The sequence below is a fragment of the Vigna radiata genome, chromosome 4, assembly GCF_000741045.1.
Source record: "Vigna radiata var. radiata cultivar VC1973A chromosome 4, Vradiata_ver6, whole genome shotgun sequence".
Lineage (NCBI taxonomy): Eukaryota > Viridiplantae > Streptophyta > Magnoliopsida > Fabales > Fabaceae > Vigna > Vigna radiata.
Window position 1 is genome coordinate 14,152,267 of NC_028354.1, and position 72,089 is coordinate 14,224,355.

At 32.7% G+C, this 72,089-nt stretch overlaps 2 protein-coding genes and 1 long non-coding RNA gene across 4 annotated transcripts in view; all 3 read right to left on the reverse strand.

Annotated features, from left to right (window-relative positions):
• Positions 1–9,263: 9,263 nt before the first annotated feature.
• LOC106758399 lies at positions 9,264–39,060 on the reverse strand. Its single transcript, XM_022779881.1, has 11 exons — positions 36,043–39,060; positions 35,641–35,874; positions 34,818–35,528; positions 33,826–34,638; positions 32,710–33,453; positions 31,758–32,585; positions 18,229–18,972; positions 17,279–17,893; positions 14,830–15,576; positions 13,898–14,725; positions 9,264–9,522 (listed from the first exon to the last, which is right to left on the reverse strand). Exons 1-11 carry the CDS (start codon positions 39,058–39,060, stop codon positions 9,442–9,444), a joined length of 9,363 nt encoding a protein of 3,120 aa, XP_022635602.1. The 3' UTR covers positions 9,264–9,441.
• Positions 39,061–48,476: 9,416 nt separating this feature from the next.
• On the reverse strand, positions 48,477–50,629 carry LOC111241487. Its single transcript, XR_002667562.1, has 3 exons — positions 50,185–50,629; positions 48,686–48,831; positions 48,477–48,589 (listed from the first exon to the last, which is right to left on the reverse strand). It is a non-coding gene; the product is annotated as an uncharacterized LOC111241487 (long non-coding RNA).
• Positions 50,630–58,416: 7,787 nt separating this feature from the next.
• The window catches only part of LOC106758543, a 15,355-nt gene continuing 1,682 nt past the window's right edge, over positions 58,417–72,089 (reverse strand). Inside the window, exons 2-10 of one of the 2 annotated variants that reach the window (XM_014641458.2) lie at positions 65,584–68,639; positions 65,236–65,469; positions 64,404–65,120; positions 63,487–64,299; positions 62,529–63,233; positions 61,611–62,441; positions 60,659–61,384; positions 59,700–60,513; positions 58,417–58,859 (exon numbers count right to left, since the gene is read on the reverse strand). In XM_014641458.2, coding sequence (XP_014496944.1) covers positions 58,804–58,859; positions 59,700–60,513; positions 60,659–61,384; positions 61,611–62,441; positions 62,529–63,233; positions 63,487–64,299; positions 64,404–65,120; positions 65,236–65,469; positions 65,584–68,574 — 7,887 coding nt within the window. In that variant the 5' untranslated portion in view covers positions 68,575–68,639 and the 3' untranslated portion in view covers positions 58,417–58,803. The remainder of the gene's footprint in view (positions 58,860–59,699; positions 60,514–60,658; positions 61,385–61,610; positions 62,442–62,528; positions 63,234–63,486; positions 64,300–64,403; positions 65,121–65,235; positions 65,470–65,583; positions 68,640–72,089) is intronic. The other variant, XM_022779887.1, reaches the window with a different exon arrangement.

Consider the following 72,089-nt stretch of genomic DNA (forward strand, 5'->3'; position numbering starts at 1 on the left):
CTTCTTTTGGAAAGTCTTTCAATAGAGTATGTTGACAAAACTGCGTTGGTCTATAAGGACCTTGTCGACACATACCAAGCGATCTCAGTTGTGATGACCATAGGGTCATCCTAGCTGGAATCTAGTGTTTTGAAGTCCTCCAACGTGAAAGTTATCGGCAACGTGGACTTAGGCTTGTAGTCTACCAAGTGGACGGTCTTGAGGCTTCTCAAGTGCCTCTTCTGCTCGGATGAGGAAGGTCCGGCCCTAGCGAATCCTCTTGAGATTGTATTGATATGACTGCGTAGGAGTGGTCACGGCTCTTGCTTTTACTCCTACTGTGGCGTCTAGTTTCTGTACAACATTATCATGGCAAGGACGCCGCTTGGGACTTTGCTTTCAAGGTGGACTCCTCTCAACTCCTCTCAAGGCAGTTAATTTTGACATATCTTTGGAGGTGACTCGCTTGGATCAACTCATCGATCTTGTCACAGTGGGTTAAACACTTGTATGCTCCAAGTTTCTCTTCACGGGCGGGAGGAGGTCTGCACTCAATGTCTCCTCTAGAATGTTTGCCTTTGGCATGTTCAAGCGCGTGTTTTGGTGGAACTTTGGCCCCTGAGAAAGATCCTTCGATCAAGAGTTGTTCCCCTTGTCACCTCCAACGACCTGCTTCTTACTCTCCTTCTCGTCACTTGCATTCACGGCTAGTCTTTGTTGGCTTCATGCAAAGACTATCAGCGAATGGTCTTGCTCTCAAGGTCGTGGCAATATGCGGCAAGGCAAATTCCTTGTTCAAATCCATGATTTGTCATGCGGTTAACGGTCCATGAAATCTCGTAGCGACTTGTCTTTCTCCTGCTTGGTACTGACCAAAGTTAGGGTAGTGAGGTTTTGGATTCGGCTGGCTGCATACTGTCTACTGAAGAGAGTGTAGATGGTGGAGAAACAATCCAGAAAATTCGATAGTAGAAAATTAAACCACGCCAACACTTCCCCCTTCAGAGATAAGGAGAAGACCATGCACCATAAGAGTCTCTTGCTAGATAAAAGATCATAATATTGATGAACGACATCAAATGCTCACCTATCATATTTCTCAAACTTTTTTAAAATAAAAAAATATAAAAAAAAATTACAAGCTGACACATTACATTCACCGTTTATTTCTTATTAATAATTTAGACAACATAATAAGAAAAACTTACTTAAACATAATTTACTAAAATAAGAACTATATTAAACATTAAAAAAGTAATCTTATATTAAATAAAGTTAACAAAAAATAGAAATCAAAAAATATTTTAAAAAAATCTGTAATTATAATATTTATTTGTATAATTTTTTTATTTTGTGAAAATGAAAATCCAACCCTCTCTTTGAAATATGTGCTTTTACTTTTTCTTTAAAAAAAATATACGTTAAATAAATCAATCGAAGAATTACTCTCGTCACCGTAAATCTGTTGAAGCAAGAGGCTTACAGATTGTGTTGCAGTCAAGTGATATAAGAAAATCAGTTTTCGAAGAGTATGAGAAATAGGCTTCTTTCTAACTTTCACACATTCAACCGTGTGAACCAGATTTTATCACACATACAAAAGTAGACATAAGAAAGAAAAGGCTTCTCAGAAGGAGAGAACTGTTCCAACTTTGTTTATGTAAATTCTTAATTATTAACTTTCGTCTTATGGTATTTTAAAATCAATTTATGTCCATAAACAATACTTAAATTCTAATATTTTATTCTTCCACAATTATGTGGAAAGAGCTGTCAGACGATATTATTGTATTCGTAATCTTTGAATCTATTGGTCATCTCTATTTATTATCAGTATGATTAGGTCTAGGTCTCATTCAGAAGAGTTTGGACAAATATATATTATAAAAAATATTACCAACAAAATAGTTCCATTGAAGGAGAGGAATTGAGGGAGACTAGCTGGACATAATTTGAGGGTGAATTAATTATTATTTGTTTGAGTATATTTGAAGATAAACGAGAGTAAATTTGGAAATAAAATTTATGAGAACTAGTGTATTTGATTGATATAATAGATAAAAAAATTTGTTTAATTGGTAGAAATTTAAGATTATCACAATACCCCTAATTATTAAAGTAGTATAAAATGATAATTTTGTTAATGTTATATATAATTATAAAAATGTTTATAAAACAAAATAAAATTAATTATTTAATTATTTATTAATATAGATTAAAATAAAATTATTTAATTATTTATTAAGATAGACTATTAAATTTTTAAAATTAATTTTATCATCTTAAATTAATATTATTGTTATAATAGATTTTAATAAACGTTTTCAATGTTTTTAAATCTTTTTTATTATTATTAACAGTAGTTATACAAAATATATTATTATGATTAATTGATTTTTTAATTAATTTTAATTATTTTAATTGCACCTTAAATAAAACTCTTTTAAATCAATTAAACTTGAAACTAAACTAATTATGAAATAAAGCAAAGATAAAATTGACATTTTATATCAATTACCTTCAAATCTTCTCCTATTAGCGGGTGATAAATTGATGGTGTACCCCGCAAATCCCCTTATTTTCTTCCTTTCAATTTGGTGTAAGTGAACATGAATTTATCCAACAATCCATCCTTCTCAATCTTCTAAAATAGTGAAATCATCCCAAGCCAACACTACCTTACATTTCCACCACTTTCTTTTGTTAATATCATGCCAAATATTGAAACTTTTATATCCGTAAAAAATAATTACATTCATTTTATAATTTTTTAATAATACAATAATATATATTATAATTATAATTAAAAATAAAATAAATAAAATTTAAAAATATTTTAGTGGGTTCTTTGGAGAAAGAAGATGATGTGAAGTTTGGTGAAATAATTTTGAAAGCCTTGTAATTAAGAAAAATTGAAGAAGTTAAATAATGAAAAAGGAAAAAAGAGTGCGAACTCAAAAGTGTGTTGAGTATATACTGTGAATAGAAGAAGACTTACAGATTGTGTTGCACTGAGCTGATCTAAGAAAATCAGTTTCTGCAGAGGATGAGATTGAGATGGAGTTGATAGCTTTAGGATTACCGTTCTCAAAAAGCCTTGTAATTAAGAAAAGTTGAAAAAGTTAAATAATGAAAAAGGAAAGAAAGAGATATGCGAAGTCAAAGGTGTGTTGAGTATATACTGAGAATATAAGAAGATTTACAGATTGTGTTGCACTGAGCTTATCTGAGAAAATCAGTTTCTGCAGAGAGGATGAGAGTTGGTATAGTTTGAAGAGTATGGTTCTCTCGAACACACAGTTGAATATGTGAATGAGATTTTAGGAGAAGAAAGACTGTTAAATGAACATATTGCAAGTTGTTTTATAAATTTAGAAACATATTACAAAAGTAAACATAAAATAATACAACTTCTGAGAAAGAGAGAACGGTTCCAACTTTCTTTAGGTAAATTCTTAATTATTAATTTCGTTTTCATGGTATTTTAATTAATACTTAAATTTTAATATTTTATTCTTCCTAACCACAATTACGTTGCAAACGCACTTTTTGTATTTGTATTCTTGAATCTATTGGCCATCTCTATCATTCAATCTCTATCATTCAGACGCGTTTGGACAAATATATATTATAAAAAGTGTTACCAACAAAATAGTAGGTCATTTATATTCCTTTACATTTCCACCACTTTCTTTTATTAATATCATGACAAGCATCATCAAAGGAAACTTGGACTCATTTGCATCATTATCTTGCTGAAAGAATAAAAAAATATATTTAATTTATGAAATAATAAAAAATATATTCAATTTATGAAACAATAAAAAAGTATAAAAACTATTTCCATTATATATAACCCAAAACCGTCTATACACTTCAACCTTAAATAATAAAACAAAAACCGTTGGTAAAATCCATTGTTTTACATATTATCATAACCAGAATATTTACTGCACTATCTCCAGCAATGTATCCACTGCCAAGCCTCATATTTTCGCATAAAACATCATACATCAAAACCAATATTTATACCACACAAAACCATCAACCACGTCCCTTACTAAACCCAAAACTTTTGCACCAAAACAACATGTATCCATTGATTTTCAACAAGAAACAATAAGCAATTTAATCTCTCAAATATATATACCAATCATCACAACCATTTTACTGTACATTAAATTTGGAATTTTCTAAACTAAATCACATGAATTTAGAGTTAGAGCATAATGCTACAACTTATTTAATAACTTACTTTTGATTGAGAATCAAAGAAGATGGTCAATTCATTAAGAATATTTCCTTTTTTCATTATCATGTATGTTTTTATTGCACCAATACTTAGCAATCCAAGATTATCCATTCAAAAATATTCCTAAACAAAATACCAATATAATATTTCATAAAATACATTTTAAAAAAAATACAATATTCATGAAACAAACAAACAAACATTAAATTAAAAAAATTAAATACTTGTTTTCTAATGAATCCAAATCTACTAATATTGAAAACTTATGGCGGTTGAAGTGATACTTCAACCTGTAATGACACAAATAATACATTAATATGTTTTGTTCGATGGAAAAATAGGTTGCCCAATATGATTCACCTAAAACAAACATGTGCAGAGAAATTTCTAGCCACCAGAATCAATATTTTAAGAATTATAAAAGACAAAGAATAATTCACTTCTTACAAACCATTATACCCGTTTTTCACAGAGCCATCTTTTACTACTAAACATGGCATTCAGCTTCATTCTCATTTTCTTATATTGATTCTATCTAAATGTTACTAAAAAAGAAGAAAAATTTATGTTTTGGTATTGTTTTATCTATTTTATATTTTATTTGCTCATATAAAAAAATTATATTTTATTTACTCATAAAAATAAAGATCATATCTAATTTTTAAATAAGTATTCATTTCCTTTATGCTTTTACTAAAGTGACATTCACATATTTTTTTATTTTAAAATAACATATGTCACACCCCATTAAATACCCCACTTAAGTGGAGTACACTTGTCAACCGTCCGGTTCTCCCTGGTGAGTGGGAGACAAGCTCTGCCAACCTTTTTAATTCCCTTCCCCTCGTGATCCGTGCAGTGGCAGCATAGCAGAAAAACCCTGGGAGTGGAAGTCAGGTGTCACGCTGGAGTTGGCCAAACCGTCCGGATGGGAGGCAGTATATAAGGTGAGAAAGAAGAACTGACGCCACTTTTGCATGCAAACTTCATCTTCTTCCTCAAACTTAACCCTCTGAGAATCTCAAATTCTCCTCCTTCTCTCTAAAACCTCCTTACCTTCTCTCTAGAATTCTAACCCTTTTTACTGTTCCGATCACCCTTCAGATCACACCTGAAGACTTCTGGTGGTCTCCTCTCTCACTTAATCCGTCCGGTTTTCAAGCTTCAGTGGACTTTGGGAAACTTAGAGCAATTGTTCTACCAACCTACCTTAGACATCTTAGCTGGAATTAGAGGTAAGGGAAGCTTATAAAGTTTAATTTATGATTTTCTGTATGGTTGAAAGTATGTCTGATTTAATGCATGTTGATATCTAAAGTATGTGGGTTGATTGTTTATGATTTGAATATGGTATGTGTTGTATGAGTTGTATGATAAGTATGAACTATGAATTCTGTACTGATAAGAGTATATATGAAACTTAGAGAAAAATGTGAATCTGAGATCGAAGGTCATTAGGACCGTTCGGTCTTCCCTGTTCCGTTCGGTCTATTATGATTGATCTGCCTAGTGTAGTTACTAAAACTAAATTGGTTTCCTTTAAGTGTTTCTTTGATAGCTATTTAAGAATGCTGGTCATAAACCAAGCGTTCGGCTTTACAAGTGTTCGGCCTTAGGCTGGCACATAACATTTGTAACTTACAATCGGATATTCTTCCTTTTGAAACCGTCCGGTCACTTAATGACCGAATGGTCTAGTGAGACCCTATCTATTGAAACGTCCGGTTTAAATTGACTAAACCCTTTTACTCCTTTAAAGAAATTCCTTATTTCTTAATCCGTCCGGCCTGATAAGCGTTTGGTCATAGACCAACCTTTGACCAGTCTAATTTCCTATTTTATGATATTATTGTCAAACCGTTCGGATGACTATCCATTATCATCAACCTCTGAGTTATGGTCTCATTATCATTGTTAAAACTATCTTACCAACCATTTGGCATTCTTCTGTATTCAGTTTTCCCTTTGATATGACCGTCCGGCCACTTACTTGAATTCTTGAGACTCAGCTTCCCCTTTTGATTTAAAACGTTCGGTCACTATTGGTTATGATTCGGTATTGGATATCTGGTATTCTCTCAACGTCCTAACAGTTTGGAAGTAATAAGGAACATTGGTTGAATTTGACTAAGTAAGAGAATTCCACTGGCGGAATAACTCATGAATGTGGTATTGATTGGTAAAGTATGAATGTGGGAACGACTCAGGTGTTGTCCTTGATCCTGATATTCCGTGAGGACGCTTTCTCAAGTAGAGAGAGGTCACTCATGCGTGGGAATGGCAGGAGGTCCGCGGTTATATGAGTAGATAATCGTTTGAGGGCCAACCTCGGGTGGCAGCTGATCAGAGAGACAATTACTACACCACACCGGGTGCTAGGGACGACCGAGCTACATGTTCATACGTCCGGACAGTGTCGTCGTGGTCGGTCATAAATTGATGAACTTAGCATGCATGTGTAGTACTTGTGTGTGTAATATGTTGACTTGGCTCTGTTCATCTGTTTACATGTATACTGAAATCATTAATTAAATTTACATAAGCTTACCCTTATTCTTTGTGTCTTTGCCTATGTTGTCGTTCGGTATCCGACCGTTCGGTCATTCTTTTCATTTGCAATGATCATCCTTTTTGGGTGTGAGCAGAGGATAACCTAGATGTTTCTTTGGAAGCTACTCTGGAGGACACGCAGGAAGACACAGTGGAAGCAGTGCCTGAGCGCTATGTGGGACCGTCCGGTCCTTAGTATAGTTGTTCCTCTTGGTTTTATATTTTGTAGATGCTATGTATAGGAAGCCTTTTATGATTGACCGTTTGGTCAATGAACTTAGCCTAAGACCGTTCGGTCTAACTTGTAAATATTGTACTTAATCAAACTGTTGTACAGTTTAAATTTTCAATGTTAAATTCTCCCTTCTATATTTACCTCTATGCTTATCCTTAACTGTTCTCACTTATTATTTATGTTAACTCCGAGTAATGAATTGTAACTTATGTTATATATTTATTGGGATGTTACATTAATGGTATCAGAGCAGTTTCTTCCTTAGAATACCTGTAGGTTATGAGTATACCATGTTTATGCTGTGTACTCATTTGTCCGATCGGAATATTCTGATTCTTCTGGACTAATGGATCCTTCTTTCTGTTGATATCAGAAAATGGCTCCAAGACCACCCCATCAACCTATGGCTAGGGATACGTCCGGCGAGAACAATCTGTTGGAGTCAGTCTTAGCTGCACTTCAACAGCAGAATGCCAATCTAGTGCAGCAGAATGCCAACCTTGCCCAACAAAACGCATTGGCCATGCAACACTCTGAAGCAGCCAGAGCCTCGGCAGAAGCAACCCAGAGGCAGATTGCTGATTTGTTGACGAACGGAATGCAGTCTGACAGACCGTTCGGTTCCTCATCAAACCAACAGACTGAATGGAGTCTGGAAAGCTTTCTCCAGCACCGTCCGGCAAAATTTGATGGAAAATGCAGTGCAGACGAGGCCGATCACTGGCTTCGTGACATGGAGAGGATCTATGATGCCAAGAGGTGTGGAGATGAGAACCGGCTGGCTTTTACAGAGTATCTATTGACTGAAGAGGCCGGTCATTGGTGGAGTAGTACCAAGATGTTACTGGAGGATGAACATCTCCCTATCACTTGGGAAATATTCAAGAATAGATTTTATGAAGAATACTTCCCAAATAGCGTCCGGTTTGCTAAGGAAGTGGAGTTCCTCCAACTGGTTCAAGGGGGAATGACGGTCTCTGAGTATGCTAACAGATTCAAGCAACTCATGAGGTTTTATACTATGAGGATGAGTGAAGAATGGCAATGCAGGAAATTAATTAAACGCCCATGTTTGGAATGGAATTTGGGAGTGAAATTTGTTTAGAGTGAATTATAGAAAATTTGTATTTTTTTTAAATTGTAATTAAGTGAGTTAGTGAGCCAATCCGTTTACCCACCAACCCGTGGTGGGTTGGGCTGGGTTCAAATTTTTCTGGCTCGCTAATAAATGAGCCGGGTTGGATTGACTCACTAAGTGACCAACCCGTGATGGGTCGGGCCGAGTCAAGCCGGGTTACCCGTTTTGACAGCTCTAATTTCATGATAAAAAAATAATTATATTACAAAAATATATTTACCACCTATAGTACTCATAAAATAGCAATTGTACACTTTATTTCATTCAGGTTTAATAGCCTATTTTATCTTTAGTTTTGCTGACTAATGTCAATTCAGTCTCTTGTTTCAAAAGTGTGTAAAAGTTGTTCTCATTTAATAAATTTTGTGTCAACATTATCCTTTCCGTTAAATACGGAGTTAACTTTTTCATTCTCTCTCTTCTACTCTTTTGGATTCTTCTTAACACAATAACTTTTTTTATTTGTTAAACACATTTTAAATTTAAAAATCAAATTGTATTATTCTCTCTCCTTTGCTACTCTTATCACAATAGCTTTTTGTGAGTCAAATCAATATGAGCAAACTTCACATTATAGATATCATGGCTTGAGTTCCAATATTTCATGACTAAAATCTCTAGCAGAACATGGAGGGAAAAATCAAAGCTTTGTCACTGTAGTAATGCGTCTGTGATGTATATAATATATAATTATCATTATCAATATAATAAACATGATTGGTATGTTTGCACTATAACCAGAATAAAAAATAATTAATTATTGATTATACTTGAAAACGATGAAGAAAAAGTAGTTTTGAAACAGTAACTAAGGAAAGAAGAGAGACTTACAAGAGCATCGAACACAATGCGAGCGATTGAAGCCCTTCCATTGGTCAATATCATAGGCTGTGAAGTGCTTGCAACACACAATGAAGATGGCTGCATCTTACCTTTCCACACTACAAACCAGTGATGGCCATTGGCCTGCTCACCTTGCAGGTTCCCTCTTCTTTACTCATTTTTATTTTAAATTATACTTTCTATATCAAAATTCATATACGTAATCATGAAAATTATAATCAATTGAAATTATTCAACTGACAATTTGGTATTTATAAAGTCTCAATTCAAACACATTTTTAAGGGGTGACAGACATGACATTGTTACGAAGTTCAATCTTCAAAGTATTTTAGGTTCAGAACTAACATGCATACAGAATATAACTAACTTAATCCCATACAATAGATGGCCATGTAGGTCCAAAGTTATTTGTATTTCAAGCATTTCAAACAACAAAAAAAGACTTAGAATAAACTTTTGTTCATGATACTTGTATCATCATTGTTCCTCCACCTCTGAGAATGCAATGCGGCAATCACAGCTAGCTTAACAAAAACAAAAAAAAATAAAAGAACAATTATATGTACAGAAGTTTAACTAATTTGTTTCAAATAAAGTAATCAAATTCATGCAATGACAATAAATGAGAATGATATTCAACCATTCTGATGGGGCATACAGTCCCTTGTAAATAGTTATGAAAAGGTATCTGGTAAACAGCATACTCTTATAGTTACACTGATCCATGTGTAGTTGGCCACCTAATTTATTCAAATGAAATCTTATAAGTATTTTATAAACATTCTTTTTGTTGTATTGAGATTTAAAGATCGATCTTATCTTTTAATGTGTCTCCACTTATTAAATAAGAGAGACAATTAAGAGAAATGAATAACACACGGGTTATGTTCTTCTTTATATAAGTCTTATGCTCTCTGTTTTTAATCAATTATAATAGAATAATTATTTCCTTTTGAACCCTTGTATCTCTTTCTCCTTATATGGTATTTAGAGCAAAAACTTTTCTCCATGAGTTCGTCATCTTCCGCCACTATCAACTCTGATTCATCTCCTTCCTCTTCCAATTTTCTTCCTCTTACTTTTCATATTACTATTTCTCTAAAACTTGATTATGACAATTTTCTTCTTTGGCAGCAACAAGTTCTTGCCACCATTCGGGGACTCAAATTGATGAATTTCTTGGATGGATATGTGCCTCCACCAAAATCCATCTCCTGTGATAATGCGACAACCACTTCTCTCAATCCCACACACACATCTTGAATACCACCAACAAGATCAATTGGTGGTTTCTAACCTCCACGACTACTCCAATCTAATAAAATTGATAGGTCTTGATTGTTTTTGTCAAACTAATTGGAACGCTTAGAAATGTGTAAACCTAATTTGGTGTGTTTGGGCTCAACCCATATTTTTATCAGAAATAAACTATCCTATGTGTTGATAAAACAAGATCGTCTAAGTAAATCTTTTTTGAAGTTTAACATAACGTCTAAACGAAATAACGTTTGATTGTCTAAGATGAAAGATAAGAAGTGCTAAACACTACACCTCAAATACCCTAAATGATATCAAAGCGTCTAAGGATTGTTTGACCATCTAGGATAAACAATAAATGTTATAAGGAATTATAACAGAGCATTTAAAATAAACCGCTTCTAATGCAAGTTTAGAACAACACATAACAATATAACTTGTTTTCCTAAATGACATCATGTTATTCAAAGAGACAACTCTAAACGATAGTACTTGAATTATGCCTAAACACTTTCTAGTACTTCTATTTTAGTTGTGTTGTGCTCTTTTTTTTGTGCAAATTTCCACCTTTATCAAAAAGTCTGCTTAGAACAATGTTAAGAGATAAAAAATTATTCAAAGAATGTTTCATACATGCTTTCTATCTACTCTTTCCGTATACACATCATAGTTGTTCTTCCAAGATGAAACCTAGCTTCTGACTTTACCTTAAAGGCTACAACCGTAGAAGAAAGTCAAAAGCTCTAAGCAACAAATCTATTTTGAAGTCAAAGGGTTGCATGAAGAGAAAAACACCAAGAAACATATTATTGCAATGCGCTCACACTACCTCTCTCTAAGCTCTTAAGGTTTGTCTTTGAAAAGAAAAGTTCTTTCGAAATCTTTTAGAATATTATTGTATTGATTTCAAATCCTCTCGAAGAGAGTTATTCATTCTATTCTTGTAATCTTTCATAACACTTTATTTTTTTTAGAAGTGAAGTAAAACACTTATAAAGGTTAACTCAATGAAGTTAGACCGTCTAATTAGGTAGACTAGTGATACCAAGATTGGTTAAACTCGTCTAACTAGTGGGTTAGTTTTAAACCAGAAGTGGTTAAACTCATTCGTAATCATTTGTGATTAGTGAATCCCCTTAAAAGGAAATTAACAAAAGACTAAATGTAACTCAATTTGGAGCAAATTTGTATAAAAACAAGTGTGCCTCTTTGATGTTCTTAACACTTCTCGTATTAATCCATACACTCTTGAAGAAATTGAGGCGTTATTATTGGCTCAAGAAAACGGTTTCCACAAACATAAGCACAATATTGCGTCATATTTAGCCAAGTCGCACTAGTTGCCTTTTTCTAACTCTGTTACTGAATATAAAAATGGTGCCAAATATTATATCGCCTTTTTAGATGCTAATCACACTCAATCAAACTCTTACCACTGCTAGTAACACTCATTCACCCACTGCTTGACACACTGACTCTCACATTTATTCACACATATTGGATACCCATAACTCCCATGTCCCCTTCTCCTAACCTTATTCTACTTCACACCCAACTGAATGCTACTAAGTCCCATATAATAATGTCCATCCCATGGTCACACGATCTAAAGCAAGCATTTTCAAACCAAATGTTTTCAATACCATGGTTAAATCATCTATTGTTGATATTGTCACTATTAAAGAAGCTCTTAAGGATCCAGCCTGGTTTCAAACTATGCAAGAAGAATGTAATGTTCTTCTGGCCAATAATACTTGAACTCTTACATCACTCCCTGCTGGTGCTAATGTGGTTGGCTGCTAGTGGGTCATTCACACTAAACACAATGCTAATGGTAGCTTTCAACGACACAAGAGATTAGTATAATCAAATATCAGGTTTGGATTTTAATAAAACTTTTAGTCCTATAACCGAGCCTTCTACTATTAGAGTTGTTCTCACCTATATATGTTGTTTAAGCTAAATGGCCTATTCATCAACTTGTCATAAATAATGCTTTTATCCATGGTATTTTACATGAAGATGCTTACATGCAACAACCACATGGTTTTTCTCTCTCATGATCCTAACTTGTTTGTAAACTTCATATAAAGCTATATATGGATTAAAATAAGCTCCAAAGATCATGGTTTAGTAAACTCAGTCAAACTTTAACTGCTTTTGGTTTTCACTCCACTACAAGTGACTCATCTCTTTCGGTGAGCCATATACATTCTATTATTTCTATACTTCCAAATTACTTTCCTTTAAAAGATGAAACTTTTACACAATTTTTTTAGAGGTGAAATGTCTCCAAATTTATAAGTAATTATCGAGAGAAAAATCTATAGGTAATGTTACTTACAAATATTTTATCTATGAATTTTTATCCATAATTAATTCGTAAATAATATTGTGTTATTTACGAATTTTTTTGTCTTTCCTACGTATTTTTATTGTAGATAATGAACTTTTTTTTTCTTGTAGTGTTTTGCACTCTTTTTTTCTCAATCTTCTTATAAACATTTCTAGAGATTTGAGATAAAAGTAATTTAACAATATAATGAATATGACTTTTAAAGATATATACAATGGAAGGTTTCAAAGAGCCCAAAGAAACATATAAGTTGTTAATTTTGGTAAAATATAGTCTTGTAATTAATTAATTTTAGCTAGAAAATAATTTTAAAAGATTAAACATTTGGTGATGTTGAAATAAAAAGAAAGAGAGAATTTAAGAGTTTCGAGATATAAAAAATTTATAGTGAACCAATTTTATTGTATTAGTTTTAATATATAACTGCAATTAAATTTGAAAAAAAATAAATAAGTCTCATACAATCATAATAATAGAATTAAGAGTATAGTTATACCTAAAAAAAATAACTGCTGTTTTCAAATTTATGTATACAACTAAATAAAATATATAATTTTGGGTGTGGCATTAATTAGTAACTGCTCTCCAACTTGGACATGGAAAATAGTCATTAATTTCAATTTCTAGTGTTGTATATAAATATGAAGAAAGGGAAAATATGCTAAATAAAATATCAAACACTACTAAGATTTTAAAGGAAGGAATTTGAAGTATGGTTGACATGTAGGAATAAGAACTCCAAATGCAGGAATACATATACACTTACCAAATGGTACAGGAAGAACTCCAAACGCTCATTACTGTCATCATGACTGATGGATTATCTGAATATATGTAAAAAAGTGTGTTGATAGAAAAAACATTATATAAAAGATTCAGGTTTTTTTTAAGCTAAAAGATTTTATAAAGAACCTGGGATTGTTCGTTGGATAAAGATTATAATGAGATCTTTTTCAGTTTACAATGAAAGTTTTGACATTGTATTGAAAAAGACACTTTCAATTTCAATAACCGAAAAGTGCTAGGAATACACTGTTTAACACTATCTTCCTTTAAGAAGCTCGCCAGCTTCCTTTCTATTTCATTTTTTCTCTCTTCTTATATTAAGCCACTTAACAACACACGCTTTATTATATCTGAAATTCATTGAGCATTGCAAAATAACAGATTGCATCACAATAACGGACATGCACCAATGAGTTTCATTCTAAAAGTATGATGAGTGAAGAAAACACTTAGGATATATAACATCATTCTATTACTAAATATTATTAATCAGTTCTTACCTGATTGTGAAACAACTTTTGGATCGTTGTGTTAAGATCGCCGTCAAATATTGAATCAGAATCTTTTGATGTCTGAATCTCCAAAAACATTGACACTTTAATGAGTCCTTGAGAGAAAGTTATCATATTGGGACATTCAGCTACCATGACGTTTTTCAAATATGAGCATTGCAAAGTGGCATTCCCTGAATAAAAGCTTACTAGCTTTGGTAAGGAATTCAGCTTAATTGATCTGAGCTTTCCAAATACTATCTCATCACAACCATCTTCATCGTCCTTTTTCACAACTTCTTTGATTGATTCACACTTCTTTATGCTTAGAGTCTCAAGTTTCACCAAACTTTTGAGTGTTGCAAATGTGAATAAATATTCCATCTTTTCACAGAGCTTCACATATAACTCTTTAAGATTGATGAATGACACTGCACAAGAAACTATGCTTTCTACTCCAGGGCAATTGTGAAGCCTTAACAATTCAAGCTTTTTGGAGTATGGTTGTACCCATGTGTGCTCTAAACCTATACACTTTAACTCCTTTAATTCCAGCAAACATAATCCTTTTAATCCAGCAAGTACTTTGTCGTGAACTTGAAACTTTTGAGAGGGAAATATCTCCTTCAGACCAAAGCATTTTCGTACTGTAAGCCATTCTAAATTGGGTAGCTTGTGAAAGAAATCAAAAGGCAAACTATCTTTCCCATTGTTATCATCCTCAAAGGATAGTATAAGATATTTTAATTTACAAAGAAGGTCTTCTGGCAAACGTGCATCACTCATTAGCTTAATGTTTTCCTCATTAAGTGTCAACCCCTCCGGTTTGGGAGAAACCTGCAAATTGAAGTCAAGCAAATTCAATGAAAAATATATAAGAGAAAAATATATCAATGAAAAGAAAAGGAAACACAAAAGGTTAAATTATAATGCTTCATTACCTTTTCAATAGAAAACAAAGGTTGTTGTAACAAGTTAATTGGAGTCTCTAAAACTTCTTTTTTACTGTCATCATCAAAGCTTGATCTGAATAGCTTCATCTTAGGACAACATTCCAAATATAACTTATCTAACAAGGGACATTCTAGATGATGCTTTCCAGGGTAAAAGCAACTCAACAGTGGCATCATTTCAAGATATAGATATGACAAACAAGGGAATGCAAACATTATTGTCGTTCCATGTTCCATTTCATCTTCCCTTCCAACTATTTCTACCATTTTCTCACACTTCTTAATATCAAGTGTCTCCAACTTCCCAAGATTTTTGGCAAGTGATAAAGGGAACAATGTTACTAGGCTTCCACAACCATTAACATTCACTTTTTGCAAATTTTGAAAGCTGACAATTCCTGAGGAATTTTCCTTCCATATATGTTTCAAATTTGACAAGTTCTTTAAAGTAATTTTTTTCAAACCAAAAACTACTCCCTTCGTCTTGACCTCACACTCGTTAATGTCGAATATTATTTGCATTGCGTCAGATTTTTTCACATTCAATTCTTGTAAGTTCTTCAAGTAAGGAAGTACATGAGATGGAATTAAAATAGTTCTATTGCATGCTGCATCAAATTCCAATTTCTTGAAACTACCAAAAAAATTGTCTGAAACAATAGGTTTTGTGTGGTAAACTCCAGACATCCCAAGATAGTCTTCAAGAATCATACGCTTTGAATATTCCATAAATTCCTTCCAAGTCAAGAAACTCAATGTTAGAGTAATGGACAAGTTTCACATGCTTGATATTTGATTAAGGTCACTTGGATTTAAATGAATACTTAAGTCACATTTTGGTAATAGGCCTGCAGCTTATTTATTTATCTATTTATATTTATAAAAGGTGCCAATTATCAAAGATACAAAAAGAGAAAAATGAAAATAAACGACGGCTGAAGGTTTTCTGACCAAAATGAGAAAAAGAAGAAGAAAATTTATAAAAGGACAATGAAGTGATAACAAGTAGATTTGTTTTGAGAAATAGACCGAGCAGTTGAATCGGAAAAATGGATTAACTCATTTAGTGTTTGGCCTTTTAGAATTACAGACTCAATCTCCAATCCAATTGTTCTATAGTATTTGGTTCATTAGACTTACCAATCCGATCTCCAATCAAAAACTGGAAAACTTGAACAAAATCAGCTTTAAAAATTACAGTTTTGTCCTGAAGAATCAATTGGAATTTTTTTAAAATGTTTTGTAAATTTTATTTTGAAATTTCGTTAAAAGTAAAAAACGTGAACTATTTTTTATTTTTTTCTAGAAACCATTTATTTTTAAATTATATTATGTATTGTTGAACCTTAAACCTAAAAACTCATTATGTAGAAAAAATTGAACGTAATTCTCAATTCATATTTTTTGACTACTACGGTTTCGTATTTATGTAAGAAGCTACCTAAAATGTCTTTGGCACATCTTTTCCACAAAAATACTCTTCAAATTTCAAAAGTATGATTTTAGTACATAAACAATAACTTTGAGGGTTAAAATAATTTTAGTCCACTAATATTAGTGTTTGGAAATTTAAATAATTTTAAGAGTCCAAAGCTACATTTATCTTAAATTTGTATTAATAAAAGCATAATCAGACCTTCTTTTATTGAGAGAGATTCAAAGAATAAAAATATTCAAAAAGAACAACACTATATGTCATTGATATTTAGGATAGTTTTTAGAGAAAAATAAGTAAGTTTAAAACAAATTTAATCATATAACTGAATTCTCTATTTTTTAATACATACCTAATCATATCTTTAAAAAAGAGAGGAGAGAGTAATAACGATAGAATGTTTTGGGCTCATAATTAAAGCGGAAGATCCTATGAAATAACGATAGTTGTAATTAAAACGAAAGAAATATAAGGCCAAGAGACCCAATTAGAATAAAGATAGGAAAATAATAAAGGAAAAGTACAAAAGGATAAAAAAAATGTGTTGTTTAAGCTCATTAAAAGAATGAGCAAATATATATGAAAAAATAGAGAAAAAATATACAATATATAAACCATGTAAGAAAGAGAAAGCGAAATATATGTGTTGAATTCGACAGTAAATGTAAATGGGGAGAAAAGGAAGCTGAAGCTGAAGAAGATGAAGCAAAGTAAACATGAAATACTTATAAAGTCAATAAGGTGATTATTAAGTCTCCTGACAGTTTATTTGAATGTTTTGTAACAACTTCTTTATGTTAATATAGTGTTATTAACATTTACAATTTTACAATCGATATGTATAGTGTTATTTGAAGACCTTAACATATAAATGTATTAGGAGGCTGCCTGCAATTTTCTTATTAAAAGAAAATTTTCACTTATTTATTAATGATAATATGAATGCATATGCATAATTTTTTAGCTGGTGGTAATAATTGAATTGAGAGAATGAATTCTTACCTCTTGGTGAAACAATTTCTCGATAGTTGTATTGAGATCCTCATGGAATATTAATTTAGAATCCTTAGATGTTTGAATTCCTGAAAGCATTGGCACTTTGATGACTCCTTCAGAAAAAGTTATCATACTCGGACATTCAACTACCATTACCATTTTTAAATATGAGCATTGCAGAGTGGCCTTCCCTGAATAAAACCTTACAAGTCTTGGCAATGATTCCAGCTTGATTGATTTGAGTTGTCCAAATACCATCTCAGCACAACCATCTTCATTTTCATCTTTAATAATTTCTTTCATTGATTCACAACTATTTATGATTAGGGTCTCAAGTTTCACCAAACTTTTGACAGTTGCAAATGTGAATAAATACTCCATCCTTTCACAGTCTTCCACTCGCAATTCTTTAAGATTGATGAAAGACACTGCACAATGAACTAATTTTTGTAACTGAGGGCAATTGTGAAGCTTTAACACTTGAAGCTTTTCAGAGTACGGTTTTACCCAAGGGTGTTCTAAGCCCACCAACTCTAACTCTCTAAGATCTAGCAAGAATAATTCTTTCAATCCCACAAGTTCTCTGTCGTGAACTTGAAGTTTTTGAGAGGGAAATATCTCCTTCAAACCAAAGCATTTTTGTATCATAAGACTGAATAAATTGGGTAGCTTGTGAAATAAGTCAAAAGGCAAACTATCTTTCTCATTTTTATCATCCTCAAAGCACAACCAAAGAAAAACTATATTGCAAAGAATGTCTTGTAGCAACTGTACTTCTCTAAATAACATAATGTTTTCTTCATTGAGTGCCAAAACCTTTATTTTGGGAGGAATCTAACAATTGAGGACAAACATATTCAAAAGAAAAAGTGTAAGTGTTGTTAGTTAGAAGCATTAAAAGAAAAATGGAAAGAAAAGGAAACTCATAAAAGTGTAAATGTTGATGCTTCTTTTACCTTTTCAACTGAAAACATAGGTTGTTGCAGTGGGCTAATTTGAGCCTCTATAGCTCCTTTCTGATTTTCATCAATGTCTGATATGAATAGCTTCAATTTAGGACAATAGCCCACAAATAAGGCTTCTAATGACGGACAATCCAGATCATGCTTATCAGGATAAAAGCAACTCAAGAGTGGCATGTTTACAAGAAATAGCGACGACAAACAAGGGAGTTCAAACATTATTTTGGTTCCATGTTCCATTCCATCTTCCTTTTCAGCTATTTCTACCAGTTTTCCACAATCGGTTATTTCAAGCTTCTTAAGTTTCCCGAGATTTCTTGCTAGGGATGAAGAGAACAATGTTATCAAACTTCCACAATCATTAACAACCACTTCTTGCAAATTATGAAAGCTGATAATTCCTGTGGAATTTTCCTTCCATACATGTTTCAAATTTGACAACTTGTTTAAAGTAAGTTTTTTCAAACTAGAGACTATTCCCTTTGTCTTGTCCTCATTTTCATCAATGTCAAATATTACCTTTACTGCATCAGAACTATGCACATTCAATTCTTCTAAGTTCTTCAAGTAAGGAAGTACATGAAATGGAATTACGACAGTTCTTTTGCATGCTGCATCAAATTCCAATTCCTTGAAACTTCCAAAGAAATTGTCTGAAATAGCAGGTTTTATGTGCTGAACTTCCGTCATCTCAAGATATTCATCAACAATCATGTGCTTTGAATGGTTGAAAAATTCCTAAAATAGCAAGAAATTCAATATCAGGGTGTAATTAACAAGTTTCATACGCTTCGTATTTAATTAATAAGATCACTCAAATTTACCTTTGATTGCAGAAAACTGCATACTTGGATTTGAATAGGTTATTTAAGCCTTATTTGGTAATAAGCCCACAACCAAATTATTTATTACCATTATTATTATTATTATTATTTATTTTTATAATGAGTTCCAATTATCTAAAATATCAATCCGTCCTAGGAATATATAGTCGGTGTCCAAAAACTTTGAAGAGGGGACCATTGTCGCTATAATCATGGCGGACGTCACGGTAATAAAGGAGATCAAAGACATGTGGTCATGGATTTGGACGAAGAAGTTGTGGTTCACAACCTTGTGAATGCCATTATCGAACACAGCCGAGAAGCGAGGCTAAAGGCTCTAGAAATAGGGAACGATGGAGCGGATACCCTTATTGCGGCTTCAAGGGGCTTCGCAAAGATATGTAAGTAGATCATAGGAACGGACAAAGAGAGGATTTACTGGGTGAGCCGAAAAAACAAACATGGAGAGACACCACAACTGTTATCAATTGAAAGAAACAGACCTTTTCTTATCTTAACCTTTCTGATTACAGCGCTCCCTTATATGATCTTGTGCAAGACAATGGTGACACTATTCTTCATTGTGCTATCATGAGAGAGTATTTTGGTATCTTTCTCGTACCTATCTTCTCTTCCATCTCATCACTATATGTATTGTTTTTGGTAGACTGCTAATTAATTGCTATATATGTAAGTTATGAAAAAGATGCAAATTAACAACTATATTCACTTCTTTACTTAATAACTAGATAAGTATTAATGTTTAATGCAAATTCTAGAAGAATGTAAAAGCTTCTAAGAAAAAAAAGTTAGAATGTAAATTGGGCATATAAGATAAAAGTCCAAGACTAGAGAAGGCCCAAATAGATTTCTAGAAAAATCCTATCTAGAAGGATTCTAGAATGATGTCTCTAGATAAGTTTAGAATTATAGGAATGTTTTAGAAACCTCTCGAGAATGAATAATGACCCTTAGATTAATGTTGTGGTGGCAAGATCCTAACCATTGGTTAANGAGATGCCACTAGTATAAATAGGGGTGATTGGGTCATTTGTAAGTAAGCCAAAAGAAACAAAGCAAGACAACATCTACTACAACTAAAGACAACAACAACACTTTTTTTCAACTATCTCCATATTTTTTCTACATTCACTATCTCTAAATTTTCTCTATCCCATCAACGGTTCCTTTCACAACTTCAAAATACTAACTGTGGTACCAGAGCAACATTCGGTCATCTACTAGGCGTAGATAAAATTTTCAACTACCTTAAACAAAACTATAACTCCATTTTGTACTACCTCCAAAAATATTTTCTTAACTCATGGCTACTACCAATCAAGCATCATCAATTCCAGTACCTATCTTCACAGGAGAAAATTATGATCTTTGGAGTGTCAAAATGAAGACATTCTTCCGCTCTCAAGATTTATGGGATATTATAGAAGAGAGATTCAATACTTCCACTCTTACTATAGGTCAAAAGAAGGAGTTGGAGGACAGCAAGCAAAAGGACTCAAGGACTTTATTTACTCTTCAACAAGCAGTTGATGACACAATTTTTCCAAGGATAATTGGTGCCACAAGTGCAAAGCAAGCTTGGAACATAATACAAGAGGAATTTCAAGGAAGTGATGAGGTACATAATGTTAAGCTTCATTCTCTAGGACGAGAGTTTGAATATATAAGAATGAAGGAATCTGAGACCATCAAAGACTATTATTTTGGAATAAAAGAAATAGTTAGTCAAATGAGAGCCTTTGGGGAAATTAATCTTGACAAAAAAATTGTTGAGAAAATTTTAATTTCTATTCCCAAAAAATATGATGCAATTGCACAAAAATATGAAAAAACAAAAGATTTGGCTACATTATCAATAACACAACTAATGGGCTCTCTTGAAGCTTATGAACAAAGATTGAAAAGACATAAAGAAGACTCGGTTGAAAACGCCTTTCAATCAAAACTAAAAAATCGGTCTCAGAAAGAATGTGAAGGAAATAAAAGTAGAGAAGAAATTTCTAGAAATAAAGAAAAATCTAGAAGCTTCTCTATGACTCGTCAAGGAAAATATCCTCCACGTGACATTTGTAGAAAGACAAGTCACTTGGAAAAAGATTGTTGGCATCATGGAAAACCTCAATGTCACTATTGCAAGAAATTTGGTCACATAGAAAAGTATTGTCGTAATAAAAATAAGCATCAAGCAAACTTTGCTGAAGAAGATACTCAGGAGAAACTCTTATTCTACGCCAATCAAGAATTTCCTGGTGGAGAAGGAAGTTTGTACTTGGATAGTGGATGCAACAATCACATGGAGAAAGATCAAAGCATCTTCAAAGACATTGATAAATCTCTCAATATCAAAGTTTGGCTAGGAAATGGCACCACAGCGGACTCTCGAGGCAAAGGAACTGTCATGGTGGAGATAGAGAAATGTACTAAATTCATCAAGGATGTTTTACTAGTTTCAAATCTTAAATAAAATCTTTTAAGTATTGGCCAAATGATGGAGAATGGATATTCACTTCATTTTGAGAAAGATACATGCAAAATTTATGACAATAAAATGATAGAAATTGGCCAATGATGAGTCAATATTTTCTTGACTTTACTTAGTTTATTGTGCTAGAATTAATCAGGGAATTGTGCTTAATTTGACCGGAAATTCTAATTTTAATTAATTTGAATTTTCTGAGCTAATTATTTGCATTATTATTTGCAAGGAAAATTTTGGAGATATATTTTGAAGCATTAGGATGGAGACAAAAGAAATCAAGACTCATCCATAAGCGTTTTAGAATTAGTTGTATTCTAATTTAGTAGTTTAGAATTTTTAGACAAACTTTGACATTGTGGGCCAATTTTTGGTATTTGTTGTTGAGCCCAATACTAAAAAATAGACACATGGCACCCTAGGGTTGGGTGGACCCCACCCTAATTTTTAAGACACTTGATCCTAGGAAAAAAGAAGCCATCAGCCGTCACTCACTTGGAGGACTCTCGGCAGATTCTGATTTGGGAGGGCTGGGAGCAATTCTTTTTTTTTTACGGAACTAGTTCTTCAAAAATGATATTTACCTTGCTGGATTTTGGTTGAATAAAGGAGCTCTTTCACTTTTCAATTCATTTTATTTTATGAAGTCTTCCATTGTTACTTGCTGGAACATTGGTGCTTGAAATATTTCTTAGAGAAGTTGCTGCAACGTGAGAGGAGGGCTCTCGGCAATTTTCTTTGGAGAGCTGGAACGATTTTGTGGGGGAAACTTGGAACAATGATTGAGCTTTTGGGTATTGGATGAATGACAAGAAACATCTTTACTTTTCCTTTATATTTTTCCTTTACTTCTTTTAATTCCACATGTACGGTGATGCCTTGCTTTCAATTTAGAAGAAACATTTTCAAATTTCTAGAAGCAGTTTACGTCTCTGCAAGGGTGTAGTATTTCTTTGCTTTTGATGAATGAAAAGTGGATTAAGTGAGAGTGTATAGGCTGGGACATTTGGTAGCAATGTTTTTATTTTATTTCTTTGAAAAAAAAAGAAGAAAGTGATTAGATGGGAGCTAGTGTACGGTGTAGTGTGGAAGAAGTTCATTAACTCATACTTGGTTTGCTGTAGATGAGATGGTGATTAGGAGAGAAAAGTTTATTTTCATTTTGTTTCATTTAGCAAAGGTATTGTCCCATCATGGTAGGTAGGGTAGGTAGACTTGAGTTTTGAAAGGCAAAGATCATTGTTTTAGAAGAGTTGTTCGTGTTTGGTAGATGAAGTTGATGGAATATCTTCATTCAATTTCTTGGAGTGTGGCACGGTAGTTGAACCTAGCTTTTGGAGCATTCACTTTCAATTTCCTTTGGTAGGGCCCACCTGGAATTAGGTTGCTTCCAATTTCCATTTGCTTTCAATATATTTTCATTTGCTTTCAATATGGTGCACACGGTAATACCCAAGGGAGAATGGACTCATTCCACTTTGCTTCTAGGAATTGGGAAACGTTAATTTGCTATTCTAGGAGAGCACATCATTTTCATTCATCATCTTTGTTTAAGCATAGAAGTATGACGTGTTTGGCCTTGAGAAGAGAGGAATATTTTCCTTCCAATTAAAAGCACATTGGTCACGTGATTAAGTAGAATAGAAATCATGTTTTCTTAATTGATGTTTGTTTTAGGATATTTTATATTTAATGTTGATTAGCTTTTAATCTTTTTAATTAAGTATTGAAATTTAATAGCTTTAATTATGTTTAGATATTTATCTATTGCATTGATGAATTATGCATTTTTTGGTTTTATTGCGTTTAGACAGTTTAATCTCTGATTGTGCCGTTTGACTTGTCTTCACTTACTATCCGTTCAATTTAATGTTTTCATGCACTTTAATGTTTTTTTTAATTATCTTCGGTTGTGTCTAATTTCCATGCATTTTAATTTAGTTTAATTCTCATCTCAAAACACTTTCAACCCCCCCCCCTCCTTTCGTGTGAGACCTGATTCTTGAACCACAGTTTGGTCCTTAAGAGACGACCTAGGAGTCACTTCCTAGCACTATACTGCATTGTTTCATGCACATCAAATTTGTATGGGTTGCGACATCCATCAGCCAAGTAAAAATGGAGAAGAGAAATAGAAGCTTTCCTATAAGCTTTAAACTTGGAACTAATATTGCCATGAAGGTAGAAGTTGATGACTCATGGCTTTTGTATAGGAGATTTGGCCACTTCAACACACATGCCTTAAATCTTCTATATAAGAAAAACATGATGAGAGATCTTCCATGCTTGAAGGAGAATAATTAATCATGCGAAGGATGTCTCCTCGGAAAACAACATCAATTACCATTCTCGACAGACAAGGCATGGAGAGCAAAAGACTTATTGGAGTTGATTGATACCGATGTTTGCGGACCGATGAGAACACCTTCACATCACAATAACAGGTATTTCATTCTCTTCATTAATGACTTCTCTAGAAAAACATGGGTCTATTTCTTAAAGGCAAAGTCAGAAGTCTTCAGAGTATTCAAGAAATTCAAGGCCCTTGTTGAAAAGCAAAGTGGAAAATAAATAAAAGTACTTAGAAGTGATCGTGGCAAGGAGTACACATCTCACGAGTTTGACAAATTATGTGAAGATGACAACTTATAGTTGCATATACTCCACAACTTAAAAGTACTTAGAGAGATGAACAAAAATATCTAGAGATGCTTATCCATAAGATGTCTCTAGATAAGTTTAGAATTATAGGAATGTTTTAGAAATTTCTAGAGAATGAATAATGACCCTTAGATTAATGTTGTGGTGGTCCTAACCATTGGTTATGGAGGTGCCACTAGTATAAATTGGGGTGATTGGATCATTTGTAAGTAAGCCAAAAGAAACAAATCAAGACAACATCTACTACAACTAAAGACAACTACAACACTTCTTTCAACTACTATCTCCATATTTTCTCTAATTCCACTATCTCTAAATTTTCTCTATCCCATCAACTGTTCCTTTCACGACCTCAAAATACTAACAATAAGCAACTTTATGTAATATTTTGTATTTTTATTTGACATGAGAAAACGCTATATATAATGATCAGTATATATATTTTTATGGATATGGTGCAGATTTTGCTGCGATAATAGTGCATTACTATGATTCCCTTAGCACACATAAGAATAAAGAGGGTTTCACTCCTCTCAAACTCCTTGCAACTAGACCCTCAGCTTTCAGAAGTGTTACCAACCTGTCATTGGAAGCGAATTTTGTACCACTGTAAGAAATATTAACATCACAAACTAGGTTAAAAGGCCAAGGTTTCGAGTATAACTTTCTTCTAGTTTCATATTCAAATGGCGTATATGTTCTATTCAAATATATGTTTACATTTACTTAAGACCTCCAATTAATGACGAGAAAGTTTACCAAGAGTATAATCTCGAGTTAAAAAGTTAAACATAACATACGTTTATTTTTGTTTCAGCACGGGCGATAAACAAACCATGTAAATATTACAAATACTAATTAGAAAAATGTGAGAAAGGAGAGTAAAGAGATAAGAGAAAGAGATAAGGGTAAGTGAATATACTTCATTCTTATTGTTACATGCGAACATTGAACTTGAATATTTTTGGGTTGAAAAAGTGTAATTTTGGATGATAGGTATTCTTGAAAGTGTCCCTGAAAAAATTTAAAAATTATTCAGATAAGGGAATAGGCCGCGGTTCCCCTCAAAACCGTGGCCTATTCCCTAACATTCTGAATCCCCCTACTAGCTCACAACTGTCTTTTGGGGAACGTCAGAAGTTGCAAGGGGGAATAGGTCACGGTTCCCAGAACAACCGCATCTTATTCCCCCTGTAACGTCTGAAATTCCTTGCCAAGTCAGCCCCTGTAATAAATTGGCAAGGGAATATGTCACGGTTGATCTGAGAACCGCGGCCTATTCCCCTGCCAATTTATTACGGGAGCTGACCAGGGGGCTGACCAGGGGGGAATTTCAGAAGTTACAGTGGGAATAGGCCGCGGTTCCACTCAGAACCGTGGCCTATTCCCCTGCCACTTCTGAAATTCCTGCCCACATCAGAAAAACAATAAATTGCTGGGTAATAGGTCGCGGGTCTTCGTAGAACCGCGGCATATTCCCCCAACAAATTATTTTTCTTCTGACGAGGCGTCAAAGGTAGAACATTGACTTGGGAATAGGTCGTGGTTGTTCTGGGAACCGCGACCTATAAGTTAGATTTATTTTCAAAATTGCCACCACGCAACATTATGCTGCGGTTCCTGGTGAACCGTGGCATAATGTGCGTTGTGAAAACCCTATTTTTTACTAGTGTTATTACGTATATAGTGAAGAATCAGGGTGATGCTAGTCACATGAATCATATTATCACACTGTGATTTAGCTTGCAACACGGCTCGAAGAGATGGAAAGAGTTGATGGGAAAATCTCAAGATACACACTCAGATACTTTTCTAAAACTAAGTCTTGCTCTTCATTGATAATTGAAGGACTTTAAATAGCCGTGATACTTACAATATTATGGAAATAAAAATAAAATCTGAAAATAAAATATCAACTTACTTAAAAATAAAATTTGCTTATTCTATCATAAAATAATATTCTACCTATATAAACAGAAAATCATAACTACTCATCCATATTTTATCTCTATCAAATCAAACCAAATATTACTAGACCCAAAACTAGTAAAATAATAAATCTCTAAAATTTAAGTTTATCCCAACAAGAGTGACAGTGATACTACAACCTCCAACATTGAAAGTGAACGAGAAGTACTTTCTCTTCTAAGGGCCATGTATGATTTGAAGGAACACATAGTAATAACTTCGGTTACGTCTTCTTCCACTCTTTTTCCAATAATTTTCTCTTTTTTTACTTTTGTGATCTAATTAAGATGTTTGACAAATATGAAAATAGAAAAAGGGAAACTGAATTAAAATTATCATAAAAGGAACTTTTATACTAGTTAGGGGACAATATCAAGTATAAAAAGTAAGACTTTTTATATTTGTTCTGATAATAACAAATACAAAAAGTGAGACCTTTTATACCTGTTCTGACAATAACAGGTATAAAAAATATTTTTTTATACTTGTTCTAGAAATAACAAATATAAAAAATGAGACTTTTATACATTTTCTACAAATAACTTGTATAAAAGTGAAACTTTTTATACCTATTCTAGAACTAATATAAAAATTCAAATAATTTATATACCTCGTACTTCTATATTAATTAAAAAACGGGTATAAAAAGCCCTTTTTAACTGATATAAAAAGTTTTTTCTAACATAATACATATTGGTATCAAGAGCTAATTAGCCTGAGTGTGTGATTGCTTGAGAAAAAGTCAAAGAAGCTAGAGAGTTTGAGTGAGATGGTCAACCTTGTAAATAGTGTGTCCCCAGTTGAAAAGGAAAGTCAACTACTTGAACTGAAGTCTACAGATGATGGCTCTTCTTGGTTTCCAAGAAGTGTGAGATATAATTGAAAATGGGTACCAAGAGCTAACAGACAATGAAGAACAGGTAGCTTCTAAGGTTGCTGCATTGAGAAAAACACAAGTAAAGGACAAAACAGCCATGTACGTGTTGTATTAAGCTGTGAATGAGTCCGGCTTTGAGAAGATAGAAAATGCTACATCTTCAAAAGAAAACGTGGGAGATATTGGAAAAAGCATATAAGGGGATGACCCAATAAAACAAGTATGACTTCAAACTATTAGAGAAGAGTTTAAGAGCTTGAGGATGAAGGAGGCAGAGGCTGTCACCAAGTACATAACTTGGGTTAAGACTATGGCAAGTCATCTCGACCGAAACAGAGAGTCGATGCCCACTAGTCGGGTTGTAGAAAATATCTTAAGGTCGTTGATATAAAACTTTGAGAATATAGTTTCTACCATTTAAGAATCCAAAGATTTGTCAATGCTCTCGGTTGAAGGGCTTGTCGAGTCCCTAGAGGCACACCAACAACAGAGAAGGAAGAAGAGGAAGTCATTCGATCAAGTACTTCAAGCAAAGATGGCCTTTAAGAAGAAGAAGTTGCCTTATACTCAGAACATTTTAGGTCGTGGTGGCTGAGGCCGAAGAGATGAAAATGGAAAAGAGAAATTCGATCTACAAAATTGGCGTAGTCGATGACAAAGTAGTGGCCGAAAAGGTTAGGCAAAAAGTTCAGGAGTCGAGTGCTTTAAATGTGGGAATTATGCTCAATTTTCCAAGGATTGTAATTTAAGAGTGAAATGTTATAATTGTGGGAAGATGTATTTCGTGAAGTACTGTTAGTTTGAGAGAACGAGAAGCTCAGGTGTCGAGCTAAGTCTGAGATGTTCTAACAACTTGGTTTGGTATCTTGATACAAGAGTGATTAATCACATGTTTGAGGATGAGAATTTTTTCAAAGAGCTCTCCAAAGTTGAGGTCGAGCATGTATCGTTTGGAGATGAATCCTATGTGGCACTAAAAGGCTTAGGTACAATTTGGTACCTACAAAAGAATGGTCGAGTTGGAGAAATGAGAGACATGTACTATGTACCTGATCTCAAGAGCAATATATTGAGCATGGGAAATTCAATTCTGAAAGATCAAGTACTATATTTGAAAGATAAATTTGGTCGTTTGGTTGCTCAAGTAGAAATGAAAAAGAAGAGGTTGTACAAGCTAGAGTTAAAGATAGTCCAAAATAGGTGTTTGAAGCTCGATCTGAAGGATGAGGCCATAATGTGGCATTTTTTAATTTTGTTTACTCTATTATGTTGGTTGACATTTTTTGCTATGGAAGCTTGAGCTTGGATCCTTAGGTGTGTGAGAACATGTTTGTATTTTGGGAAATTCGTTGATTTTTTGGATTGTTGAATGAAAGGGGGTTTTAAATTGGGCTATTATATCAATCGGTACTAGATCACAAAATTTTGAACCATCTAAAATTTTATAAAAGTGAAGATTCCTAATTGTTGTGATTGAACAACCTAAAATTCTAAAAATTGAGGATTTTGTTGATATTGTGTTGAGCAGTAACAATGAGTGCCAACTCCAAAAATTCCAAATTAAAGACCTATTTTGTGATAGAGTGTTAAGTTGTAGTTTTTCCATCGTTGAGTGTCATTGCTTTAGGGAGCTTCAACGTTAAGTGCCAACTTATGCCACTAAGCACTACTTGAACAATGAGCCCTTATAACACCAGCATGGGGCACACCTTAGGTGTCGTTAAGCGTTATTGTTGTTGTTGGTTCTATTACACTATTTCTTGCATTATTTTTACTGGTTTTGGTTATTCAAAGTTTTGATATTATGGTTATTTATGAATTATTGATGAATTTATTGATGAATATGCTTATGTATGATGTTCGAAACTGTGATGATGATGGACTGTTAATAAATATGAACATGTATGAAAATATTTGTTGGCTGTAATTGATCATGAACATGATATCACTTAGCATGGATGAATAAAAATATGGTTGATTGTTTGGTATTAGGAACCTGAATGCAAAATCATGTTTATGGAGAAAAGTATGTGTTGGGCGTAATTCAAATAATCTTGTAAGGAGATTCTATAGTGGTATTCCTTTAATGTAAACATTAATGTAAGGATTCAAGTAAGGACATATTTGAACACTCTAATAACCATTCACACTCATGTAGTAGAGTAAGTTATGTGTGAGAGTAGCAAGAGATCTTAGTCAGAAGGCAGTATAATGGCCTCAGACGCGAATGGGATTAACCTTGTAAGTGGTAGGATGAGACCTATTGGAAATGGTTCTACAGAGTAGTAGAGGCCACCACAAGTGCATGTCTCCAGTGAATCCGATGTTAATGCATGTCTCCAGATAATTGAGTCTAGAGAGTATGCAATTGTATGCTTGATTATTTTATGAATGTTTGAAATGTGTTATTTTATGATGAAATCAGTTTAAATGTTAAATGCTCATTTCTTTTATAAACTAAAACTTACCCTTTCTTGTGCTTTTGCTTCCTGTGTTTGTTGTTTTTCTTTTGTAATGTTCACATTATCAATGTGAGTAGATGTGAAAATAGGTGTAGGGTTATCTTAGAAAGAAGATATTGATGCAACTGCATAAATGTAGGATCGTAAAAGCTAGGTTTAGCTTTAATCTTTCGAATACTTTGTAGTGTTGTGGTCAAAATTTAGTTTCGATGAAATTATTGATGTAGAAGCATAAGTATGGTTATTTTGGAAGAGTAATAGTATATTTGCATATCTACCTTTGACTAGTCATGCTATGTAAAGTTTTACTTAATAGTATTATACTATTAAATGAGTGTTATATTATTTATATTTCACTATATGACCGACACACTAAAAGTAATTAGTGATTACTTGTTAATGAATTAACGTTATAATTTAAAGGACTGTGAATTCACAAGTGCAAAAACGTTTAACATCACCCATAAGACGTCGGTTTACGTGTAATCCGATGTATAGGAGCGGACGGTGGCATTATCGTAAATAGCCTGGTAAACTAGACGTCCATTTCTAGATAAAATCGATGTCTATTAATTTCAAGACGTCAGCACTACAGCACCCCGACGTCTATTGGGCTGCATTTAATGCTTTTCACCTAATTCTCAGGCGCTTAGACGTCACGTAGTCCAAATCCGACATCTAAGGCATGTATGGAAGGCAGGAAGACAAAAACATCTTCAATGTTGACGTCGGCGTTTCGGTCTACGCGACGTCTATAATACCTATAATAATTATGTTTACAAAACTCGAGGGCCTGAGACGTCGGCTATTTGGGGCCCCGACGTGTATGTTATTATAGACGTCGGTGTCCCATACCAACAGTAGTGAACATCCTTGACAGGATATCAAACGTCAATCGGTTCAGCTTCCTAGACGTCGGTTCCTCCTGACAGAAACCGACATCTAATGGGTATTCAAAAAGTCAGTTTTAAATGTTCACTTGGACGTCACATTAGTAGGATAACCGACGTCTATAGACGTCGGTTTCAGGAGAATAAGCGACGCTCAATTCCATTTTAAATACACCGCAACTCTTCACGGCATTTCAGTTTGTGATATTGATCGTCTTCCTCTTCTCCTTTTTCTCTTGCCACACCTCTTCTCTCTCTCTTTTCGGCATTCTATTGTTTTTTCTCGTCTTCCTCCTCTCCTTTTTCTCTCTTGCATCTCAAGTGCGTGGTTTTTTTTATGCTTACAGTTTAAACTTTATTTAGTCTTTCATCTATTATCTTGTGGTTCAACTGATTAAAATTTGCTTTCTTTGTGTTGTGTTTTAGTGTAGTTTTGATCCTCTCTTTGGGTAACATAGTACAACATTCTCCCTTTGCTAGTTTCCTCACAAGAAGAATGGCGATCTTTTGAGTTTTCTATGGCTTCTCGACCCAAAATGGAACTTGGGTCCTTGTCTAGTTCTTGTGTCACCGTAATTTTTTTCTTTTGCAGTTGAATAATGGGAAGTAGTCATGGACCCAGGTTTGGTTTTGGGTTGAAATGTCATAAAAGATTCAAAAGACGCAAGCTTTTTTTGTGGGGAAACTAGCTAGAGGAGAGTGTTGCACTATGCTACCGAAAGTCTGGATCAAAATTGCACTAAAACACAACGCCTTTGTTAGACGTCGGTTAGTGCCAGGTCCGACGTCTATAAGGAACATAAACGTCGGTTAGTGTCATTTTAAACCTTTATATATTCATCTAGACGTCGGTTTTATGCATAGGTGGACGTCTATATAGAGAAATTAGACGTCGGTGTGGATATAAGTAGACGTTTAGATGGACGTCGGTGGATATCGTTAACCGACGTTTATATTGACGTCTATTAAGAGTAGTTCCAACGTCCCATGGACATCACCCTTATAGACGTATGTTGTGTAAGTAACGTTAAAAGCCCAAATTAACCGACATTAAACAACGTTTCTGCACTAGTGATTTATGCACTAGGGATATATGTTTCATGCCAAAAGGATATGACAGGTAGAAATGTGTAATGTTTATAAAAAATTTAATTCATATTTGTGTACGTAGTAAAATAATTATCAATAGAACAAAACCTATTACTAAAAAATATAATATTCTAATTGATTTAAGGTTAAGAGAAGAGTATTTTATAACACAAGAAAAAAAAATAGTAATGTAATATAAAAGAAGACTATTTAGTATATATAAAAAAGAAATTAATGAGGATAGGTAATTCTGACCTTTTCATGAAATAAGCTTTCGACAGTTGTGTTGAGATCGACGTCGAAAGTGAAATCAGAATCTTCGGATGTTTGAATCCCCGAAAACATTGCTAGTTTTATGACCCCTTCAGAGAAAGTTATCATATTGGGACATTCAGCTACCATCACAATTTGTAAATATGGGCATTGCAAGGTGGCATTTCCTGAATAAAAGCTTATTAGCTTCGGTAAGTATTCCAGCTTAATTGATCTGAGTCGTCCAAATATTATTTCATCGCAACCATCTTCCTCTTCATTTCTTGCAATTTCTTTGATTGATCCACAATATCCTATGCTTAGAGTCTCAAGTTTCACCAAACTTTTGAGTGTTGTAAACGTGAATAAATACTCCATCCTTTCGCAGTCAATCACATATAAATCTTTAAGATTGATGAATGACACTGCACAAGAAACTATGTTTTCTACTAGAGGGCAACTGTAAAGACTTAACAATTCGAGCTTTTTGGAATATGGTTGTACCCACGAATGCTCTAAACCTATACATTCTAACTCACTTAATTCCGACAATAATAGTCGTTTCAATCCAGCCATTACTTTGTCGTGAACTTGAAGCTTTTGAGAGGGAAATATCTCCTTCAGACCAAAACATTTCTCTACTATAAGATTTTCTAAATTGGGTACCTTGTGGAAGAAATCAAAAGGCAAATTATCTTTCCCATTGTTATCATCCTCAAAGGATAGTATAAGAATTTTTAATTTACAAAGAAGGTCTTGTGGCAAACGTGCATCACTCATAACCTTAATGTTTTCCTCATTGAGTGTCACTCCCTCTAGTTTGAGAGAAACCTGATAATTGAAGTCAGAAAAATTCAAAAGACGATGTGTTGATGTTAGTTANATACTATAAGAGAAAAACATATCAATGAAAAGAAAAGGAAACACAAAAGGTTAAATTATAATACTTCATTACCTTTTCAATCGAGAACAAAGGTTGTTGTAACAAGTTACTTGGAGCCTTTAAAACTTCTTTTTTACTATCATCATCAAAGCTTGATCTGAATACCTTCAGCTTAGGACACCACGCCACATATAGTCTATCTAACAAGAGACATTCTAAATGATGCTTTCCAGGGTAAAAGCAACTCAACAGTGGCATCTTTTCAAGATTTAGACATGACAAACAAGGGAATTCAAACATTATTGTCGTTCCATGTTCAATTTCATCTTCCCTTCCAACTATTTCTTCCATTTTCTCACACTCCTTTATTTTAAGTGTCTTCAACTTCCCAAGATTTTTGCCAAGTGATAAAGGGAACAATGTTACTAGGCTTCCACAACTATCAACATGCACTGTTTCCAAATTGTAAAAGCTGACTATTCCTTCGAGATTTTTCTTCCATACACATTTTAAATTTGACAAGTTTTTTAAAGTAAGCTTTTCCAAATGAAACACCATTCCATATGTCTGGATTTCACTCTCATCTATGTCAAATATTAGTTGTGCTGATTCGCATTTCTCCACATTCAATTCTTCTAAGTTCTTCAAGTAAGGTAGTACATGAGAGGGAATCAAAGTATCTCTTTTACATCCTTCATCAAATTCCAATTTCTTCAAACAACCAAAGAAATTTTCCGGAAAAGCAAATTTACCACGTCGAACTTTCCTCTCGGGATAATCAACAAGTTTTATATCCTTTGAATATTCAAAAGAAACCTTAGAAAGAGAAGAAACTAAATGTCAGATGCACATGACAATCAATGGTTCAAATATTATATAAAAAGTCTTTATACTAATTCTTATGAAACAAATTTGCAAAAATGAAAAAAGTGGAAATTGTTTCAAATAATTCAAAGATGATGATAAAGGTCATCGTTTGCCTTAATTTGATTGTGAAATTGTGCTAAACATTTGGATATCAAATCCAACTTGATAATACAATCCATAATGTCCATGCTTCATATTATTCTTTTTTGCAAAATAATTGAATTATTAGTTATGAACATTTTCCAAGAAATTAACATTAAATTATCTTTGGAGATATGATGCAATGAAAATTTGTGATGATGAACATACTTTAATGCATACCTGGTTTGTGAAATGTGTTTGTAGAGTGCCATTCAAATCACCTTCCCAATACCATTTGTCTTTTTCTCCTGCTTCAACATGTACTTTTTGTAGGTTTGGAGCACTTTGGACTTCAGATAATTTTGTCATTTTAGGGCATTCACTCACTACTAATTTTTCTAGTAGTGGGAATTTTAGGTCACACTTTTCAACACTAGAGAAACTTGTGAGATTTTGTAGAGACACCAATTCTAATGATTTTAATTGTTTAAACTCAACCTCTTGTATATTTTCCTCTTCATTTTCTGCAACAATTTCCAGAATTAATGGACATGAACTTACTTTCATCGTTGTGAGTTGATTTAAGGTTTTAGCAGTTGAGAGTGTCATTAAATTCCTCATCATACAGTTCACCACTTCTAAGGATGTTAAGCAACTAAAAGATACTAACGATGATGCTAGATTTCTCAATTTTTTGCATCCACGGATGATTAAGCGTTCTACCCTTTGAAGAAGCACATCATGCTCAAAACCAATCTCCTCTAGAGACCACATGCTACGTAATTCTAACTCTTTAAGTTGCATAACACCACCTATTTTTTCACATGAACTAAGACTTTTAGGAGTCCAAATTCTTTTCATGTGACAATGTCCCAATGTTAAACTTTTCAAATTGGGAATTCTATGAAGAAACCAAAAGAAAATTTTATTATTGTTCAACCCATACAAAGTAAGTTCTTCTAGTTTGTGCATTCTGTGAACATTAACAATGTATTTTTGCAACCACTTTGCTTCCTTCAAGCTCACCGACATGTATTCCAAGTTATATATTGCCTAAATAAATAAATAAATAAAAAGACTTATTGTTAGTATTAGAGCATACTAGTTGAATCATAATGTATTATTTTGATTTAAGAAATAAAAGACGTAATCTCACATCCTTGTTAAAGGTTGCTAATTCACGCTTTTCAATAAAAAACAGGACATTCTATATCTGAAGGAACTTTATGTACCTTTTTTGTAGCTAAAACAATTGGTTGCTCTGATGAATTTGTGATTTCTGAAGTCAATCCTTGGAGCATGCTACAATCGACTATTTCCAATTTCTTTAATGGTGGCCACTCTAAAGTATGAATTCCTGAGTAGAAACTCCTCAAGTCATGCAAGTCAATTAATGATAGAGTGTTTAAATGAGGAAATTTAAAGGTGATAGCACTTTCACTTGAATGTTTGTCCAAACCAATAATCTCTGTCATTGCCCAACAATTTCGTACCTCAAGGACTTCTAGTTTTTGTAGGTCATTGGCAATAGAAACTGGAAATAGATATTTCAATTTTGGACTCTCATCAACTTTTATGCTTTGCAAATTATTACATTTGAGTATTTCACCAGTATCACCCTTCCATACGTTCACCAAATTTGGCAGGTCTTCTAGAATTATATTACCCAAATTTGCTTCAACAATATCAAAAGTGTGCAGAATATGTGTAAAATCAAATATGTTTTCAACCAATTCGCAATCTTTAATTGCGAAGCTTTGAAGGCTTTGCAATCTTTGCCCCATAAAATTAGGAAAAATTGTAACAAGTTTATGGCACTCTCTTATGATCAAAGAGTTCAAATTGCTAAAGGAATGTAAACCAATATCAGATTTCCAAATGGTAGAGAGTTTCTCCATGCAGATAATCTCCATTTTCTTCAACTTAGGGAACACATCAATATACTGTTACAATAAAAATACTTTACAGGTGAGCAATTAAAAGACCTAATTATTTAATATATCAGAGAACAAAGGATATCATTAATCAAACACAATATTAAATGAATCCACACACCTCTGCATCTTCTGGACGAAATATATCCTCCATCATTTCACATTCACTTACTAAAATGCTTTGAAGATTCACCAAACTTCTAGCCATGGAGAACGACAATAAATACTTTAAATTACCACAATCTGTCACATTCAATGTAAGCAAATTTTGAAAGCAATGGTTATATTGGTCACTCCATATCTTACAGATGTTGATGGAGGATAACTCCAACCATTCTAATTTGGGAGTTGAGACCTGTAAGAACACATAAAATGTCACGACAATAAGACTTCATTTCAAAAGACTTTTTCCCCAAGAGAAATGACAAAACTTAAGCAAGTATATTTTCTATATTTCTATTAAGGGAAGAAAAACATAGAAATTAAACATTACACATATAATTATGATAAGGTTCTCACATACCTTTTCATTGAAGAGTGGAAGACAAGAATTGGTGACCCTGTGCTCAACATCAACAACAATATCTTGGTTCCTTTGTTGGAATACTTGGTCTTGCAATGAGTGTGCACTACCAGGAATCTTATCAGCATTATATAAATAAATAAATGTTGGTAGATACTTCAATGTTAAAATTCGTAATTGGGGAAACTCAATCTTATCATTGCTGATAGTATGAGTTTGGCTTTCTTTTGAAACTATCTCCTTCAAAGAATCACAGTCACACACTTCAATTGTTTCAAGCTTAGTGAGGAGTCTAACTATGCAAAATGGGAAAAGGTTTATCAATTTAATGCATGTTTGAATCTTGATGACCTTTAAATTGCGGAAAGAGGTCTCTACAAGCTGATTGTCACATATTATTTCCAAATTATCCAATTTGTAAAGCCATATGGACTCTAATTTGGGAAAAGCGACTAAAGAGTGAAACCGCTCCCTTGGATTGATAATATACTTAATGCCAAAATTGCTTACAATGGATAAATGTTTCAAATTTGGAAATCCTTCAACATTTAATTCGTAGAAAATATCTTCAACATCATTGAGGTCTCCCAACAACAAACATTCGACACTTTTGAACAACATTTTAATCCATTTTTCAGAATGAATATCAATACCTTCTTTTAGGTTTAATGCCAAAAATTTCACCTCCTCATACTTGTCAGGGACTTTGAATTCTCCCACTTTAATCAAGTTAAACAAGTTGAATTCACCAATGACAATCTTGTAACTATTCAACCTGTCAAAAAACAAATTCTGCGGAAAATGGGAAGAACTATGGATGCGTATGTCTAGATTTTGTAACTGATTCAAGTGCCTCAACTCAGAGAGACTGGCATTTTCACTTTTCATATTCTCTTCAGCCTCCCATATAATCAAGTTGTCTCTGATATAAAACTCTTCTAAAATGCCCATCCTCGGTATGATATTGGAAGTTATATGTAGTTTTAAGCAATTGCTTATGTCAAGAAATTGAAGCTTATCCAATTGCCCAAATTCAGGAGGCAAATTTTGAATATTAGATCCTGAAAGACTAAGAATTCGTAAGTTATTTAACTCACCAATGATGGATAAGTTCTTTCCTAGAGTGCATCTCTCCAAACAAAGCATTCTTAGTTTTTTTAGGCATTTAATTGAGGAAGGTAAGCGAGATAGATTAACACCGGTCAATACCAACACTTTGAGACGAATCATAAATTTAAAAAAGTAATCTGGTATTTTGAAAGATTCAGTGTCATTCTCAATATGTAAGACTTCAATTCGAGGACAATGTAATCTCTTAGGAAGCTCATCTTTGATGTCACAAGAGTGTAGAAAAATGGCAGTGTACCTTTCAAAGTCATTTTCGTGAGGCCACTCATCAAGTATTTCATTTTTCATATACAACACATCTTTTTCTTTGGATAATATTGAAAGAGCAACATCTCGCACAATGTCATGCATGTTGAAGCGGTCAATAGAATAACTTTTCACCAACAAACTTGATTCTTCTAGCTCTTGTATCATCTCCTTTACTCTTTTCCTCGCATCTGTAAGTGTGTGAACTCTTGGAAGCAAATTCAAACCAACACAAAATTTCACCAAGTCCATAATCAAAGCATCATTTCCCATTCTTGCACAGTGTAAGAAAATACACTTAAGCTCCTCATTTTTTAGATGATCATAGCTCAACTTTATTGAGAAGTCAGTAAATCCCCATTCTGATGTAAAATTTTGTCTTTTAATTTGTTGACAGACATCTTCCCATGTGGATAAGCTTTTATTCTTTAGTGTCCTTCCTATGGAAATTAAGGCTATTGGAAACCCAGCACTCCATTTGGCAATTTCAGTAGCATTCCTATCAAACTCAGAATTTTTCACACCCGCAACTTTCTTAAGCAAAGTCTCTGATTCCTTTTCGTCAAGGACTCCTACGGAAAAAATTGAGCTTTCTTGCACATCCATTTCATTACATAATACTTGTTTATACCTAGATGTTAGAAGAATTTTGCCTCCTCTATAATCGTTAGACAATTTTTCCTTTTTCATCTTAGTCAAATCAACTTTTGACAACTCTTTCATTTCTTTCTTATTATAACCAAAATCAGATATGTCGTTGTTGGAACCAAAATCAGACATGTCATTGACTTCTTGTTGGCTTGCATCATCATTGCATGGAATCCCAAGTTTATTAAAGTCTAATCTACCCCAAAGATCATCAAGGATAATAAGGGTGTTCTCCTTTTCATTCTTTAACCTCTTTCGAATGCGATCTACTCTTGCAATCTCACTTTCCTCTTCCAATTGCATTCCTAGCATGCCAGCAATTTGCTCTTGAATTTTTTTGAAGTCAGGATTTCCTGTAATATTTGCTATGATGACTATCTCGAACAAATTCTTTTCTCTAACTTTGTTAGCAATTTCTTTGACTAAAGTCGTCTTACCCACACCACCAGGCCCATAAACTCCAATCAAACCAACTGTAGAGTCTTGCAGTGCTTTCATGATCATCTCCATAGTTTGAGTTCTTGATGCAAAGCTTTCATAACCATTGTTTGAAAAAGTTGCATCAACGGATGGAAATTCTTGGTACGAAACATTGTCGAAAGAAGTTTTCCAAAGCTCACCTCCTGTTATTTCTTCAACCATCTTTGTAGCTTTTCTACCCAATTGATATCTCAGTCGGAAATTATTTGGAAAGAAACCAATTGAGCAAATTGTCTTTGCATGACAATCATCATTAATATAACTTTTATATTCTTTTATCTTCTCATCCATGAGCTTTAAGCAATGTTGAACATCATTTTCAATTTCTTCTCCACTCCTTAGTGCACTATCAACTTGATGTTGTAGTCTCACTTTATTATGTTCCAACTTCTCAATGTAAGATTCCAACTTTTTAAATTTTTCTTTGTAATTAAAAAAGTAACCGACTTGTCGTTTGACCACATTTGCTGTAATAATAAGTGCACTTTCAGTAGCTGTAGAGACAACTGGATCCATGGTCCCTAGTTAATGGACGCTTTCGTCTTAACTGTTTGCTTCTTACTACTATTAGTCCTTCTTTTTCCTAAATAATGCAAAATTTCGGATTTTATTGAGAAATGGAAATATATAAAGAACAGAGATGTTTATAAATATTAGAATAATTTATAAATAAACCTAACATTAAAAGGGCATCATAAGGTTGTTAATGAAAAAATGAATGAAGTTACAGAAAAGTCACACTGAATAGTTGATACTCACCAATGCACGATAACAAATATTTTGATACTTGTTTATAAACGGGTGAAGGTATCATACTACATGGAGTCGTGGATATCCACTAGTAAAAATTTACAATTAAAATTTAAATTATATTATATTTAGTTAAATTTAATCAAAATTAAAATTTAATTTTATATTTTATTACATTAAATTTGATTAAAATTAAAATTTAACTTAATTTATATTATATTTTATAATTTTCTTTTGCAATTTTATTTAGATTTTATTTTAAAAACTTATAAAATATCTTTTTTTAAATATCCACGGTTATCTACAAATACCCATGAGTTTTTAAAATCAAAAGAGTATCCAATTGGTAATGAAACATGGAACGAGTTGAATTTTTTGTTGCTAGAATAATAGATAAACACTATATATATTTGTTCCAACTGGTTGTGATCTCTAATAGTGCTTATTATTGTCAAATAAGATTTTTTTAGCAGCATTTTGATTTTTCTTTTACTTATTTTTATTTTAAAAAAATAGTTGTAAGAATGGGTTCTTGACTTCAACTTATAGCCTTCACATAATTTAGTTTATTGTACTTAATAGGGGTTTTATAATCTTTATATTTATATTTTTGTTATAAAATTACAAAGTAAGGAAAATTTAAGTGTAAATATTAGTACATTATGAGATAAATTTTAAACTCTTATTCTATTTCTATATTGTGGTCCATTTTTAACTTAGTTAATCAGGTTTCTTTAATAAGTGATCTAATTAAGTAATAAAACTTTTAACACAATATTTTTAATTAAATAAATATAAATAATACAAGATTAAATACAAATTGATGTAAAACTAAATAATTTTTATTTTAATTTGAAAACACGGGTTGTTAATTATCATCTGTTTATCTATACATTCATTGCTTTCAAATTTGGTGATAAGATATTTTAAGTTTTAATTTGAAAACACGGGTTGTTAAGTACACTTTATTTAAATTCGTTTTCTCTCACTCAAGATACTAGGAGAGAGGTCTTTAGCTCAAGAGAGTGTAAAAAAGTATTAATCTTTGGAAAAAAGAAAGAGAAAAATAATTGACAAATTCACTTAGTCCCCTCCGTAAAATTCTGATTCTTGTTTCATTCACTGTTAGATCGAACTCAAATAGTTGCAGCATGTTCATAACACACAGTTCATTAATTTTTGATCGTTGAGATCGTTAATTAGAAGTTTGTGGTTAGAGAAACTAGTCTCTCACGGTTGCTCCCTTTTAGGTTTTTCTTTCTTTGTTATTCATATTTTGAGAGCATTATTTTTTTGAAGTTTTTGGTCGATTGTTGAGATTTGTTTGTGTTTTTAAATCTATTATACCCATATTTAATCTTAGTTATATCGTACGTTCATATGGTCGAGCTCCACCGGTCGAGCTCCTACACTGACCTATAGTGGGCCGAGCTCCACAAGCTCAACTCCCAGGCTGACCTCTAGTAAGCTGAGCTCACAGGTCAATTTCCCAAGTTGATCTCTAGTAGGCTGAGCTCCACATCAGTCTGAGCTCCACAAGTCGACCTCGTAGGTCAACCACCAGTAGGTTGACCTCCACATGTTGAGTTCCCAAGTTAACCTATAACGCGCCAAGCTCCACAGGTCGAGTTCCCAAGCCGACCTCTTCTAGGCCAACCTCCATCATCCTGAGCTCCCTTAGCCAACCTCTTTCAGGCCAACCTCCATCATACTAAGCTCTTCAAGCCACTCTTCTCAAGTTGAGCTCCTTCAAGGCTAAGCTCCTTTAGCCAATCACTCTAAACCAACCAACTACAACACGACCGACATGTAACAACATAGATCGACCGATTACAATATGGTTGATCGATCACAACCTGGTCAAATTATCAGTAATGATAAATTAACCTCTTAATGCAACTTAAGGTATGATTGGGCCCTCATTAGGCCGATAAAAAGTTAAAGTCTCATCACAGCTATTATAAATAAAGGTTTATGATGACTTTCACAACATGCATATAACATGCATCACTTGTTAACCGACGATCATCTACTAACTTTTGCATCGGAATACCTTCTGCATGTACCATCCGAGCTGACCTTGGATGAGGCAAGAAAGATACTAGAACCCCTTCCTCCGACATTGGAAACGAAGCAGTTGAAAACCCGCAAACCGTCCGATTTAGGCCAATCACCAACCTGACCATGGATTACCCAAAACATTTTTGTGTCCACTGTGGGGCTGAGCGAGCATCCCCTTGTAGCCATAAGGAACCGAACATGTATTATAATGGAAGATGTCAATCGCCCAGTCATTCGACCCCAACATTTTCATTGTACTCAGTTATAGCTTGTTGTTGGTCTCATTCAACCTCAATAAGATGGCTTGCTTCAAGATCGAGCATCACTACCTCAACATCGTAGTTTTAGCCAAGCCCTATCCTTTTATCCTTAATCAATGTCAACCGAACGACCTACTATATCACCAGGCCAAACGATCGACTTCGTCACCAGTATCAACCTAGTTCAGCACCTACATGCAGTTAGCTTTAGTTCAAGTATCAATTGAATGGCCATCTCTGGCCTTGCTCATCTTTGGTCAAGTGTGGACAACATGGGCATTGCTGGTCTTAAGCTCGTGGTTGTTGTTTAGTCCTCACTGAGCAATCGTTTAGCCACATGTGGCCTCAAAGTCTCTACTTTGTTAAACCCGAACAACATGGTCTCGTGGTTGTTTCCAATTTCATTCTTATAGATTGTGGTCTCCAAGAGATGTTCCTTATTTTAAGAAGGTGAGTCAAAAATTTTGCATCAACTGTGGATCAAGCTAATGGGGACAAAGTGTCATGGAAATCATAGTAGTATATCAAAGGCTAGTAAAAAATAGATGCACGGGATTGTGGAAGAGTTTTATACATGTTCTAAAGTAGGTACTAGAATTACCACCTAAGAACAGTGGGGTTCACTATTGCATTAGTGCATGAAGCAGAACCAATGTCAATAGTTCTTAATTGGATAGTTTATGTTGGGAGTGTGAAGTAAAATGGAGGGGTTGTTAAAGAGATAATGTTTTGGACTGAGTGTAATCACTGGAATAACTATAAGTTTAGTGGATCTTGAAAAAGAAGAAAATGGTATGTTGAACCGTTCTAGTGTAAGTCTTGGCTAAGGAAGGAGTGTCTATTAGTAGATATGTTTCTAAGGAGTGGAGACAATGTTGAGGAAAAGGAATGCTACTAGTATCATTGAAAAGGGAAGTTTTGAGGGTTTTACAAGTTTATAGTAGTTTTGAAGGAGGTTTCTTAAGGGTGGTCACTTCTTGTCACATTTGACACGAAAGGATCATCCTTTTCAATAAACAAAAGAGTATGAAAGTATGAGGATCAGAGTAGTGTAGTAGAATGGTGATAAGTTATGTTTCTCATCATTGAAAGGAACATAAGAAGAACTATCTTACTCATGACTTGGTAGTTAATGCGTTAGGGAGTTCTTTAAAGCAGTAGATATGTCATCTTTATAAGGTTAGATAAAGGTGTTTAATGATCATCAAGAGCTAAAAGTGTGGAGTTGCAAAGAGGAAGTTGGAGAGGAGACGAATGACATGAACTAAGCTATGGTTTCATGTTGTGTGGTGGCAACTCTAAAGTGAGAAAGTGTTAATAGATGCTTTAAACGGAAAGAAGATTCAAGTTGTTGGTTTGATAATGATAGAGTAAGAGTTGGTGCAAAAGTATAAGGATTGGACCCTAAAGTGCAGTTGTGAGGAGATTTCATTAGTACAATTGATATAACTGGTGAGTTTCTCAAAATGATTAGGGAAAAGGCAGATCAGACAATCATAGTTTGAGATGTATCATAAAATTGTTACATACTGATCAAGCTTATGATTTCAAGTTGAGAATGATGCATTTTTAAAGATGGTTACAGGCTAGTGGGTTAAGAAGTGTAGATGGAGTACTAGATTTAGTTTTGTCATTGCAACAGTTGCGAGGTCTACTTTGGAAATGGGACAACATTGTTATGGACTTTGCTACCCTCTGGCCAATGTCAGTAAAGCAATCATGATGTTATAAAGGTGGTTGTGGATAAGATCAAGATTGTTAATGTTTAACAGTAGATCAGAAGTTGTGCATGATCAAGTCAATTAAGTAGGAGCTTCAAAGAAGGAATAAAATGATATGAAGTGATAACTAGCATATATCAAATCGAAACCTAAGGGTACCTTTAGATATTGGTGATACCTATAAGAGGTAATGGAAGACATATGGAAAGTGAATTCAACATATGGGATAGATATTGGTTGGCCAGGCGTAAAGGATCATTCAAACTTTGGGTTTGAGGTTGAGTATTACGTTTGGAAAATTATGGCTTGACCAATCTACATTGTAGAACATTGTATCATTTGGCACATGGGGAAAGGTTTTCGGTTAGTTAAAGTGTTGGCGACTGTAATTCGATCAAGTTTTAGGTGATTGTTATAAGAGAAAATGAGAAGAGCATACTTTTCTATCTACCTTATGAGTGCATTTTCGAGATCAAAAATTTTTCTAGTTGGGAATAATGTAAAGCTCTAGAAAATGACATTTTAGAAGTGCTAGTGGTTTTGAAACAATGAGACTAGATTATTTTAATGTTAAAAGATTTTAATATAAATAATTTTTTTATGAACGAATTTCATTATTTTAAAACACATTATCTCTCTAGAAACCACTTTCTAGAGTTCTCTGACTTCTTCCTAAGAGTGCTTTCTTTCCGCTTGTCTAATCGAAGAACCCAGACCGTAGGATTAATCCTTGTGGTGAGCTCTTCAATTTAGACTCATAAGTTTCTTAGTTCGTGTAAGTCGAGTTTTAACTCTTTTTCTTAGTCTTTTCCGTTATTAGTTGCATGTGAGCCTTATTTCACTTACATGCATCTTTTTAGCCATTTATATAAGTCTCTACTTATCAGTGTATCTAATTGTGTACCCTAATCGTGCTAGTGTTATTCCTAAGTATATATAGGACATCATGTGAGCTTGAAGGGTTTTGGGGTTCCTTAGAACAAGTTCATTTTCTTTTAGGTAAGGGAAACTAATTGCATTTGTTTTTCCGTTATAAATATCTTGAAATGTTGTTTTACATGATTGAGTAGTATGATGATGTTTGATTTGGTGAATTTGATTGTGTTGGATGTTTTGTTATGTTGAATTGTCTTGGTGAGTTTTTTGTTGATTGGAGAATTTAGGATCTTATCAATTGAGTCAATTGGTATGTGTCCTAACATTAAAAGTTGTTATTAACCACAATAAGAAGGAAATACCAGTTTGACCATTTGAAAAGGTTCCATTTTTTCTAAATCATAGAATTTTGTCCTTTTTTTTTTCTAATACAATGTTGAGCCGTGGTAGATCGGCATTAGGTGTTAGCTCATTTGGGATTTCTGAGAGTATTTTAGGATCAGACCACTGATTGCCACTTTTGAACAACTAAGTGTCGTATATTATGAATGGTATAGCATTGGTCAAAGTAAGGGTGTCGTAGAGTGCCCATTTTTGCGAATGGTGTAGCGTTAAACAGCATCAGGGTGTCGTTGAGTATAATCCTTACATTACAAGTCTGCATCATTTGCACTGTAGGGTGCTAGGTGCTAGAAAGTGTTGTCAAGTACAACTTGTTACAAGAAGAATGGTGATGCATGCCACCTTTCATGAAAAGATTGACCTGGGGCGCTACCTCTAAGCACTAATGTATATGTATGAATTATCATTTAAAATAATAAAAGCATTATTATTATTATTATTAAAATAATTATTATTTTTTATTTTATTACAAATGAATGTCCTGCACCTCGCACAACTGTAAAATGTAAAAATCTGTTAAAATAAATGGAAGAATCACTCTCGTTGAAGCAACTAGGCTTAAAGATTGTGTTGCACTGATGTGATCTAAGAAAATTAGTTTTTCAAGATGGAAAAAGTTCTTTTAACAACACTTTTTTAACAACTTTTTGACAATGCATACGTGGCAGCTTGTGATTGGTCCGTTTTAAACATTTTTTAAAACATAAATTCAAATAGACCAATAAAGTGATGACACGTGTATCGTTGTCAAAAAAGTTGTCAAAATATCATGATCCTTTGAAGAATAGGTTCCTTTGTAACACAGAGTTGAAGATGTGAACAGATTTTAACAGAAGAAAATATAATTTAAAAAAAATTAAAAATATTTTAGAGGGTTCTTTTGAGAAAGAAGATGATGTGAAGTTTGGTGAAATAATTGTGAAAGCCTTGTAATTAAGAAAAGTTGAAGAAGTTAAATAATGAAAAAGGAAGGAAGAGAGATGTGCGAACTCAAAATAATGTGAATAAAAGAAGACTTACAGATTGTGTTGCACTGAGCTTATCTAAGAAAATCAGTTTCTGCAGAGAGGATGAGAGTTGGTAGTTTGAAGAGTAATGTTCTTTCTAACACACAGAGTTGAAGATGTGAATCAGATTTTAACAGAAGAAAGACGGTGTTGGTAGTTGGAGCTGATGTTCTAAGAAAATGAGGTTTTGAAGAGGATGAGACTGAAATAGGATTGGTAGCTTCTTTCTAACTCTCACACATTCAACAATGTGAACCAGTATGAGTGAGTGTTGTTACTTTAAGGAATAAAGAAATGAAGATGAATTTAGGGCTAGCTGTACATGTGAGTCCCACTGATTTATGGTGATATAAAAAATGAACACAGATACAGAGAGAAGAAGGAACAATGGAAAAGAGTGCTGTGATCTAAGAAAATCAGTTTTTGAAGAGTATGGTTCTTTCTAACATACACAATTGAAGATGTCAATCAGATTTTAGAAGAAGAAAGAGCGTTAGTGTCCTTCTACAAGGAGTAAATAAAGATGAATATATGATTGTTGCGGCTCTTCTGATTTATTGTTGTTCTCATTTAAAAAAGTCCTGTTGTCACACTCGGTAAATTGTGGATATTTATCAAATTTTGTATTTTTTATTTTAAATAAAAGTATTTCTACATTATTTTTAAAATATAATCTGAAATAAAAAAAATTTTATCTTAAAAATATAATCTAAATAAATAATGTAATAAAATATTAATATAGGTAAAATTAATTTGAAAAAAATAAACTTAAATTAGTTGCACTATAAAAATATAAATATAAATAAAATTATTTTTTTTCAAAAATAATTTAATTAGTAAAAATAAAAGAATATAAATTTATAACATGTTCAACTCTGAATAATTCTTATATTATAAATTTTTTTAAACAAATTTATTTTAATCAATTAATTTTAAGAGACGGGTGGTTTATATTTACATGTATCTACAAGTAAATAAATTTGTATTTTTCCTTTATGAAACGGATAATTAAAACACAATATATAATATGTATCTAATAGTAATAATTGCTTTATGTATATGTTATAGATTTAAAATGAAAAATTTAGAAACATTATAAGTGTGCAATGTTTTGAATCAGTATTTTTTAAATATTTATACTGTATTATAAGTTAGTAAAATTAATATATAAGAGACTAATAATAAGAATATTAAAAAGTAATTTAATGTTAGTAGTAAAAATCACAAATATAATATAATATAGAAATAAAAAATATTGTGATATTTTTATACAAAATATTTCAAAATAAAAATTATTACGAAAGAATTACTTAAAATTATATTTTAAAAATAATAAATTAATAAATATATTATAAAAAAATAAAATAGGAAAAAAATTGTATATAGATATCTAAAATAAAAAAAAATATTACAATAATCTAAAAATAATTCAAATAATTTTTAAGTTTCTTTCAAATTTAATTAATTTTTAATTAAACTTCTTTTAAAAAATTTTTTTATTAAATGTTCAAAAATTTACCTGTTTAATTTTGTTCTTTATTAAGAATAAGTTATTATTGTTTTACATAGTCATTATTAATGTATATTTATGTAAAACTAAAAAATAATAATATAATCAAACTTTTAAATGTTTCATGAATTTATATATTTTTAAGCAAAATCGTAATTATATTTGCTGTTTTGTTTAATATTTAAAAATCTTTATAATTTTTAATTGAACTCCTATCATTATAACAATTTGATTTTGCAATATCAAACATAACCACAAACTTAAAAGATATAAAAAATGTTTGGTTATGCTTTTAAGCTTTCAATAAATTTGACTTTAAGTCATTAGTTTTTTTTTTTTTAATTGAACGCTTAAAATTTTTATATTTTTTAGTTATTTCTCTTACATTTGATTTTAGTTGAAACTAATTTGACGTGATCTTGTATCATTATTATTTAAATCTTTCTATGTAAAAAATGACATAACTAAGTTTTAAATTCTTAATGAATTTGAGTATTTTCAATGGATTTCCTACACTAAAATTTTTTATTCTATATCCACAATCTTTATATTCTTCAATCCAATTCTTACCCCAATTATAGGATCATCATTAGTGAAGAAAAAAGATAATGTTTTCTATGATTGGTACCGATTTTACAACTCAAATATATTAAGATGAAATATAAAATAAAGGATTTTTTTTTTGTCTATGAACTAAAACAAAAATAGTCTACGTTTTGTTTTAGTTATAAAAAATAAAAATAAATTAAATTTTTAAATAATAGAAAAATAAAAATAAAAGAAAAATTAAATTTTTAACCACTATTCCACAAACAACCAAGACAAGATTTTATTTAATTTAATATAATCATTTAATTTTAAGGGTATATAGCAATGATTGTGACAAGAATCACTTTATAGACCCTTTTATGCTTCCATTATAAAAATAACTAAGACCCATATTTAGCTTTGATTACAGCATGAATTGAAATTGAATTTGGTTTTGCCTATAAATGAAGCCTAACATTGGCGGTTTTTTTTTTAATTATTTTTCTTGTTTTTATTTAATCTTATATATATATAAAATTCAACATAGAAACTGAATATGATTTTCAAACAGCAATAATGATTAATTTTCTTAAACTATCCTGATAATTCGATATTCAATACTTATAAATTATTATTATTGTTTTTTCTTATATTAATTTTTTTTAAAAATACATTATTCTAAAAGCTTGGAGACCTTGTATTGAATTTTAAACAAAAAATATTAAGGTTGACTCAGTACAATATATTTAAGCATATAATTAATCATATATCTAACATATAAAAAATAAATAACATACTAGAAAATTATAGGTTCATATTAAAAATAAATTTTCAAGATAATAATAGGAACCTGGAAGTGTGAAAGTCGAACAATAATGAAGAAGGATGGATACCACGTTTTGGAGAAATATTAATAATCTCACTATAATGCTACAATACCAAGACACAAATATTAACAACATATTAATTTGAGAAACTAACGCAAACACAAAATCCCAAAAACAAAATGACAACAATCGTGCTTACCACAACAATGAAGAGGAATGAAGAGCGACGACGACATTGAGCAACGAAAGTAATGCGATGGCAACAACGAGGTGCGGAGCAATGATAGCGGCTAACAGTGGCCTTCGAATTCAGAGGTGCAAGGAGTCAAGCAGTGGACGATGACACTAAAGGAAGGAAGAAAAAAACTATGAAATGATAACCTGTGTTTCTTTTGCAAATTTAACCCTAGACAGAGACATATAGCCGCGGTTATTTATAAAACCAATGCCTAAAAACTTTTAATAAAATTAAAAGTTATAAATTTCAGTGTCAATTTTGAATTTTGATCAACCATTTGCTCTGTTTTAAAAAGTAGATATGATATTAATTGTTCAAATAATTGACACCATATGTCCTTCTCAAAATAAAAAAACAAAAAAAAAAAGTGACAATTTTGAAATATTGATCAACTTATTGGCTTCGCTTGTCCAAGGAATCGTTGCAGTATGTAAATATAACATCGGTTATTCAAATAACAAATGTCACGCGTCCTTCTCAAAAAAGAAAAATGACAATTTTGAATTTTTCATCAACCGGTCTTAGTTGTCCAGAAAACTCTAGAAGAAAGTGGATAAGACTGCGGTTGTTCAAATAACTGAAGTCACATAAGTCCTGCTAAAAAATAAATAAAAAAATAGTAAAAGTTTTGAAAATTTTGATTCATTTTTTGGCTTCAGGTGTTTCTCTGAAAATATATAAATAAGAAAGATGATTTTTGAAATTTTTTGACACCTTTAGTCTTCAGTTAACTGATGCTAAAAATGGTATATGCTTTCATTATTTTGTAACCAAAATTTATAAATTTGCAAAATTTTAAAAGACGACACGGTATTGTGATATATTTCGGTTTCTTCAAGATCAAGACATATTACTCGAGTTAATATGTGAAATTTTCACTAGTGGATGAATGGTACTTGATTTTATAAATTTCAAACACAATTAAAAAAAATTGGATAGAAAACAAAACTCTATAACCTTATCTATTTTTACTAAATATTCTTTAGTGTCTCCAAGTGGTTAGTTTAATTTTTCATTCAATCTTCAATTTTAAAAAAAATAAAGTGATTAAATTTATAATAATTAAGTTCTATTTTATTGTTCGAGTTGGTGTTGCAGTTGAGAGTGCATAATCAAACAATACATATCTTCACTTGATAATAAAATCAGATGACAAAAAATAAATAATAAAAATTTAATCGATATATATAAAAGTTTTGGATGTTAACAGAGATTTAGTTAAAATACATAATTCTGAATTTAGATTTAATATTATTTTTTACTTTTCAGAAGATAAGTAATGATACGAGACAACAACTATTACTTGGTTTACACCAAAACAAAGAATAAAAAAAACCTCAATTCAAAAATATAAATATAAATATATTATGTAGATAAATACGAGGAATAGAAAACTATGATAAAGCCAATATATATATATATATATATAAGAAAAACAATAAAAGAGTAAGATATTTTACCTCACTGGTTCCACTGCTGAACGTGGTTTGCAGCGCAGTTGGTTCATTCAGCCATGGAGGTCCATCGCATCTTTAGGTCTCATGTCAGCTACGAAATTAACAAAACTGTAACAGTAGCCTGCAAATTTGTATATAGAAGTGTGAAGGGAGATTTTCTTTTTTCCTTTTGTTTTTTCAACAAACTAAAGTGATTAAGTAAGAGAACGTAGGATATAGGGATTGGTTATGTAGGGTTTCATGAAGGTGGCTGTTTGAAGCATGATAGGCAAAATGGTGACTGAGTGTGTGAAGCAAAGATGAGAATGCAGAAAGGGTATGAGGAGTTAACATTGAGGTTCAATCTGAGAGGAAAAATGAGGATTGGTTAGTGTTTTGATGAATCTGATGCAAAAGGAAATAACGTGTAGTCGCATGTGTTTGTGTTCTGAAATTCAAAAGAGAGAGAAGAAAGAATCCATAAACAAATCTCTCTACACGTCTATCTCTGTTTTCATTAAGAGGCTGTCTTGTTTGATCCAAAGAAAACATAAAAAAATCTTTTGAGAAAGAGAAAATGGTTCCAAACGTGGTGGCAACACCTGAATTATTTATTTCTGTTACCTTTTTTTATGTATTATTTTATTTTTCATGTGTTTTTGTCTTTATTATAATATCCATTGTTCTGATTGCAAATCTATAATTTTGTCTTCATTGACTTTTCCATACTTCTTAATTCTCTTTTTATCGATTTAACTATAGATTTTCGAATAATTACACAAATGATCATACAAACTTATAAAATTTAACTTTTCATAATCTAAAAAAAATTAAAAAAATAACAAGTTGTATTTGAAACTTCAAATTTAATTAAAGTTAAAATTAAAAGAAAACTTGTAGACAATAAATAAGTTATGGACAACATCAACTTGATTTTAGCTCTAATTATAATAAATAAAAACCCGAGAAAGGAATAGAACTTTAAAAAATGAAGAAATTAAAATCATGGTAATTATAACCCACTCTACAACATTTCCGTTGACGTTAAAAAAACTCGAGTGTTATAACCAAAAGTATTAGGCTGGCAGCAGTTGTCACACCCAATTATTGTTCTTTTTTATATAATTTTTAATTTCTATACATCATGGTTCAGCATTGTCTATCTCTGTATTTATTGTCACCATAACTAAACCTAGGTCAGATTCAGGCGCGTTTAGACTAAAAAAACATAATCTTTTTAGGTCATATCTAACAGTTTAGATTTCAATTCATGGCGATTTCGAGTTGAGTTAGATGTGAGTTAGCTGACGCCATTATTAGATATAAGTTGAGGACAAATCTAAAACTTCCTTACACGCATGCATCACGTCTTTAAATTGGTTTTAAGGATCTAAAAATTTGGTTTAATAAACTTTCTTTAAATATACTACCATTTGAAGCATAATCGATCGGAATAACTTTTAGCAGCACCATGAACATTATTCTTTAATCAGCTAACATTAGGCTTAAAGCAATATCCTCATTTAACTCTAGTACTTTTAAAATTTTTGGTTTCAAAATTGAAAAACTTTAAAAAGCAAAAGTCAATACCATTATAAATATTCTTTTATTTTGTCATATGAATATTTCATTAAACAAAATGAAACACCAACTGAAAGAGGTTAGAAATTTTAATCTCATGGTTTTTAACTTTTCAAATGATTCTATTAGCATAAGTGATACAAGCCTAATGTTACAAATCATAGGTGTACTATATGAAATATACCGATCGAAATTAATGGTCATTTATGGATAATTATCATATATTAATGGGTCAGATTGTCTTAAACTTTACAAATATATGTATTAATAATTAGTTATTGAGTTTGATTGCCTAAAAATATACTATAGGTTAATCAATGGACTTGGTTGCCACAAGTCCTATAAATATACAATTAATGTTGAGGTACAATCATTTTTTTATGTAATAAAATAGTGACTTCTTTATGAAACATATCTTACTTGAACGTCAGAGTGTCTTCTGCAGGTCAACAACCTATCGGAATAGATTGAGTTCTCGGAGAGGATTGAAGATCAAAAGATCGGAGTAGATTGAGTTCATAGAGAGGATTGAAGATTAAAAGAGAGCATAGCAAGGAAGGACAACCGACCCTCGGACAAATGCAACCGAAACATTTTGACTCCCACCGTGGGGCCGATCGACATCCCCATGAAGCCACGAAGAACCAGACGCACGCTCAGTCTCGACATTGCTACTTCGGATCAACACCAGATTTTGCAACAAGAGTGAAAAGTTCAGTAATAATTTCTAAAGGCATGTTTTTTGTTTTGAGAACTTTTAGGAAGGTCCAAACCTACGTTCAACCTTGACAGGTTCCACATTTCATTATAATTTATAAACTATAATATATTTGTTTAACTCATTTTTGTGTGTAAAAATGTACTGCACAGAAAGGTTCAGTCATACGTTCAACCTTGGCAGGTTCAACTTTTAATTATAATATATTTGTTCAACTCATATTTTTGTGAGTAAAAATATTTTGTACAAGAAGGTTCAGTCCTACGGTCAACCTTGGCAGGTTCAACTTTTCCTTATAATTTATAATTTATAATATATTTGTTTAACTCATATTTTTGTGAGTAAAAATATCCTGCACAAGAAGATTCAGTCCTACCTTCAACCTTGGCAGGTTCCACTTTTCATTATATTTTATAAATTATAATATATTTGTTTAACTCATATTTTTTGAGTAAAAATATCCAGGAATGTTCAATCATACATTCAATATTGGCAGGTTCAACTTTTCAAAATAATTTATAAATTATAATATATTATTGTGAGAAAATATTCTGCACAGGAAGATTCAGTCCTACGTTCAATCTTGGTAGGTTCCACTTTTCATTGTAATTTATAAATTATAATATATTTATTCAACTCATATTTTTTAGAGTAAAAATATTCTACACAGGAAGGTTCAGTTCTACATTTAACCTTGATAGGTTCAACTTTTCGTTATAATTTATAAATTATAATATATTTTTTTAACTCATATTTTTGTGAGTAAAAATATCCTGTAAAGGAAGGTTCAATCCAACGTTCAACCTTGGCAGGTTCCAACTTTCATTATAACTTATAAATTATAATATATTTGTTTAACTCATATTTTTTGTGAGTAAAAATATTCTGCACAAGAAGGTTCAGTCCTATGCTCAATCTTGGCAGGTTCCACTTTTCATTATAATTTATAAATTATAATATATTTGTTTAACTCGTATTATTGTGAGAAAAAAATATTCTGCACAGGAAGGTTTAGTCGTACGTTCAATCTTGGCAGGTTCCACTTTTCATTGTAATTTATAAATTATAATATATTTATTCAACTCATATTTTTGTGAGTAAACCTATTCTCCACAGGAAGGTTCAATCCTAGGTTTAACCTCGTTTAACCTTGACGGGTTCAACTTTTCATTACAATTTATAAATTATAATATATTTGTTTAAATCGCATTTTTGTGAGTAAAAATATATTGCACAGAAAGATTTAGTCATACGTTCAACCTTGACATGTTCCACTTTTCATTATAATTTATAATATATTTGTTTAATTCATTATTTTGTGAGTAAAAGTATTATTTATAGCGAGGTTCAGTCCTACGTTCAACCTTGACAACTTCCACTTTTCATTATACTTTGTAAATTATAATATATTTGTTCAACTCATATTTATGTGAGTAAAAATGTCTCACACAGGAAGGTTCGCACCTACGTTCAACCTTATCATGTTCTAATGTTATCTCATTATAAAATAAAATGTTGAATATTTTATTTAAGACTTATTTTCTGAGTAAAAATATCTCGCACAGGAAGGTTCACACCTACGTTTAACCTTATCATCATCTAATGTTATCTCATTATAAAAATAAAATGTTAAATATTTTATTGAACGCATATTTTTGTGAGTAAACATATCTTGTAAGGAAGATTCAATCCCCTAAAACTTGTTGTTCAACATAGGAAGTTAGAAAAATAACTCCTGCCTTCAGCCACTCGAGGGATGTCCGAAAAAGGGCTTCAGAAATCCCTGCTCAACGCAAGAAGTTAGAAAAATAACTCCTACCTTCAACCGCTCGGGGGGAAGTCCGAAAAATGCTTCAGAAATCCTCGCTCAACGTAAGAAGTTAGAAAAATAATTATGCCTTCAGCCGCTCGGGGGATGTCCAAAAAAGGGCTTTAGAAATCCTCGCTCAACGTAGGAAGTTAGAAAAATAACTCTTGCCTTCAGCCTAGAGTTGTCAAAACGGGTAACCTGACCTGACTTCGCCCGACCCACCACGGGTTGGTCACTTAGTGAGCCAACCCAACCTGACTCGTTTATTAGCGAGCTAGAAAAGTTCGAACCCGCCTCGACTCACCACAGATTGGTGGGTAAACGGGTTGGCTCGCTGGCTCACTTAATTACAATTGCTTTTAAATAAAAAAATTACAAACTTTCTATAATTCAAATCTTAACAAATTTCACTCCCAACATGTTTGTTTAATTAATTTTGAAAATAGGAAACTTAAATAACTTTTTTCAAGCAAAAAAAAATAATAAATATCTTTTTTGTAAAATTAAAATTAAATTTTAATAAAATAAAATTAGGTAGGTGGGTTGGTGTGCCAACCCGGCCCACCATGGGTTCAACTCGCATGCACCGGGTTTAAATGAGTCGGGTTAAATCTGACCCGCATAAAAAAAATACAAGTTTTTCAAACCCAACTCGACCGGAACCCGTGGTGGGCCGGGTTGGCCCGCGGGTTGTGACCCATTTTGACAACTCTACTTCAGGCGCTCGGAGGGAAGTCTGAAAAAGGGCTTCAGAAATCCCCGCTCAACGTAGGAAGTTAGAAAAATAACTCCTGCCTTTAGCCGCTTGGGGGAAGACCGAAAAAAGGGCTTCAAAAATCCCCGCTTAACGCAGGAAGATAGAAAAATAACTCCTGCCTTAAGCCGCTCGGAGGGAAGTTCGAAAAAGGGTTTCAGAAATCCCCGCTCATTGTATGAAGTTAGAAAAATAACTCATGCCTTCAGCCGCTCGGAGCGAAGTCTGAAAAAGGGCTTCAGAAATCTCCGCTCAAAGCAGGAAGTTAGAAAAATAACTCTTGCCTTTAGCTGCTCGGGGGGAAGTCCGAAAAAGGCTTCAGAAATCTCCGCTCAACGCAGGAAGTTAGAAAAATAACTCTTGCTTTCAACTGCTCGGGGGAAGTCTGAAAAAGGGCCATAGGAAGTTAGTAAAATAACTCCTGCCTTCAACCGCTCGGGGGGAAATTCGAAAAAGGACTTCAGAAATCCCCGCTCAACGTAGGAAGTTTGAACAAGAATTCTTATCAGTCGACTACGCAAGAGGTTCAACTTTGTCAAGTTCCAATGTCTTTTCATCATAAAAATAAATTATAAAATATTGAAGCTTTTACTTTATTTTATTTAAACACATGTTTTTTGGAGTGAATATTTCTTGCACAGGAAAAAGTTCCAAAGAGAACTCCTAGAGTTCGCCACTCAGTATAAGGAGCAATGAAGACTTAAAGCGCATCGAAGATAGACTCCCTAAATACAGTGTGATCAACCTCTTTTAAAGCTCATAATAATCCCTGCGCACCTCTTCTGAATAAAAGAGTTTGCTTGGGCTTTGGGGGCTTATGTACTATATGAAATATACCGATCAGAGTTAATGGTCATTCATGGGCAATTTTCAGGTACTAATGGGTTATAATGATATATTTTACCATGAGTTCAGTATTGAATTGAGAGAAAATGTCAACTCTTTCTTAGCTTTGTACCTTCTGTATGCCTCAATTTCTTAAGTTTATAAGTAGGTACATCTTGAGTTGAATTGATTTAAATTTCATCATTAATCCCCACTTTTTGGTTGTTATATCATGTATATCAAGCTTGTTGGCCAATCCGAAGAATGGAAGAAACACACAAGTAAGAATGAATGTAAAAGAGGAAATATTGAGCAAAGATTAATGCTGCCGCCGGGGTGCATCTGGGGTGCAGCCGAGCCTCATTCTTCTCTGGAATGTTGTACCTAGGGTGCAGCTGAGCACCCTGCTCTCTGAAAGGCTGCCGATGGGCTATAGCTGAGCAGTGGCGACGCTGACGTGGCAAATTTAGTCTATTTAGGGCTGAAACGCGAAGGGATTTGGATCTTTGCTACCCAGACGCATTTCCTCTCATTTGGAGCTCTTGGAGGCAAGCTAGGAGCTGTGGGAACCTTCTTAATCCTTGGGTCTTCTTCCTTCTTCCATTTCCACCATTGTTGTAAGCTTGAGCTCTCCATTAATGGAGAGCTAGTTTCATTATTGTTGGGGATTGATGTAACCACGAATCTCTTATGTAAATTACTATGTTTTGAATGAATATAAGCCTCTTTCATTGATTGTTAGTGTTTAATTCCTTCTTTTAATGCTTATTGTGAAGTTGCTACCCATGACATGATTTTAGGGTTTGCTTGATATTGGGAAATGTTGGGTAAATTTGGACTTGGATTAAACACCTAAAGGAAATAATATCTAGGGATAAAATTAGGACCTTTGGTTGTCTTAAATCTCAATTCTTAATGCAGAAATAATTTTTAGGTTTTCCAAGGGATTGGAGCCTAATGAAGAAGTCTAGGCTCTCTCTACCAAGGGATTAGGGTTCGAGTAAATTAGTAGATTGACATTGACATATTAACGAAGAGGAAGTGATTTTCTATACATAAGAGTGAAGTAGGTGAAATCATACCTCCAACAATACCATTCCATATCATTTATAATCTTTCCATTTCCAAGTGTTTGAGTACCTAAGATCACTTTTATCATTCATGTTTCATAGTTACTTCAATTGCACCAAAACTCAATTTAAGGAAGCATTCTTTAGTCTAGGTTAGTTCGAAATTATATGATTGTCTAGTGAAATGAGTCTCTTGGAAAACGATATATGGTCTTACCGATTTTATTACTTGAATGATTTGATACACTTGCGAAAGTCTCAACAATGGGTCAGATTGCCTTACGCTTTACAAATATACAATATTAATAATTAATTATTGGGTTTGATTGCCTAAAAATATACTGCTCTAATGGTTCATCAATGGACTTGACTGTCACAAGCCCTATAAATATACAATTAATGTCCAGGTACAATCATATTTTTTTGTCATAATAAAATAGTGACCTCTTTATGAAACATATCTGACTTGAGCGTCAGAGTGTCTTCTGTAGGTCAACAACCTATCAGAGTAGATTGAGTTCTCGAAGAGGATTGAAGATCAAAAGAGAGCATAGCAAGGAAGGACGACCAACCCTCAGACAAATGTAACCGAAACAATAGGTTTTCAACAAATCATTAAAAGACTAACATTTTGAGCCTAACCATTCATTTACATAAATACCCATAGCAACCTCATGCCTAGATTTCTATTAAAGTGTAATGCAAATTCTAGAAGAATGTAGAAGCTCCTAAGAAAAAAAAGGGTTGGAATGTAAATTGGGCCTATAAGATAAAAACCCAAAACTAGAGATTGTCCAAGACTAAAGAAGGTCTAAAATAGAATTCTCGAAAAATTCTATCTAAAAGGATTCTAGAATGATGTATACAAATATCTAGGAATGCTTATCCATAAGATGTCTCTAGATAAGTTTAGAATTATAAGAATGTCTTAAAAAATTCTAGAGAATGAATAATAACCCTTAGATTAATGTTATGGTGGCAAGATCTTAACCATTGGTTGAGGAGGTGCCACTAGTATAAATAGGGGTGATTAGATCATTTGTGAACAAACCAAAAGAAACAAAGCAAGCCAACATCTACCACAACTAAAGACATCTACAACACTTCTCCCAACTATTACTTTCACATTTTCTCTACATTCTACTATCTCTACATTTTCTTTACCCCATCAACTATTCCTTTCATAATCTCAAAATACTAACAATTTCATAGTCAGATTTTATAGGCCAGCAGCATTCACTTTAGAAATTGATTTTTAAGCCTTATAAAATTTTAGTTGTACTTTTGTTCTCTGACCCAGTAATTATGGGGTGATATCACATAAGACTGTATATAGGATATCTGAGCACGCAAGTTGGTGCTGATGCTGATGTATCTATACTAAGCAGGTAACATCCAAGCGCATTTGAGCTAAGTTTTCATCTGTGTATCAGAACAAAACTGATATTTATGTTATGGATAAGTTGCTTCAGACAGAACATAGCATATACATTAATGATGAGAAGAAGGAACGCAGAAAAAAGTTTATACGTGCAATGAAATTTAGGAAAGAGATTTGTAAGAAATGAAGATGTTGGTTATCCAAATACGTTCATGTGAATTCCCAAACATGTCCTTGCGAAATTGTCATAGCACTGTCGTCCTTTTTAAGTGATAATTGCACAAAGTTTGGAAAAATCTAGCAATTGCATGCAGACTTTTGAACCTCTAGGTGGAAAAAATAATTAACTTGAAGACCTTGTGTGGTGATGAAGTTTGTGTAGAGTTTGGCATCTTTGGTTCTGTTGAAGTGTGAAGTGTGGAGGAACAAACACTCTGATATGGTTGTAGGGTGGCTTTGTTGGCTACTGTCTCATCTCCCTTTGCTTCTTTCCAAATACTCTTTTCATAACCTATTCCTTTGCTTGTAGAACGAGGCAAGTCTTCCAAGTATGCTTTTTCCTGATAAACAAAATTAATTTCCCAATTTAATTGGGATGTTAGAGTTTCATATGGCAATAAATAAATAAATAAATAAAACAAAACTTTTGAGAGGGGAAAAAGGAGTGTAATATATGTTTTTAATTCTTATTTTAAGCAAAATATTAAAAGTATATTAAAATCTTTGCTTAATATAAAATCATAAATTAACTCTTGTTCCAAAAATACTATTCCATTCCATCACCAACATGCCCATTTGAAGATAATAAATTTACTAAAATATACAAACAAGATTAATTTGTAATTTTAATTCTGTGATTTAATTTTTTATTCACGATTTTTTTTCCATTATATAAAGATTTAGTTTCTGGATTTTATATATAAAGTTTATAGTTTTTGATCATTTTTTTTTTATTTCGAAAATGTTTACTGTATATTACTGCATTTTGAACGCATAGATAATATTTTTTTTTAAATACCACCAAGTTTAGTTACTTTAAATGTAAAAATAAAATAGATAAATCTATGTAAAATTGAATATTTGATAAAAAAATTCAAACTTTTAAAATAGTAAAAATAAATAAAATAAGATGACCAAAAAAAACTATAATTTTGGGGGATTTTGGTTTTACTCTCTCTTTTAAATTAAGGTACAATTTAGTCTTTCAACTTTAGAAAACTCTGGTTTTAGTTCTTTTTACCAAATTTTTTAACTTTATTGATTGTTTCAAATGCGTTTCATTATAGCATTTGGATTGTTTAGATAGACTAAAACTAAAATCATTCCAAAGTATAGGGACTAAAAACATATTTAACCCTACAAAATATGAAAAAGTTGAATTTAGATAATAAATTCCTCACCTGTGTTTGAAGCTGGAAGATCATTATGCAGGAACAAATCGGAATCCTCCAATGATGTTTCAATCGACAAAATTCTTGGCACATTTAGGACTCTTTCAGCGAAAGTTTTCATATTGGGGCAATCAATTACAGTTGCGTTTCTTAAATATGAAAATTGCAGAGTGACATTCCCCGATATGAAGCTTTGTAGTCGAGGTAAGGAATACAACCTTAATGTTGTGAGTTTTCCAAATATGATCTTATCACAACCATCTTCATCTTCTATATTTGCTATTTCTTTTATTGATTCACAATTTTTTATAATTAGGGTCTCAAGTTTCACCAAACATTTTGCAGTTGAAAATGTGAACAAATACTCCATTCGATCACAGTCCTTCACATACAACTCTTTCAGATTCAAGAAAGACATTGCATGACACCCTAATTTTTGCAACATAGGACAATTGACAACCCTTAATGTTTGAAGCTTTTCAGAGTATGGACTTACCCATGGGTGCTCAAACCCTATTGACTCAAGCTCATTTAGTTCAAACAGGGTTAATCCCTTCAATGAAGCAGGAATTCCATCATGAACTTGCAATTTCTGAGAGGGAAATATCTCCTTCACACCAAAGCATCTCTGCACTCGAAGATGTTCTAAATTGAGTACCTTGTTCATGAATTCAAAAGGCAAACTATCTTTCTCATTTTTATCATCCTCAAAGCATAGTCGGAGAAGATTTAAATTGGTAAGGTTGACTTCTGGTACATGTTCATCGCTCAACAACATCATGTTTTTCTCATTGAGTGTCAAACCCCTAAGTTTGGGAGCAACCTAGATTCAAGCCAAACCAATTCAAAAGAAAACGCACGGTGGAAGTTAGAAGGAAGAAAGTTGGGAAATGAACATTGAAAAGAAAAACAAACACAAATATTGGAAAATATACAATGAAAAGGAGGAAAATAGTTAATGTTGTCACCTTTTCAACCATGAACAGAGGTTGTTGTTGTAGCCAGTTTATTGGAGCCTCCGCAACTGTTTGTCTGTGACTGTCATGAATTTTTGATTTGAATAGATTCAACTTGGGACAGTAAGCCACATGCAAGATTTCTAACTGGGGACATTCTAGATGGTGTTTTCCAGGATAAAAGCAACTCAGATCTGTTAGGTTATAAAGAGTTAGTGAAGACAAACACGGGAACTCAAACACAAATGTTTCAGTTGTTGCATCTTCATTGCCAACAATTTCTACCAACTTGTCACACTTCTGCATTTCAAGTGTCTGAAGCTTCCTCGCAAACAATGTTACCAAACTTCCACAACCATCAATGAACAGTTCTTGCAAATTGGGAAAGCTGACACTTCCTTGGAGATTTTTGTTCAATATACATTTCAAATTTGACAAGTCTTTTAAAGTAAGTTTTTTCATGTGAAAGACTGTTTCTTTACTCTTGGCCCTGCTATTATGATCCATACCAAATATTACCTGCACCTCATCAGAGCTATGCACATTCAATTCTTCCAAGCTCTTCAGGTAAGGAAGTACATTAGATGGAATAACAGTGTCTCCTTTACTTGCTCCATCAAATTCTAATTTCTTTAGACTGCCAAAAAATTTGCTTGGAAAAACATGTTTCACAGGTCCAAATCCCCTCATCTCAAGATAATCCAATAGAATCATTTGCTTTGAATATTCGAAAAAACCCTTAAACAAAAAGTTATGTCAGAATAATGGACAAGCCTCATATGCATAATTAATTTACATATATACAATAATTTCGTTCTAAAAATTCATTTTTCTGTTGTTTTTTAATTAAACTGTGAGCTTACTTTTAATATATATATATTGTACATACTTTTTAGAATGCCGATCAATTAACAGAAATTGAAGAAAGGAAAGGATAGGAATAATGACATAAGAAATTCCTTACCTGCTCGTGGAACAAGCTTTCAACTGTCATGTTGAGATCCGAATGGAAGGTTAAATCAGAATCCGACGAAGATTTAATTCCATAAAACATTGGCGCATTTGTGTTTCCTTGTGAGAAAGTTTTCATATTGGGACATTTAAATAGTCTCATTATTTGCAAAGATGAGAATTGCAAAGTGTCATTTCCTGAATAAAAGCTGACTAGTTTTGGTAGGGAATATAACCATAGTTTTGTGAGCCGTCCAAATATGATTTCATCATAACCATTTTCATCTTCTTTTTCTATTATCTCTTTCATTGACTCACAATTCTCTATGCGTAATGTCTCAAGCTTCCCCAAACTTTTGGCCGTTGAAAATGTGAATAGATACTTCATTCTTTTGCAGTTTTTCACAATCAGCTGCTTCAAATTGATGAAAGATGTAACACAATTTACTAATCTTTCTAAACGAGGGCACTTAATAACTGCTAATCCTTGAAGTTTTTCAGTGTAAGGCTTTACCCAAGGGTGATCTAACCCTATAGACTCCAACTCAAGAAGTTTATTTAGGCTTAATTTATTCAACCCAGCTAGTAATATCCCATCATGATCACCATCTAGTTTTTTTGAGGGAAATATCTCCTTCAGGCCAAAACATTGCCTCACAACAAGATATTCTAAATTGGGTACCTTTTGAAGGAAATCAAAAGGCAAACTATCTTTCTTATTTTCATAATCTTCAGAAGCTAGATCAAGATAATTCAGTTTGTGAAGGAGGTCTGGTGAATGCCCATCTTTCAACAAGGTAATGTTTTTCTCATTGAGTATCACTTCCTTCAGTTTGGGAACAACCTAGCAAGATAAAATGATTGCAATTAGAAAGAGAAAAATTACGAAAAGAAAAGGAACTGAAAACATTAATTACTAATGCTCTGTCACCTCTTCAATCAAGAACATAGGATGTGGTAGACTATGATGAGGTTGTGATGTGAATAGCTTCAACTTACGACAGTATGCCACATGCAACCTTTCTAATATAGGGCATTTGAGATGGTGTTTTCTAGGATAAAAGCAAATAAGCATTGGCAAATTCCAAAGAAACAACTTCGACAAACAAGGAAATTCAAACATTTCAGTTATTTCATCTTCCATTTCCTCTTCTTTTTCAACAATTTCTACCAACTTGCAACAGTTATGTATTGTAAGTGTCTTAAGCTTACTGAGATTTCTGGCAAGAGTTGATGGGAACAATGTTACCAAGGTTCCACAACTATTTACCAACACTTCTTCCAAATTGGGAAAACTGGCTATTCCTTCAGGGTTTTTGTTCCATATCCATTTCATATTTGACAAGTCTTTTAAAGTAAGCTTTTTTAAACGAAATACTGTGTCCTTGATCTCACAGTCATCTATGTCAAATATTACTCGTGCTGATTTACAGCTCTCTACATTTAGTTCTTCTAAGTTCTTCAAGTAAGGTAGCACATAGGATGGAAGTACAATCTCTCTTTTACTTGCTGCATCAAATTCCAATTTTTTTAAACTGCCAAAGAAATTATCTTGAAAAACAAGTTTTCCTTGACAAACATCTTTCATCTCTGGATAATCCTTCAACTTCATGTGCTTTGAATACTCAAAAGACACCTTAGTAACCAGAAAAACTCATCATTACAAGTGTATGTATGTACAAGAAAAATTAATGAAGAAATCAACTTATGACATTTATATTGTACAAAGTCCTTGCTTCAAATTATATTGTAAAAACGCTACAGCGTGCAATTTATATATGTTTTTCAACTATGACAGTTATATTGTAGAATACTTTGTTGCCCAAGTTTTATATGAAATGAAAAATATTGATGGTTTAGCAATCATAAATAAATATTATGATTCGTACCTGATGTGTAAAATGTTTCTTCAGAGTTGCATTTAAATCACCTTCCCAATACCATTTGTCTTTTTCTGTGGCTACAACTTGTACTTTTTGTAGATTTGGAGCACTTTGAACTTTGGAGAATTTCGTCATTTTAGGACATTCACTCACTACTAAATTTTCCATCACAGGAAATTTTAAGTCACACTTATCCACATTCATGAAACTTGTGAGATTTTGTAGAGAAACCAATTCTAAGGATCGTAATAGTTTAAACTCAATTTCTTGTATTTCTTCGCCTTCATTTTCTGAAATGATTTCCACAAGCTTTGGACATGAACTTACTTTCATCGTTTTGAGTTGAACCAAGGTTTTAGCAGTTGAGCATGTCATCAAACTCCTCAACATACAATTTTCCACTTCTAAATATGTCAAGTAACCAAAAGATACTGAGGATGACGCCAAAATTTTCAATTTGGTACAGCGTTGAATGGTTAAGCGTTCTACCCTTTGAAGAAGCACCTCATGCTCGAAGCCAATCTCCTCCAGAGGCCAAATGTTTTTTAGTTCCAACGCTTGAAGTTGCATAACAACTCCAATTTTTTCACGTGAAATAAGACTTGCAGGGGCCCAAATCCTTTTCAAGTGACAGAACCCCAATGTTAACCTTTTCAAATTGGGAAGTCTATGCAAAAGCCAGAAGAGAACTTCAACGTTCTTCAACCCGTGCAACACAACTGTTTGTAGATTTTGCATTCTGTGAACATTGATAATGTAATTCTGCAACCACTCTACTTCCCTGAAGCTCATTGCCATATATTCCAAGTTGTATATCACCTAACAAACATATAATACGAATATTATCATTATCAAAGCATATTTGGAACCAAATTTTCGTGAATGAATTATTTTTAACAATACATAAAAGACCTATACATTACCTTTTCCGCAGCCAAACCAATTGGTTTCATTTGTGAGTTTGAGATATCTGTATTGATCCCTTCAAGCTTACCACATCTTAGTATCAACAATCTCTTCAATGATGGCCACTCCAAAGTATGAGCTCTCCCGTAAAAGCTCACAAGTTCAAATAATGATTGTAATGATACATAGTTCAGACGAGGAAACTTAAAGGTGATAACATTTTCATTTTTACCTTTGTCAGAACCAACAATCTCTTTCATTGCCCTACAGTTCCTTACATCAAGAAATTCCAAATTTTCAAGGTCATTGGTAATCGAAAGTGGAAAGAGATGATTTAAATTTGGACTTCCAGCAACTGTTATGCTTTGCAGATTATTATACTTAAGTATTTCACAAGTGTCATCCTTCCATATGCTCACTAAATTTGACAAATTTTGTAGAACTATTTTATGCAATTGTGTTTCATTTATATCACTAGTTTGTGGAATCATTTCAAAATCAAATATGTTTTCCACTAACTTGCAATTTGTAATGGTCAAGCTTTGAAGACTCTGAAATTTTTGCCCCATAAAACTTGGAAAAATCGTTACAAGTTTGTGACATTCTCGTATTATCAAAGAGTCTAAACTGTGAAAGGAATGAAGACCGATATGGGGTTGCCAAATGCTACTGAGTTTCTCCATGCAGGTGATCTCCATTTTCTTTAACTTAGGAAAAACATAATCAATAGTCCCCTACAATAAAAATTAGTAGTTAGATAAGCAGCTAAAAGACCTCAACAATTAATGCAATTAATTCTACAACAAATGATAATACGAATCAAACTAAATACTAAATAAATCCACACACCTCATCATCTTTTGGACGAAATATATCCTCCATCATTTCACATTCACTTACAGAAAGGCTTTGGAGATTCACCAAACATACAGCCATGGAGAATGACAATAGATATTTCAAATTATCACAATCTGTCACATTTAACGTGAGCAAATTTTGAAAACAATGCTGAGATTGGTCACTCCATATCTTTTGGATGTTGACCGAAGATAACTCCAACGATTCTAGTTTTGGAATCGAAATCTGTAAGAATAATTAATTTCTAAACAATAAGATTATGAAGAATAACATGCAAATTTAATTAAAGATTGTGAAGGATTCTAGAGGATACATATTTTTGATAATGTTTTACATTACCTTTTCATTGAAGAGTGAAAGGCAAGAATTGGTGTCATCTTGCTCAACTTCAACAATAACATCTCTGTTCCTGTTTCTCCCTTTTTCTTCCAGTGATTGTGCACTACAAGGCATCTTATCATTTGTATACAAACAAGTAAATGCTGGTAAGGATTTTAATGTCAAAGTTCGTAACTGAGGAAACTGGATATTGTCATCACTGTCAGTATGGGGTTGTCTTTCAATGGCAACTATGTCTTTCAAAGAATCGCAATCACACACTTCAATATTTTCAAGCATGGTAAGGAGTCCAACCATGAAAAATGGGAAAAGGCTTTCCAATTTGTCACATGATTTAATCTTGATGGTTTTTAATCTGCAGAAAGAGGCCTCCAGAAGCTGATTGTTACATAGTTTCTCCAAATTATACAATTTGTAAAGATACAACGACTCCAATTTGGGGAAAGCTAATAAAGGGTGGAATCGTTCCACTGAGTTAATAATATATTGAAGGCCAATATTGTTTACAATGGATAAATGTTTCAACTTTTGAAATCCTTCAACATTTAACTCATAGAAAACATCATGAACATCAATGAGCTCTCCCAACAATAAATATTCAACATTTTTGAACAGCATTTTAACCCATGTTTCAGAATGAATGTCAATACCTTCTTTTAGGTTCAATACCAGAAGTTTCACCACTTCATACTTGTCAGGGATTTTGAATTCTCCCTCCGTGAGCATGTTAAATTCACCAATGATAATCTTGTAGCTATCCAACTTATCAAAAAACAAGTTTTGTGGAACATGAGAAACATTTTGAATGTGTAAGTCTAGGTTTCGCAACTGATTCAAGTTCCTCAACTCAGAAAGACTAGCATTTTTATTTTGGATCATCTCCTTGGCCTCCCATAGAATCAAGGTGTCTCTCATATAAAGTTCTTCCAAAATGTTGATCCTTGATATGACGTTGGAAGGTATGACACTTAATTTTGAGCAATTACTTAAGTCAAGAAGTTGAAGTTTATCTAGTTGCCCAAACTCAAAGGGAAAACTTTCAATGTTAGACCCTGAAAGAGTAAGAATTCTTAGTTTTTTTAACTCTCCAATGATTGATAAGTTTTGTCCTAGAGTGCACTTTTCCAAACTAAGCATTCTTAGTTTTGATAAGCATATAATTGAAGAAGGCAAACAAGGCATATTAAAACTGGTCAATATCAAAACTCTGAGTTCAATCATGTCTTTGAAAAAGTCGTCTGGTATTTTCAAAAACTGATCTTTATTGTCAATATGTAGGACTTCAAGTCTAGGACAATATATACTCACAGGAAGATCATCATTGATATAACAATAGTGTAAAAAAATAGCAGTGTACCTCTCAAGTTGATCTTTGTGAGGCCACTCATCGATTATGCCATTTTTCATAAAGAACATTTGTTTTTCTTTGGATGATATTGAAAGAGCAACATCACGCACAATGTCATGCATGTTAAAGCGGTTGCTAGAGTAACTTTCCAACAACAAACTTGATTCTTTTAGTTCTTCTATCAACATATTTACTTTATTTCTCGCTTCTCCAATTGTGTGGACTCCTTGTATTAAACCCAAACCAATACAAAACTTCACCAAGTCCATCACCAAAGCATCATTTCCCATTCTTGCACAATGCAAAAAAATACACTTAAGCTGCTCATTTTTTAGATGATCATAACTTAGCTTTATAGAGAACTCAATAGGTTCTTGCCCTTCCATAAAACTTTTCTTTTTCATTTGTTGATAGACATCCTCCCATACAAAGGAACTTTTATTCTTTAGTGTCCTCCCTATGGAAACCAATGCAATAGGCAACCCATCACACATTCTTGCAATTTCAATGGCTTTTTCATCATACACTAAATTTTGGATTTGTATTCCAGCCACTCTCTTAAGCAAAGTCTTTCCCTCAGTTTCATTAAGGACTCCAACAGAGAAAGTTGATCTCTCCTTCACATCCATTTGATTACACAATACTTGTTTTCTTCTAGATGTTAGAAGAATTTTGCATCTTTTCTGATCTTCAGATAAATTTTCTTCTGTCATGTTATTGAAATCGGAAGATAACTCTTCTTTTTCCATCTTATCGTAACTAGAATCAGATATATCATTGACATCTTGTTGGCTTCCATCATTTTCATCACTTATTGGAATACCCAATCTATTCAAGTCCAACCCATCCCATAGATCATCTAGGATTATAAGGGTGTTCTCCTTTTCTTTATTTAATCTCTTTCGAATGCGATCTGCTCTTACGATCTCACTTTCCTCTTCCAATCTCATTCCTAACATCTCAGCTATTTGTCCTTGAATTTTTATGATGTTAGGATTTCTTGTTATATTTGCCATAACCACCACATTGAACAACTTCTTTTCTTGAGCTTTCTTAGCAACTTCTTTGACTAAAGTGGTCTTACCCACACCACCAACACCATAAAGGCCAATCATATTAATTGTAGAGTCTTCTAGTGCTTGCATACACACATTGATAGTTTTTTCTCTTGATGCAAAGCTTTCATAACTAGTGTTTGTCAAAGCAGCATTAATGGACGGGAGTACTCTATAGGAAACTTCATCAAACTTCTTATTCCAAAGTTCTTCTGCTTCCATTTCCTCTACCATTTTTGTAGCATTTCTGCCCAATCTATACCTCAACGATAAGTTATTTGGAAAGAAACCAATGGAACATCTTGTCTTTGAATGATATTCATCGTTAATAAATTGTTCATATTTTTCAATCTTCTCATCCAACTGTTTTAAGCAATGTTGAACATCATCTTCAATTTCTTCTGCATTCATTTCTGCATTATTAACTTGATGTTGTATCCTTTTCCTAGTATTATCCAACCTCTCAATGTAACATTTAACCTCTTCAAATTTGTCATTGTAATTAAAAAAGTAGCTAAACTGTCGTTTCACTACACGTACTGCAATTTGCATTGCATTTTCAGTCGCCGTAGAGACAACTACTTCCATACTCCCTTCACAATTGAGACCCTCTCCTTTGCTTTATTGGTTTCTACTAGGGATACTTTTTTTTTCTGATACAAATGCAAAATTCAAAGTTTAAGACTTATAAGGGAATCAATATATAAACATTAAGTAAACATATTGATAAAAGTTGATGCAAACATCTAGAAAAGTTCATGTAAGAAAATCTTAGAAATAATACGACACTATAATCACTTGAAAGTTGTAAATGTCACTAGTGTAGAAAAGTCATTTTATACCATGTTTTTATATCGGTTATAATTTACTAGGTATAGAAATTGGCAAGGTGACAATTTCGTAAATATGAAAAGGTTTTTAATACCCAAAATCGGTGTAGAAAGTAGTGTGGTTGAGAAAATGTAATAAATTACGAAGATTTTCTATAACGGTCGAGTCCATAATGGGTTTAGAAAGTGATACATTGACAAAACTATAATAAATTGCAAAGCTTTTTATACCATTGTTCTCAAAATGAGTATAGAAAGTAATGTGATAGCACTTTTGCAATATTGGAGAAGACTTTCTATATCTATTAGTCACTATAACTGGAATAGAATGTTTAATACTCCTCTACCTAACCCTTTCGTGTTTCACTATCATTCGTGCTTCACTATCATTCGCACTTCTCATACTGTCTTTTTTCTTCTCTACACTACACCTCCAATTGCATCTCACGCTTCCCATGCCAGCTATTTCGTTTGTCACTAACCTTCATCGTTGGTCATGATTACCCTAGTCGTTGGTTTCTCTCGTGTTGTAATGGCGTTGCTCGTGTTGTGGTGGCATTGCTAGGTGTTGGGTCTATCAAGAGGAGGGGTTAAAAAACGGTGACCCACACAAATAATTTTACTCTTCAATCCATTGTGGGTAATTTTCATTAAACCTTGACAACCTTTAAATAGGTGCAAATCGGGCCTTGGGCCAAGTACAAATAATAAAAACTGACAATAAAATATCAACTTACTTAAAAATAAAATATGCTTATTCTATCACAAAATAATATTCTACCTACATAAACAGAAAATCATAACTACTTATTCCTAATTTATCTCTATCAAATCAAACCAAATATTACTAGACCCAAAACCAATAAAATAAGATTTAAACAAAATCATTAATAAAACCCTAAAATTTAAGTTTATCCCAACAAACTCCCCCATAAACTTAAATTCTTCCTTTATTCTCGACTTTTGCTCCTAGACCTCTTCTTCTTATTCTTCTCTTTATTTTTCTCACGGCCTTGAGTGTTCCCCTTCAAGTTTGAAGTCGATCTTGCCTAACATAGTTGTCCCCTGTACGCGACGTCTTCATAGTGCGTCCATAGTGCGTCTTTTTCACCGCATTCCAATTACTTCTCCTTTCTTTTTTACTCTCTTTTCGAACACTCAGACTCTTCTCGCTCTCTGGGTTTTTGAGACTCTCCTTTTTTTGTTCTCCTTTTTCTCTCTAAATTCTCCCTCTCTCCTTTTTCTCTCTCTAGATATTTGACTCTCCTATCTGTCCTTTTTTTTTTTTTCTCTAAACTCTCCCTCACTCCTCCTCCAGCGGAAGCATTCTCAACCAACCACAACCACGAGTAGCCCTTTCCAAGGGCCGTTCAACTTAACGGAACTCGCTTGCCTGAATACCCTTTGTCAGGAAGACTTTTGGTATAGGGATCATTATACTCGTTTGAGCCGGTCACCAAGACAAACAATTGACTCTGATACCATTGTTTGGTCTATCAGGATGAGGGGTTAAAAAACGGTGACCCACACAAATAATTTTACTCTTTAATCCATTGTGGATAATTTTCATTAAACCTTGACAACCTTTAAATAAGTGCAAATCGGGCCTTAGGCCAAGTACAAATAATAAAAACTGGCAATAAAATATCAACTTACTTAAAAATAAAATCTACTTATTCTATCATAAAATAATATTCTACCTACATAAACAGAAAATCATAACTACCCATACCTATTTTATCTCTATCAAATCAAACCAAATATTACTAGACCCAAAACCAATAAAATAAGATTTAAACAAAATCATTAATAAAACCCTAAAATTTAAGTTTATCCCAACACTAGGTTTATGGCTATAGAATTTCCTCCTTCCTCTCATATTGAAGCTCTCGTTTTGGGGTGGCTCTCTCATTGCTATCTTTCTCCTTTTCCTTGTTTAGGGTATTGGTGAAGCACGTGTTTAGGGTGTATCTCGTGCTTCTACTATTTTTTTTATCAAGTTTGAATATATTCAATAAATTATTCTAACATAATTCATTTTCAATGTTCAAGATATTTATATCGTATATGCATTAATTGGAAAAATGATCACATATATGAATTTAATGACCTTGAGGCCATCGAAGCAGTTGAGTGAAGAGGTGAAAAAGTACTTCTTAGAGGACTTTGAAAAGAGAAAAAAACAAGTCTACTTAGCACCTTATTTACAATAGTAAATATGTTTTTTATAAATTATATTTTATTCATGTAAAACTTAATTGTATCTAATGCACTTAGAATATGTAAGGTTATTGACAATTGATAATAGTTCCTCTTGTGGTTCTTTTGTGTTCATTACGCAGGAAACCTAACACTTTGACAATTAAAAGTACAATAACAACATAAGTTTTTTTACAATTTATTTGTTGGGTTATATACTATAATATTATATAATATTACTACTAGGCACAAATTTCATGGGATTTAGTAATGTGTGCAATTTATAAGTAACATCTTAAATATTTATCACTATAAATTGACAATTGTTCAATGTGTAAATTTTCGGTGACACATCTCTATTGAAGGAAGAGGTCCTAAAGGAAATTCGTGAGTAGCGGTCTTTGTTTCTTTTGATGTTAGGTGACTTTATGAGGTTGGGATTGTATTAGTTTTGATGTAATTATTACATTAATTATATATATATATATATATATATATATATATATATATATATATATATATATATTGGATATGGCAGAGAACTGGGTTAATTTTATGCAGGTTTGGATGTGGTAGAGAACACATACAACCTTTCAGTTAAAAATAATTTGTAATTTTTTATATTAGTTTATTTCCTAACAGGTATAGGAAATGGATTTTTTAAACTGATTAAAGTCTCAATCGATTTAAAAAGTTTGAATCATATATGTAAATAATGCACTTTTTAAATTGGTTAAAGTTGCAAGTAGTTTAAAAAGTTTAGGTCATTTATATAAAAAGTTCATTTTTTAAACTAGTTAATATTCTAACCGGTTTAAATGTCTAGGTTATATATATAAAATTTTGATTTCCAAGTGAATTTTTTTAAACGAGTTTCTAAATTAGGAATAGAAAGTAGACTTTTTAAACTGATTTGAGAATAGATTTAAAAAGTTTAGTACTTTTCATATCCTTATTTCTATATCTGTTCCAAAACCAGTTTAAAAAATGTTATTAATTAATTAAAAGATTTTTCTGTACTATTGTGTTTTAAGAAATTGTATAATTTTGACATTTGTAGTAAGTGGAGTGATG

Excerpts from the sequence above, each read along its gene's own strand:
- LOC106758399 (XM_022779881.1), bottom strand. The coding sequence starts at position 39,060 with ATGGATCCAGTTGTCTCTACAGCTACTGAAAGTGCACTTATTATTACA. Across the intron at positions 18,973-31,757 it reads AAAGCTTATTTCATGAAAAG|GAATTTTTCAACCATTCAAA; the intron begins GTCAGAATTACC and ends TTGCTATTTTAG. Across the intron at positions 17,894-18,228 it reads CTATGTTTTCAGTTGAAAAG|GAGATATTTCCCTCTCAAAA; the intron begins GTAAAAGAAGCA and ends TTTGGTTTGAAG.